At 35.6% G+C, this 72,089-nt stretch overlaps 2 protein-coding genes across 2 annotated transcripts; both read right to left on the bottom strand.

Annotated features, from left to right (window-relative positions):
- Positions 1–42,088: 42,088 nt before the first annotated feature.
- LOC128548142 (integrin-linked kinase-associated serine/threonine phosphatase 2C-like) lies at positions 42,089–62,059 on the bottom strand. Its single transcript, XM_053522556.1, has 8 exons — positions 61,914–62,059; positions 60,111–60,217; positions 57,052–57,145; positions 56,216–56,303; positions 55,206–55,327; positions 50,730–50,849; positions 49,207–49,288; positions 42,089–45,613 (listed from the first exon to the last, which is right to left on the bottom strand). Exons 1-8 carry the CDS (start codon positions 62,057–62,059, stop codon positions 45,464–45,466), a joined length of 909 nt encoding a protein of 302 aa, XP_053378531.1. The 3' UTR covers positions 42,089–45,463.
- Positions 62,060–62,226: 167 nt separating this feature from the next.
- LOC128548141 (uncharacterized) lies at positions 62,227–71,864 on the bottom strand. The gene is made up of 5 exons (XM_053522555.1): positions 71,796–71,864; positions 71,260–71,353; positions 70,691–70,815; positions 62,632–62,774; positions 62,227–62,239 (listed from the first exon to the last, which is right to left on the bottom strand). Exons 1-5 carry the CDS (start codon positions 71,862–71,864, stop codon positions 62,227–62,229), a joined length of 444 nt encoding a protein of 147 aa, XP_053378530.1.
- Between the last annotated feature and the right edge of the window lie 225 nt (positions 71,865–72,089).

Raw genomic sequence — 72,089 nt, 5'->3', positions numbered from 1 at the left:
GTGTTGCAATTTTTAAACAACTTTTACCGTCCCGTTTTTTTTATATAAATTTCGTATAATTTATCGCATTTCATCAAACGCAAGTAGAGACAAGTTTAAAGTGACAGCCACTATCCAAAACGTTTGCAGAGAATTCATTTTACCATTAATTTTGATAAAACAAACACCAACCTATTGGTAAACAATTATGAAATACAAAATAAAACTGTCAATATCATTTTTCTAGGTAGCCTCCAGTAAACATGTTTAACCAGACAGAATTCTAACTCCAACATTGAACAAGAGGGTCATAATTGCCCTATATCGCTCACCAGAATTGATCTGGCCTACTGACCTAGTTTTTGGCCCCACATGACCCAGTTTCGAATTTAACCTAGAGATCATCCAGACAAACATTCTGACCAAGTTTCATAAAGATTGAGTCACAGCTGTTGCCTTTATAGTGTTCACAAACTTTTCCTTTGATTTGACCATAAGACCTAGTTTTTGACCCACAATGACCCAGATTAAAACTTGACCTAAAGATTATCAAGACAAACATTCTTACCAAGTTTCATAAAGATTGAGTTACAACTTGACCTAGAAATCATCACAACAAACATTCTGACCAAATTTCATAGAGATTGGGTCACAACTGTGGTGTTCACAAGCTTTTCCTTTGATTTCACCGGGTGACTTAGTTTTTGACCCACATGACCCAGATTCTGGTGAGCTAAAAATTAATGTTAAATCCTGCGGGTATGTTTTGAATTTTGCTCATTTCAATCAAAAATAACCATTGGGCTGAAGTAAAACCTACCTACATTTCTTGCACAATATGTAATCTAAAGAGTGAATGCAAAATAGAGATCTTTTACTGCATTTAACTCAATATTTTGTTCCTGGCCAATGTGCCTTTGACCTGATGACCTCAAAATCAAAACGGGTCAAGACCAATCTCCCTATCAATTTTCCAGATCCTAGGCCCAAGTGTTCTTGAGTTATTGCCTGGAAACCATATAACTGTTCCTGGTCGCTGTTACATTGACCTTTGACCTACTGGTCAACCTCCCTATCAACTTTCACAATCCAAGTCCCAAACAATCTTGAGTTATCATCCGGAAACTGTTTAAATGTTCCAGGTTACTGTGACCTTGATCTTTGACATACTGACCTCAAAATCCATAGAGGTCATCTGCTGGTGATGACCAACCTTCCTATCAACTTTCATGATCCTAGGCCCATGCGTTCTTGAGTTTTAATCTGGAAACCCTTTAACTGTTCAGGGTCAGTGTGACCTTGACCTTTGACATACAGATCTAAAAATCAACAGGGGTCATCATCTTCTGGTCATGATCAACCTTCCTATCAACTTCTATGATCCTAGACCAAAGCATTCTTGAGTTATCATCCAGAAACCATTTAACTGTTCAGGGTCACTGTCTTGACCTTTGACAAACAGATCTCAAAATCAACCTTCCTATAAACTTTCATGATCCTAGACCAAAGTGTTCTCGAGTTATCATCTGGAAAGGGATTGGTCTACATTCCAACCGACCGACCAACATCTGCAAAACAATATACCCTTCCTTCTTTGAAGGAGACATAAAAAGGAAAATAAGGGGGAAAAAATGGTCCCAGTGGAGCTTGACCACCCCCACCCCCACACTCCCCCAATATTTTTCCAAAAAGGAAGTACTCTATTATGGGCCTAATACCTTAAGATATACAAGTTTATTTCATTTTCATCCAGAAGGTCTTACAACCATGTGGCATAAACAACAATATAGACAAATATGGTGACAAATTATCATAAAACAAATATATATATAGTGTCCATATAATTTGAATGTTACATTTATAGTATAATACAACTGAAATTCTACATGCATGTATAAAACGATATATGTATTATTTAAAATATTGATTGACCTTTATTTTGTATCTTAAACTGTTTAATATTTTTAGACGTTATAAAAATAAGCCCTATTTTATGCAAGGATCTTGAACCGAATATTCGAAAAAAAAAAAACAAGATTCGATCTATAGTACTTAAAAGTACAAGACTTAGTGTAATCATAACAAAGTCCATACACTTTCACCAAAAGCAAAATAATAAAATGCGACACATGGATTTATACATAGATAAGAATTGTTTGATAAGCTAGTATCTGTAAAGTTATATAAACATTTGTCCATTTAGTGTTTAACCTGCCAATGTATTTTCTGCCTCTGAGAAAGACCAATTTGTAGTAAAATTATACTAAAATATACAAACTTACTAACAATGTCGACATTAGTATCATTATAAGAACAGTTTATGTTTTCTGGTTAACAACCACCTTTTCTAAATATCACTACCATTGTGTAGCAGTATTGACAACCATTTTACATGTGTATATACAAGGACTGCAGTTCAGTGTACAAAAGACTTTGGTTTCATAAATTTTTTTTTTGGTCTATTTTTCATGAAAGTTTTCAGCCTATTCTAGAAACCAAGATATTTAGCCAATACAAGTTGTGTGCAAGTTTGGTTAAAATCCAATCATAAATGAAAGCGCTTTTGTGCAGACACGACCAAACAGCTAATTTCTGGCCCTTTCCAGGTCCTTAACACTGGAACCCATGATGGAATATGGCTGGTTCAAGAAAGGAACCGATGTATTGTGGTGATACAACTTGTGTGCAAGTTTGGTTGAAATCAAATAAATGAAACTGCTGTTGTACAATCAAGAGGAAAATAGCAAATTTCTGGCACATTCAGCTCTAGAACCCAGCGTGTAAAATGACTGGTACAAAATAGGAACCAAGAACCAAGATAACAGGGTTGTCAATAAGAACCGGCCGCCGGCCGAAATGGACGGTTCAAATAAAAAAAATAATAATAATTATTTTGAAAAGTGTCCCAAAATATGGACACAATAATCATCATCCTCCCGACCCGTGTTGAAAGCGAAAAAAAAATCAACACTTATCGGTAATTATTCTGATGATAAACTAAGTAATTGGCCGTTTTCATCATCAGTTAACACCCCCTCAAAGAGCTAAAAGAAGTGTGTCGGTTATTGTGGCATCTGCAGTGGAGATCAAAGCGGTATAGTTTCCCCGAGATTGTCATGGCATTACGTCATGTTTTCACGCCATGTGACACATCACTGTCTGATCGTACTTTCTCGATTCCTTTAATTGTTGAGAAGAAATCAGTAAACAAGTTTTTTCTTTAATTTTTTAAAAGCGACTGTGCAATGTCCCGAATAAACTGACATGTAAATGTGTCAAACCGTGAACGATGATAGTGGATGTCCTACCTCTGTGACCTATTTGCCCTCAAGAAATTTACATTATTGTTTGAGAAGAATATCTAACAACAACAAAGTGTTGTGTCCAAAAAATATGTACAAAGAATCATTTAAAACTTATTAAAAACCGCAACGACATCATACTGCTTCATTTTAAAAGCACATTTCTATTTACGTTCATGAGGTCACGTAACTTATTCTGCCGCGCTAACAGAAATCTGTTTGCCAAAAATCGTTTTACTCCATGTATTTAAATTGCTGCCGCTTTTTCATTATTTAAGATTTTTTATTTGTGTTTTTTGTACTTTCTGGTCAAAAGTCTGAATTTTATTACCATAGTATGTACCGTTTATTTACATTAAGAAGGAAATAAATGATCAAGATCGCGCTGTTTGAAATTTTACAAAACATTATATGAAAATTTTATCGTTTTTAAAGAATTTTGCCTACATTCCTGTAGATATCTTATTAAAATTGTTATAGAATTCAAACTGTATTAGTTCTCAAGCGGTGTTGAAAATTTGAAGCGATTATATTAAAAAATGAATGCACTACGCGCGTTTTTTGTGTCAAAAGTAACCGCGATGTAAATTAGATATTACGATAGGGCGCACGTGCTTGTGGAATGGAAAATTACCAGCATGACGTTTTGATATTTTTACGATTCGCGGGTAAATTCCAGTCAATCCAGGTAATTTTGCCGGATGTAATTTCTCAATTTGGTAAAGTTACCACGTAAAAACCACTCGCCCGATCGGTTGAGTAGTCCATTCGTGCTATCCTGACTTTAACTCGCCAATGCTTATAACTGTAGAATGCCGTACTTAAGGCAAAATCAACTTTCGTTTTGTGAATTCGCCGATATGGGTACGATTTCCCCCCTATTTTTCACTTTTAAGGGTTTTATTTTATTTGCAGACCGTGACTGAAAATTGGTTGACCGTCGGTCTACCCAACTTTTGATAGTTAGTGGACCTGTCGATATTTTGGTTGCGTCGGTCCAACGGTCCACCGCTAAGGTCGAGGCCCGATTAATATTAGAGATCTACGTGAAAATATATTCATCAGTTATCGTAGTGTCAAAGTTATATTTTGTAGCAACAGTTTCGGAAGAAAGAGTGATGGGACATCCGCGATAATTTCCAAGAATTTTGAAATCATGAGTGTCGATGGTCCCGATTTAAAATAAAAGACAACAAAAAACAAAACAAAGAAATTATCCACAAGCTCCTTTACATTTAATAATCCAAAATCGCTCATAACTAATCTGTAAACAACAATTTTTGGATATTTTCACACCTATTTACCCCTGTCGAGTGCTGTTTATTGCATTGTATAACAAAGCCAGGTGTTGATTATAATGTGTGACAACTGAGACAGATATTTAATTTCTATAAAAAAAATATTAATCACAATCAAATTTAGATCAGAAAATATATATTGGCTTTTAGTTGTCGCGGTATCAGCCGGCCGATTTTTGATAAATATTTCTCTTAAATCATTTTAATAAGAGGAAATATCATGGTAAATTTTTATATCAGATACTGTCAAATGCTGTTAAACTGTCTTTGCACCATCATAGTTTGTCAAACACATCCTTCTAAACTGGAGATTTGGTCCCGGACATACAATTTTGGATATCTGGATTTTGATCAATAAAAAATCGAGGCTAGGGGTTTTGGATAAGGATAGGTGGGATGAGAGTCAAACAGTTAATTTTCTATGCCTAAACTTGTATTACTTCTAACTCTGTACATTTTGTTTTGATGGTTCTAACAGTGACATTTTTTGTCAGGCCAAATTGTAAAAATTCATCTGGGGAATCTTCTTCCCCACAAAAGAAATATGAGTAGGCCTACAGGTTTAATTCTCAGTAGAGTTTTGAATTTAGATATACAGTAGTTCAATAACTATTTGATTTTGCAAAGAAGTACAACAAAGAGTTGGAGTGTGGTGACAAGTTAGATATTAGCATTTCAGGACTTGAAAATGCATTAATGAACGTGTAAACTCATTTTTATTATTATCCCCAAATTTACCAGGTGAGCTCATAAAAATGTGAAAATAAGGGTATATTGTATTTAAAAATGCAGTGGAAAAGATGTTCTTAAATGCTTCCAAAGTGCCCCAAAATGCAGGAAATGAATCGCTGAATTTCAAAATTTTCAGGGGGAGCATGCCCCCGGACCCCCCTAGCTGGCCGCCTACATTTCTATTTCAGCCTGTTCAATAAAAACTTATTGACAACCCTGAGATAATGATACAAGTTGTGAGAAAATTTGGTTAAAATCAAATCATAAATCATACCACTATCGTGCAGACAAGACCAAATAGCCAATTTTTGCTGTTTCAGGGGCTGTAACTCTGGAACCAATTTTGGGACACGGCTGGTTCAAGAAAGGAACCAAGTTCTTATGGTGATATAAGTTGTGTGCAAAATTTGTTAAAATCTAGTCATAAATGCAACAACTATTGTGAAGACAAGAAATTGCTGACAGACAACCGACGGACATCAAGTGGTTGCAAAAGCTCACTTTGAACCTTTGGCTCATGTGAGCTAAAAATATTTTCTCTCTGTATAAGTGGTCAAGAAATGCTATGTTACATGTCTGCCTATTGATGATTTTATACATAAAAATATATTCTCTCTGTACGTGGTCCAGTAATGCTATATAACATGTCTTACTACTGATGATTTTATAAACAAGAGGGCCATGATGGCCCTATATCGCTCACCTGTTATCATTGCACTGGAGGACAAATGGTCCTAAGAAAAAATATCTAATTCCAAAGGACAGGAACAACAAAAGGAAGAAATTTAACCAGAAAGAAAAAAAACTCTTACAAGGTATAGATATATTAAAATACACCTAAAAATTGGAGGTACCATCCATGTTGTACCACAGAAAACTGGTCTCGTGTTTTCCCTACGGCCAATAATAAAAAAAGTTACTAAAAATAACCTATTTATAGTAACGTAAAAGGGAAGTAATTATCAGTAAAGATCAGTATCTTCATTAGTTATGGAGATATAACAATTTTAATTTGAAATAAAGGGAGGTAATTTGACGTAAAATCAGTCCATAGTTATCTACCCTGATTGTCTCAGTCCAACTAATAACAGTAATAAAATTTCAAATAAGTCCTGTAAGTACTTACTGATATAAATCCATTTTGATTACAATCAGGGGAGGTAATCAGATATGAAATAACTTTGGAACCCATTACGGGATCTGGCCGGTTCAAGAAAGGAACCGAGATCTTATGGTGACACAAGTTTTGTGCTAGTTTGATTAAATTCAAATCATAAATGAAGCTGGTATTGTGCAGAAAAGTTCAAAATAGTTAATTCTGGCCCTTTCAGGGGCCATCTCTCTTGAACCCATAATGGAATCTTGCCAGTTCAAGAAAGGAACCGAGATCTTATGGTGATACAAGTTGTGTGCAAGTCTGGTTACAATAAAGTTATAAATGAAGCTGCTATTGTGCAGACAAGGTCAAAATAGCTAATTTTGGCCATTTCAGGGGCCATAACTCTGGAACCCATAATGGAATATGGCCGGTTCAAGAAAGGATCCAAGATCTTATGGTGATACAAGTTGTGTGCCAGTTTGGTAAAAATCAAATCATAAATAAAGCTGCTATTGTGCAGACAAGGTCAAAATAGCTAATTTTGGCCCTTTCAGGGGCCATAACTCTGGATCCCATAATGGGATCTGGCCAGTTCAAGAAAGGAACCGTGATCTTATGGTGATAAAAGTTGTGTGCAAGTTTGGTTAAAATAAAATCATAAATGAAACCACCATCGTGCAGGCAAGAAATTGTTGACGGACGGACGCACGGACTGACGATGGACGAAGGGTGATCACAAAAGCTCACCTTGTCACTATGTGACAGGTGAGCTAATAAAAATATATTCTCTGTGTTCCAGTAATGCTATACTATATGTCTACCTACTGATGATTTTATACATAAAAATATATTCTCTCTGTACCATTAGTTCAGTAATGCTATGTTACATGTCTGCCTATTGATGATTTTATACATAAAAAATATATTCTCTCTGTACCATTGGTTCAGTAATGCTATGTTATATATCTGCCTATTGATGATTTTATACATAAAGAAATATTTTAAATGCAAAGGCAAACCCTGATGAATTTTTTTTCCCCAGGACATAGCGCTACTTGATTTTTCAAATAAACATGTTTACTACATCTGCCGGCCATACAATGTCAATTCATCGACAATCCTTTATAAATCCAACTATTCTAAAATCCAGACGATAAATATAGACAAACTTCAATTTGATGTTCATCTCCTGCCCCCTTAAACATCCTGCGATTTTGGAACATTTATTTGTTGGATATTCATACTTGTTTTAAGGATTGCATACCGATGGGTCTTACTAAATGTTGACAACAATTATGAAAATGTCTCGAGGTGTCCTCTTGCTGCGTATTGAAATAATGTTTACTTCTTGCTTATTTCACTTATGGAGTGTTTGTAATGTTGCTAAAGGCATACAAAACAATATGGAGATCAAAAAGGTAGCATGCCCATGAGCCAGGTATAGGCTCAATCAAACCGAGCCTGCAACATTTTCATCTTTGTTGTGTTGGTCAACCTGTGGAATTTCTACTTTTCTATTTACTTGATGGTATTATTTTATTACGAATAGATGAATCATTTGCTGCGTTCTTCCCTACAGTTTTTAACAAAAGTGAACATCAGATTGACATCGATCGATAATTGTCGACTGGATTTTACAAAAGTTTGGATTTATAATGGATTGTCGTGCCCACTTGTGTTGAAATGATGCACTGAGGGGCACCTGGAGTCTTCCTCCACCATCAAAGCTGGAAAGTCGCCATATGACCTATAACTGTGTGGGTGCGACGTTAATCCCAACAAAAAAACTACATTTTTGAATTTTTAAAGATTGATTGAGGTCGTAAAATACATAAAATTATATCATCGCATCACTCGAGTTTGCTGGAGTTTTTATATGCTATCAAGAACATATTGTGCTATGCTAAAGATATAAGAAATTTCATAAATTAAAAATTAATATACTCCAACAATTATGACAGCCATTTCCACAAATATCGAGAGGGAGTTAGAATTTTAGATTCGTATATTCAGTAAATATCGGTAGGGCAGTACAAAACTTTATGGCATTTAGTGGTTCAACTTTGCTACACACCACTAACATTGTGGGTTTTAGAATCTTTACTTGACCGCTCTGCCAACTGGAAGCGTTCATTAAGGAGCTCCTAATACCGTCTTTTGCTTTCATTTATGTCGCTACAGTTAGACTGTCAGTCTTTAGGTTAGACGGTATGTTTAACTTTCGCGGCCTGACGCGATCCTTCCCTGACAATCAAGTCTGCATTGTTTTGTTTGAACTTGCTTGCTGTGCGTTATGCTTCCGTGAAATGTACCCTTAGCTTTTAATGTGTTAAGTTGCTTCTCCCAAGTGTTACTGTTGTTGTGTTATTGTTTTTGTCTTTGAAAATATATGATTTGCTATATATAATTAATTACGTTACTGATATATGACCAACTTTCCTTGGCGATATCTTAATGGTTTCTGCTTTCTTTATTTATTTGCATTCTACCCTTGTCCAGAACAATGATCTAGCACTACTCTTTGTCAGTTAAGGTGGTAAAAGAATGTTTAATGTCTCAAGGGACCTCCGCGACCGATTGGTCAATGTAAATTGCTTCCTTCGAATCCCTTTCCTTTCGTTTTTATGAGTTCGAGCCAAGTTCAAATCGACTTGTTGGGAAGCCATCTAGTTGCCTTGAAGAAGTTCTGTGGTACTACTTAGATATCTGGAGTGTTCCTACGCCCTGAGAGCTGGCAAACCGTTAAATGAGCGAGCGATAATGTGTTAAAATAAAACTAAAAAAAAAGTCCAGAACACGGATGATTCTGCTGCAAGAAAAAAATAGAATTGTGTCCATAAGACACAGCTGCCCCCACATGCTATTCAATTTCATATCAAGGTTCTTCACCTTTGTAACATTGAACCCATTCCTGCAACTAGAGAGAGGAGTTAACACACGAAGTGGGAAGTGGGGGGGGGGGGGGGGGGGGGGTCCCAGTTAGGTGTCTACGCAAAATGTTTTTTTTATTTTATTTATATTTTATGGCAATATACCTACATGTATTAAGTTTCATCAACAAGTGTTACTGTTACCAGTTTTGACTTACTTTTATAGATATTCACATTAAAAGTGGGATGTATGTGTGTGTGTGTGGGGGGGGGGGGGGGGGGGGGGGGGGGGGGGTAATTTGACATGTGACCAGCCAGGAACAAAATTTCCGTTAATTTTTTAAAAATGGTTCAAACTTTTTACTTGAAACTTTCATGATAAAATAACTATGCAATGGACATTCACACAACATGTTGCATTTTAAATTGTCTTGAATACTTTTTACATCACAGAGCCGCAAAGTGGCCTGATCAAATTTACTGATTTTCAATGGACGAAATTCACCAAAAAGCTAAAACATTTTTATTAGTTGAGACATTCCGGTGTTATTTTCATCAGATATTGCAAACTAAATAAACATTAAAATGACAGTATATCAATACACTTTGATTAATATTGGAAGAGTGGTAAACACTCAAACTGGGAAAAAGTGGGTGGGGTAAATCAACATTAACCCTGAAAGCTCAAAGTATTTAACAAATGGTTTTTGCCTGAGGCAGTATATTTTGAGGGAAGCTATTTTTAGCATAGTGACAGGGTGAGCTTATGTGACTGCCCTTAGTCTATCGTCCTTCCGTCGTCCGTCCGTCCACAATTTCTTGTTAACATGACAGAGACCACATTTTGCATTTAACTTTAATCAAACTTGCATACAACTTGTATTGGCATAATATCTCGATTCCTTTCGAAAGCTGGCCAGATCCGATCATGGGTTCCAGAGTTATGTCCCCTTAAAGGGCCAAATTTGCTATTTTTGGCTAGTGAACATGATAGAGACCACATTTTGCAATCAACTTTAATCAAACATGTACGCAGCTTGTATTGGCATGATATCTTGGTTCCTATCGAAAACTGGCAAGATGCCATTATCGGTTCTAGAGTTATGCCCCTTAAATGACCAAAGTTTGCTATTTTGGCTTTTGTAGCCATATAGAGACTTCGATTATGGTTTGATTTGATACAAACTTGCAAAATATCTTCAAAAACAATAAATCTTGGATCCCATGATGAATCTGTCAGATCCAATCATGGGTTCCGAAGTTACGGCCCCTGATTGACCCCTGAAAGAGCCAAAATTTGTTAATTCTTACCTTGTGAACACGATAGAAGTGTCATTTTCTTCTTGATTTTAACAACACTTACACACAACTTACGTCACAATAAGATCTCGGTTCCATTCGAAAACCGGCTAGATGCTTTCATGGGTTCTAGAGTTACGGCCGCTGAAAGGGGCAAATTTTTTTATTTTGGCCCTTTCAGCCATAGGTCCTTGTTAGTTCCAAATAGGAACACATACGATTTTATACGATTCTAGGGGGAACAGCTGATTACGACAACTGACCTTCATTTATGAGTTTAAAGTTCATAGCAGAAACAAATATATTTCAGGTAATACTTAGATCCTGTATATAGAAATTACTGTTAGTTCCCAGAAAGAACAGGTAGAAATTATTCCATTGAAATAAGTGTTCCTATTTGGAACTAACAAGGAAAGTTATATGCATGATGTAACTTTTGTACTTGTTTGGAACAATTTGTTTGTTCTCTCTTGAAACTTACAGTGTCTGTTCCTTCCTGGAACTTATAGTGGCTATTGAGTACAACTGGTACATGCTCTTACCTGGAACTAAAATTACCTGCACTAAGGCTACCTGAAAGAGACTGTCTAAGCTACCAGTTAGAAGACCTATATTCATATATATTCTAAACTACATTGAAATTGCAAATGCAGAAAATTGAATCTCAATTACAAAAATAGCTTTCCTCAAAATATACTGCCTCTGGCAAAACCTTTTGTAAATACTTTGAGCTTTCAGGGTTAATTTTGTTTGTCTATATGTCAAGTTTAAGGTCCATGCTTTTTCCATGGCACACATGTATATAGTGGACAAATATTTGTTAAAGTTTATCACCAAAGGGTGTATTTAATAAAATCAAGATAGCAGTAGACAATCTGAGGCCATTTCTTAACAACTGCACAAGTTTTAGTTCTTGAATAGTGTTGACTCGAATGTTTATTTACCCCACTCACTTTTTCCTAGTTTGAGTGTGTACCACTCATCCAATATAAATCAGAGCGTACTGAAATACTGTCATTTTAATGTTTATTTAGTTTACAATATCTGATGAAAATAACACCGGAATATCTCAACTAATAAAAAAGAGCTTTTTGGTGAATTTCGTCCATTGAAAATCAGTAAATTGATCAGGCCACTTTGCGGCTCTGTGATGTAAAAAGTATTCAAGGCAGTTAACATGTTTAAAATGCAACATGTTGTGTGAATGCCCATTGCATAGTTATTTCATTATAATTGTTTCAGGTAAAAAGTTTGAACCATTTTCGGAAATTGTGTTCCTGGCTGGTCACATGTCAAATTACGCCACCCAGTTTAAATGTAGATCTCTGTAACAGCTATAACAGTAAGTCAAAACTGTATATTTCCATAAAATATCAATAAAATTAAAAAAAAAACATTTTGTTCAGACACCGAACTGGGACCCCGCCCCCCCTTCCCCCCCCCCCCCCCTTCTTCACTATACCCTTAAAAGTGAAATTAACAAAGGGCCATGTCACTGGTCAAAATGGTCTCAGCCCATCCTTTATGGTCATATTTCCTGTTTAAGAATGGTCCTCGCAGTATATGAATGTTTCATATCCTATATTTTGGAATTAATTCCATAGATCTGAATATAAGCTAGAAACTGGAAACTGGAAAAAAAATGCGGAACTGATCATATTGAGCACTAGACGTCTTTAACTTCAATCTTTACAAGCCTTCTTTACATTATCTACATTTGACTGCAGCGAGATATCTTTTTCACCAGTTTACGTTAGGACGATACCAAAGCTTTAGTTATGTTTCGGAATAAGGTTTGTACACCCACACCCCACCCCACCCTAAAAAAAATCAAAACCACACACACACAGACACACAAAAAGAAAGATCGACAACTTCCATACGTCACTTTGATGTTCATTATATTCAACCTGCTGCTAATACGTGCACTATCTTTGCAAAAAAGCATTTTGGAACATGGAAAGGGAAACATTGTTAACTTACTTTATTTGGCAGCATTGGTTTTCCTTAATACGTTTGTATTGTTCTTTTTTGTGGGTTTTGTTTTAGGAGGCTGAGATCTGGAGATTTTGTTACACCTTGTCAGGATACAAGTTATATGACCCAGGGAAGTGCCTACGCCTTTAGTATCTTGAAGAATGAAATAGGTCCAATCGCTAAGGTGACTATGTCTTCGACTAGCTGACAAACGATATAGAATGTCCTTTGTTAAAACGTAAAGCTGGTGAGACCAAATACCTCATACATAAGTTTTCCTCTGGCTACCTAGCCTAAATGATTCGTGTACCAATGAGTCGTACATGATTTCAATTAGATTTCAGTTAGATTATTTCAGGGATCAGGCAAATCGCTATATGTTTCAAACTAACAATCTCCAGTTAATAATAATTAGCTAAAACTCCTATAGGCTGAAAACTCTATACTTGACTAGTTTTTTTTTGTTGAAGTTCCCGTCAGACAATGTCTTTGAATCAACAACATATGAGTCGTATTGTATAGATGCCCGGCCTCTGTCCTCTTAATGGAAGTTGCAACTCTATATGATTGCCCCGACTCCTGAATGCTCAGCGCCTATATGCTATCATATGTAGCATTCAACTACCATATAGGTATATCCCCGATGCCTTGGCTGTACTTCGCCAATAACGCTGAACCGTCTATAAGCTGGAACTCTCCTACTTTCTCAGTAGATTACCAAACTCTCTCTGTCTCAGCTTTCCGATGCTCAGCCTATATTTTCTATCGTCTATATAGCATTCAACTACCCTTAAGGTAAAACTCCTATGCAATGGCCCTATAGCTCGAAACCTTGTTGAAATTCTGCAACTCTTCTTTAGTCTATGAAATTCAAACTTTTTTCTTTTTAATAATTTATCTGCCCTGACAGTGTAATTGCAATAACTTCCTCATCAAGGTACTGGGATAAATTATTAGTTAAATCCTCGATGTGTCTTCTTCGATCGCTGGATACCGAATGATCTCTCTGTCCTCAATCTATCTATTTTTACCTTAGCAGACTTGAGCTTTGACTGGTGCTATTTATAGAACTTGTTTCTGATTGGTCCATATTTCTACAGACATATTATTTTACAACGAGTACTTGCTCTATCAAATATCTGGTTCCCTTTAACTATTGTATATGACATAATGTGTGATGCTGGGATCCAGCTATCCACATAATGAACCCAAATCAGCCACAAATGACCCAAATCCTATTATTAACAGCAATTCAACAATAATTATAGCAATGATAGAATGAATTGGGAGTAAAGCACTATCTGTGCTTATATGTAACATTATCAATATATCAAACATACAAATTATTCTGACACACCTATTGAATCCTTGTCCGTGTTTCAAACACCAAGGTACAACTTTTAGTAATATACTTTGCTGATTACCATTCATATACTTGTTGGACAAGTACCAATTGCATACGTTCAATTTGATTTTTACACAATTTGTGAATGTAAAAGAAATTGAATCAAAACCATACCTTTGCATGATCTTTAGTATTCGAAGTATATATTATTAATACAAACTGAGAATAGGTAAACACATATCACATCTACTATAATTACTTATTAATGTGAATCTTGATAATTCGAAAAAGCAATGTACACCACAGTCATATTTTAAAAAACGGCAGTAACTTCAGAACCAGAAATATGAACTGTTAAAAGTGGATAATTTCTACGAAAGCGACACAATGTATTAAAAGCATTGATAATCCTTTTTGTAATAATATACTGAAATTGCTATGGTATTGAGGCTAAACAAAAATGTTTTGGTGACCTAAACAAAAACGGAATGTCGTTGATACACCCTTGGTAGGATGTGCCAAGTTGTAAAGGTATGATAAAAGATTTATGTCTATATTTTATAATGTCTAAACTATAGAAACACCAACGGTATTGAATGTCTTGTTACTTATCACAGAAGAATCAAAGAACGAATTTATAAGCAGTAATCTTGTTTGTTAATTTATGAAATACGAAAGGCATGCAAATATCTCTCAGACATTGTCTGCAGGTGGATTCTCGATAAAGTTAAATTGATTAATTTGAACCCCGCAACGTATTATGAAATTAATGTGTTTCTTTAGAGCAAATATTATGCAAACACAATTTATTAAGTAGAAGAATTCGAAAATAGTACGAAGTGTCATTGTCGTGTGAAAATTAGGAACATGTGTTATAATTTTAAATAAAGGATATGGCAGGTAATCCGTGTAATGTACTTTCAACTTGACTCCACAATGTGCGTAAACCTAAATATTCGTTTTATTTAAGGTAATAAAACTGGCATGTTTGCATGGCCTCAGTTCCACATTTATCTTTCTTTAAAATGTTATAAAAAAAGATTAAAACTCTCATGTACTGGATTGCTATTAAAGACATAATTGATTTAAACATTTACTTTCCCTGGTTGTTGAGACATTACTTTTAGAAAATAGTGTCGGTGTTAAATTTTATTTCGGAATAGTAAAACGGTCTATTATTAAGTGAACATAGTTGTATATCAAACTTTAGTTATTATCTTGTTTCAAACTTTAACTATGATATCAGACCTATTTTAGTATTTCTACAAATAACATTATTAACACTTTATCTTTGTAATTCGAAAGATATTGATTTTATCTAAAGTGGTCACGGAGATAAAACAATCCCAAAATGATTACCATTACATATTTAAAGCCAATAAATAAAACAGTTGCCGTCACATTAGGTTATGTATTGTGAACGCCAGGTTATGTATTAATAGTTTTCATAAATGTATTTTATAACACTTAAAAAGTGAAAAGTATTTTGTTTCATTTATTTAATGATTATAAATGGAACTTGACGAATTTGAAGTAAGTAAAAACACCGCATTGGAAAATAAAGAAACAGAAAAAGTCAAATTACTTGACCGAACTGGAGAGCCAGATAAAACTAATTTTGATAAATTTCTAGTTGATATTTACAAAAACGAAGTACTTTCTAAAATTAACCACGAAGAGGAAGAATTCATAGAACATGGAGTTAAAACATTAGCAAAAGAACTTATTGTACGGACATTATCACTTGGCCAAAAGGAAGTCGAGCAGGAGACTTGCAGATTCAAACGCGCTTTTCCTAGCCTTAATGTTGTACAGTGTGATAACTCAGCAACGAACAATCTAATAGAAATTGGCAGCTTTTATGAAGGAACATTAAATGGATTTCCGAATGAGTTTGATTTTATTTTTGTGTTGGGAACCTTTAAGAATGATTTACCAACTTGGAGTGTTACGCGTTTCAACGATCAGCGATATACTTACCAATTCCATTTCGACAAAATAGATAGAGATTATCACATACATAAGGTAATTTGTGTAGCGTCAGAGTTACTAAAGAACAGGTACATTGCGAAGTCATATGACGCTGCTGATAATGTACAACACAGAGAGAATAGAACAACAGGTATTCGGGTGGAGAGGAAAGTCGTTTTTGAGAAGCATATACGTGTGCGCAATCGTTCCGCACAACTGCGTTGTATATACATAAATGAATTCGGAAAACACAGGGTAATAAATGTCCACATAACACCCGCATTTAAAGTTTTAGAATCGCAACTAAGCAGAAAGGCAGATACAAGATGTTCATCTACGTTCGCTAAAGATGAAGTGAGTAAGACCGGGAGTGTTTTGGTAGTTGACGGTTTAGTTTGGTTTGCACAAACAGAGGTTAACTTTATGAACAATGTCATATCTCATAAACATAAAAATGTTTATAGAATTGTCAAATACCTTGTTGGTGAGAAAACAGACATCGATGCGTTACGGAGAAAATTTGTCGAAACGGGACTTTGGCGTTACAATATGGGACTGATGACGTCATACATGATAAAAGTTGGCGTCATATTTCATCATTACGATTGCAAACACCTTGAAAGTGAGGGAGAAGCTGCCTGTGTTCTTGACATTCTAAACTACCTGAAGAATATCAAATCTGACGACTATTTAAAAGGACTTACGGATACTGTGTACAGACCGAACTTCTTTAGAAGCGTTGATAGATACACCAAGCTTCGCGATATGATCCAACTGTTCGAGTCAATGCAATTATCGTCTGCTTCTTACGCCTACGAGAATGTTTCTGTTTGCCCAATAAACAAAGCTCTTCTCAAACATTTTGAAAACTTTCAGAGTGAGAGAAGTTATGAAAAGGGTCAAATCGGAATACCCAGTGAAGAACTAGACGATGAAACGGACCAAGGGGATGGTCGGTTGAAATGTAGTCCAGCCATTTTAAAGTTTACATTTGGTTTGATAGTGCTAGTTGTTATCATTGTCATCATTGTGATTTTTACAACATAGATGTCGTTTATATGCATACTGTAACAGTTCAAAGTTGGCAATATGTATGCACAGTAAATGTTTGATGTTTTTCTCAGACTCATTTAAATATGAGCAAATGCCTATGGATTGTGTCAGATTGAAATAGTACCTGACATGGAAATAAAAGATGCATATGGTTTAAATAAATCAAATGCTTTATCTGTTTGTTAATAAGACCTCTGTGTCTGTTGAATATGTAGGAATTATTGCGTTGGTTTTAAGCAGTATTATCATATGTAAAAAAGAAATAAGATATCTATTATGTACGTAACATAAATGATTGGCAATACTGAGTTATGTTTTGGATATGTAGTTTTAAAAAGTTGTCTTGCTTAATACATCTGGTGGCATTCTCCAGAAAACTGTTCCTTCTAAAGGTATTCATTTCTTATTGTACAGATCAAACATTTAAGTTCATAAGTATTGTGTAAAACATTCTTATTCCATATTTTTGGAAATATTTTCGAAAGGCGATGCGAATTACATCATACACGTAAATGAGGATCGCCATTTTGCTGCGTACAGTTCGTTAACTATTTACATTAATTTGGAATAAATGGTTGTAAAATCATCACACATTTGTTTTCATTAATTACGAATAAAAAAAATCTAAATGTCCTTGAACAAGTCTGTTTCAACATGAACTTCTATATTGTGTAAATAAATAACTAGCAGTGTTCTGGAATATGCCATCTCAGACATGCATACAAGTTAGAAATCTTAACACCTCTATCATCAAATACTCAACAAACGAAACTGTCATTTACAAAACTTGAAAGAAATGTCATTTTTGTCCAGTGTAATAATGCTAACCTCGCATTAAAAATAAGTATGAATGCGTTAAATAACTGGATAATTTGTTTCAATTTCGAGAAGAAAATCATTGAAAAGGTCAACACGCGTGACTTCTTAGGTTTATTTCTTGAATATACATATAACGTATACATTTAGAAAACGTTAATATTTCAGAAAGTTTTTTTTAAATTGGGTAACCGGTATAAAGATAAAATTTTAAACACGAAATCTAAAACTACTCAGGCGATATAGGAATTCATGTAAAGTAGCAGTTTTGCTCCAAAGAAAATCAAACATGTCCATGTGTCAAATTATTTTGACCAAACGATTGGTATATCGAGTAACTAAGACAGTGTTATATTTACGTTATTCTGGGACAATATAGAAGTATACACTTGTAGTGGACAACTTTCTCATTGGAAAGACTTGAGTTTAAATCCAGTTTTAAATTGTAGGGTACATTCTTTTAAGACCGGATTCATCAGCTTAGAAAGTGGACTTAATCCTAACTTCACTTTCCCGCTTTAGCAAAAACTATGTTAAGTCGGACTTACAGTTCAGTTTATCTTATATTAGTGAATTTAGTACTAGGGTACAGGTAAGTTGATAATAATAACGTTTGAGTAAACTAACATTTAATTTGACGCGATAACTGAAATCAGGTTTTCCCTCTTTTTTAATCATCTCATTCTGGAATTCTTAGATACATGTTGGATCTCGAAAGTCCGATTCATAGCAAATTCCGCTATGTCAAATATACATTTCACTTCACAACGACAATTCCTGTAAAGAATGCATTAATCATGACTTATAACTGTTACTATTTAAAAGATAAAGAACTTTTTAAATACCATAATGCAACTGACAGTATATTTTAGTATGCTGATGAATTTTGATATGTAACAAAGCTGATGCTTCACAATGATTTTTTACCATTTTCTAAAACTTCTGTTTGCTCTAGATCTTCCATGTGAGAAATACAATGCATGCATGTTCAATATGAGATAACAGAGTTTAAATGAGTTGCTAAATTTTGTATAAAGCTTACAGATATTACGAAACGCCTTGTATACTTATGACTTGTTTCCGTAAAAATCTTTCATTTATATTAGGTCTAAAGCTGCCTCATTTGTACTTGTGTCAGAAACTAAACGCATCCCATTCTTATCCGTAAACAATTAAAAAATAATAGGAAAAGCCTTGGATATTGTTGTTACAATGTACTTAGTAATTGACCTTTACCTGCATTTAGTATGTCAATGTTTAAAACGCAGTGCTTAAAACAATATTAAGTTTGGACAATCAGTTTTATCGCCTAGTCTGAATAACCTCTTATTGATATAAAAAATCAACACTGGTTTCGTTCATAAAAATACCCTAAACTTTACGGTGGAAATTCCAGTTTACTTTTATCAAACGTGTCGACATATTGACCGTAATTTAATCATAAGAACGCACCCTTCAACACTACTTCAATATTGTAGGTCATCGTCTCCCTTCCCGTGACTCATGTAACTGAAGGCTGAGGTAGGACATGATTTTTGATAAGATATAAATTAATGTAAGAATTGATTATTCATATACAGTTAACATACAATTGTAATGTGACTGATAAGTAACTGTGCCTAATGCGTTATTAAATAGTCATAAACAGTGTATCATCAATTTGAATTACAAGTTTGATAGTTTATTTTCAATATTCCATTAGGCCAAATGGCCCATGAGGACATATAATACATGACATATGGCAAGACAGTGTACAACATATATATCTACATGCAATTGAAGTTGATGTGCACATCATATAAACAATACTTCAAATGTACTTTGATATTTATGATTGAACATCATCACGGTGAGGATGCGTACACCGGATATTGCCATTTAATGATAAGGTATTTTTCCGAAAACGTGCTTATTTTTCGTCAACAAGGTAAGTAAAACACCTATTGCCTATTGTATTATACTTCTATAGAAGAAAAGAGCATTGCTTTTAATAACTAGATACTGTGTATATGCTTTCACAAGCGTAAAATTAGTCAATCTTATAAGAAAATGCTAAAATTTGTGATAAAAGGGCATCTTTATCATCTGATAAATGCAGGTCGGGGACACATTTCTCCCGGTATCGTCACTTATTGTCTTGTGATAAAAATTCTGAATCGTATGATTTATTTAGTTACATACAAAGAAAATATATGCAAAATTTCAGCTTTGTAAATGTTCAAATGACGGAGAAATCGATGATAAATGAGCGTCGATGGTGTACTGTGTATTGCAAATATATGTACTGAGTATTGACTTGTATCAAATTTTACTGTACTGTGTATTGTTTACATTATCGCTGAGTTTTATAGAATTAATCTTACAAAATGTATATTATCATTTCATTTCCAAAGTACAAAACAGTATTTTCTTTAGCCCTGAAGACACGTGATGTTTTACATTGATTTTTATAGCGTTTACTCTGTTGTAATTGATGTAATAAGCTCTAAACGTAACTCTCAGTCACCATAGTGCAACAGCGGGTAATATGTTTTGTTACGTTTAGCAGTTGTAAATAAATAAATATATATTCTATTCTTCCATTGAGCATTGATTTTAAGTTGATTTTACACGAATTATCTCAAAAACAGTTTATAATTTTGCATTGGGATGTCACTAAGACTTACTGTCAATATCTAGCAGAAAGTCCAGCCCTACTAATAAATACTATATTTTGATTTTTTCCTTGCAGATTCAACTTGTTTATGTGTGTTTATGGCTGGCTGGACGATCGAATTTAAGGCCATTATATGTCATTTTGTTGAACACCACCCAAATGACGAGAATGTTATAGTACGCTAACGACCAAAACGGCAAAAAATTAAATTACAAGATTGCACCAGACATATGCAGAGAAAAAAAAGCAGAAAACACTGTTTATTCAGAAAATATCAACATACTTGTTTCAAAAAGGAACCCGTTCACAAAAGGGACCAATTTGCAAGAGAAAGAAACCTTTGATTTGTACAAATAATGAGTAGCCTGTTCATTGACGGCAGTGGAAATGTATGCTACCTACCTCGCCATCTAGCAGAACTCACCATTTACACATGCTACTAGTACAAAAATATAATCTAGAGACACATACACGGCGGTGTACATGGAACTTTCAATGTTACACAGAGTGCAATTTCATAGCCAGGGTTTTCAAGGAGTATTGTTATACAGTCTATGAAGAATGTGACAAAATACGATGGATGAATAAATAACCTTTAATCAGTTTAGTTGCCAAGAAATGTTTTCTTCGATTTTATAGTTTCCTATATTTCTTGACGTCGCAAAATGTTTTCATCGACAACTTGGTTAATACGAGGTTTAGTGAAGACTACAAGTTGTTTTTGAAGAGCAGGCTTATAACTCTTCCACTGATTTTACAGTTATACAACTTCTTGCATAACAGAGACCGCGTTTCTGACGCTAAATTAAGAGGAAAGAGAAAATCAAGACAGACGAATACTTATTGACATTAAAAGAAGCAGCTAGTTACTGCATAAATGTAATGAGTGTACATTACTTCCACATAAGATTGGGCATTGATACTGAAATAGGTTCCGTTGTGACAGATTTATTTTACCACCAAGTATTATTGTAAAAGTAATGTTTTACTTTGATAAATTAAAAAAATCATGTACATTGAAATATTTATTAAACAAACTTGAAACGATAACACAAATTCATAAAATAGCAAAGATAACAATAAGATGGTAGAAGAACTCTATAAGATTTGTTTTTCGTTCTAATCCTTTCCACCAACTGTACTTGTAATGTTAGTATATAAATATAGTTATGTATATTGTTGGGAATAAATATATGTTTAAACCAAAGATCATAAACATTTGACATTCAACAGTTTGTATACATGAAAAAAATCGAAATGATCTTCAAGTGAGTTCCCGATCTTTTTTATAGTTCGAAGATGACCTTGACAATAAATATACAATTTTGGTCAACAGGGAAGTTGGTCACATAAAAGTGGTAACGATTGTTTGCATAGAAATGACATATATCTTGCAAATGAAGTGTGCAAAATACTTTCAAGAATAACACATGGCACTGATTCCTCCTACATTTAACACAAATTGCTCAGTGCATATGACTCCCATTTGTTTCGTATGAAGCAAGTGGTGAGCTAATTACCTTTCAGAACAATGCATTTAAACCAATATAAATAGCTTTGATTATATTATTTAAGAAAATTTCAAGTGAAACTAGTTCGAAAGTTTTGCGTTAAATGTGTCTAGGGTTATTGAGGAGGAACAACTTTAAAAGTTCAAAGCCCCTACCATATTGACCTTTGAACTATTGACACCATAATCGATAAAGGTCGTCTATTGACCAAGGTTTATGTCTCTTTGTAGTATGAAAGCGAAAGGATAACATATTTTCATGTTTGCTCTTCTTATAAAGTGAGACCTTTTCCACACTTGTCATCATATCCTGTGTTCCATTATTATAAAACTTAAATTCACGGCTGAACTTGTGGCTGGGTCTTTACTCGGCAGTGGCTAGTCTTTAGACAGTTTCTCGGAGTGATATTGGCATATCGCTGTAATTGTAAGTTGTAATAATAGTGTTCAAACTGGTGCTTGTTATTTTCGCTGTGAAGTCTAATTTCATCTGCAAACAGAAAAAGACATTCCATCATTTAGGCCAATGGAATTACGTGCCTCCTCTATCTTATGACCATAAATGCTGAAAACATGCACATTTTTCAATATCAATACTCAGTACACCAACCTGCAATACACAGTACAAATATTACTTTGAAAACTCAATACACAGTACACCATCGACGCTCATTTATCACCGATTTCTCCGTAATTTGAACATTTACAAAGCTGAAATTTTGCACATTTTTTCTTTGTATGTGACTAAATAAAACGTACGATTCAGATTTTCCCCACAATGCAAACATGTTATGGTATCGGGACAAATGTTTTTACGGCATGCATTTATCAAATGATGAACTTGTCATTTTATCAAAAAAATTAGCATTTCTACTTAAGATTGACCCATTTTACGCTTGTGAAAGCATATACATAGTATCTAGTTATGAAAAGTAATGATCTTTTCTTCTGTAGTAGTATAATACAATAGTAAATCGGGATTTTACTTACCTTGTTGACGAAAAATAATCACGTTTTCGGAAAATACCTTATCACTTGGTGGCAATATCCGGTGTACGCATCCTCACCGTGATCATGGGTGAGATAAGTAGCGGGGCTTTGGGATGGGACAAAGAATATTGTAATTGCCGCAAAACGAAATTTTAACCGCTGGACATACAATGTTCTATAAAACAAACCACTCACAGTTGCCTAGTAGTAGAGCACCTACTTCAAATATGGGAGGTTGTGAGTTCGCTCCCTGGCCGAGACTTACCAAACAGGTGAAAAATGGTACTAGTAGCTTCCTCGATTGGCGCCTAGCTTTAAGACTGGCCAGCCTGGTGTCAATATAATGTGGTTGGGTAGGTATCATGTCACGTGTCTACGGCGTGACATTCAACTGAGGCGGCACTTTAAGGTAGGACATTGCTCTCACCGCTGCAAGTAGATACCGTCGTTTAGGAAAATTGTTTGAAAATTGTTTGAAAATTGATACACACACAATACCAAAACAACACAACGCGATAAACATACATACACGCTTAAACTTTACGGCAAATCTTGGTCTTAAGTAACCGAAGCCTCAAAGCCAACGTTGGTGTAGAAGTATTGAATGGGATATCAATTTATGTAATAATAAAAAAATACCACATTTCCGCTATGGCAACGAACCCTGGAATCGCAGCTTATTTAAAATAATAAATATGACTCTCAATACCGAAGTAAGTGGAAAGTGTTTGATATTGTCGCTTTAAAGGGTTTCAGTAAAAGGTTCTTAGAAATGACTACGTATGAGAAGAAATAAAGTCAATATCAATTTTTAATGGATATGATTTACTGAAATAAATATCGGGGAATTTTGAAATAAAATGGCTGTACATTGGTTTGTAATTGACTTTTCAAAACATTTAATAAGAACTTTTGTATGAAGTGAATTACAGCACGTGCTGCACGTGCACACGTGACCAAATTCACACTTCATGTATCATAAAAGAAACCAGCATATTAGATCAGATTTAATGGATTATATTAAATGAATATCAAAATATTTGAATACGTGTTGCAAAAATTGAATAATTGCCATATGTGTGTGTAAAAGTCCTTGATTGTAGTGTCGTAGGGTGCGTTATCGTCATAATGTCAACACTGCAAACATTCAATAAAAGAATACGGGAATTTCCACCCTAATGCGTGGACATTTATGACATCAAGGTAAGTTGATAACACTTATCAGTTAAAATCTTTTATCACATTCAAAACTTTCAGGTAATACCTGTGCACAAGCATCTACATGATTTTTGCTTTGGGCAGATTACCCTTCAGTTGTATGACAAAAACTGTTTTTGATATCTTAAAGACGTTAAACCATAGAGACTGAAAAATGTGTGTGGTTTTTTTTTTCTAATAAAGCGCATCACGTCAAATTTTATAGACATTTCATGCAGTTAATAGATGACTCAATTTGACATTTGGGTCACAATAGCATGCGAATAGGTGATTGTCTTTTGTCAAGGACACTGAAAAGTGTGTATTGTCCTATTTTATTGAACTGTCAAATGCATATTGATTAAATGGGCGGTGCATAGAATATTTTAATCTTCGGTTGATTTTCGGTACATTCCGTTTTGTATACGGAAAGTAACCAGCGATTAAAATAGTTTATTTTTAAAGCGTGTATACGTATATACGCAAGACACGATAGCTCAGTGGTCATCGTCAATAGCTTGAAACCTGGAGTTCGTAAGATCGATACCGTTCAGTATCTGAGTTTTTTTCCCCACAAATTTCAACAAACACTCTTTTATCCAGTATTTCCTTCATTTCATTTTATTTTCACAAGTATTTTGTTTTTTTTAATTTTCATCTCTTTTATTAATTTCTCATTTATATATATATTTTTTTCTATGTATTTTTTTTCATAGTTCATTTCACGACTATACAAATTTCATAAATATGAATTACAACTAGCTAAATTCATCATTCAGTTTCATTCGCGGTGTCGGTACTGCTGTCAGCGAAGTCATATAAATCATATAAGTAATTGAAAATGAAAAATAAAAAATGTGCTCGCTAATGGACTCGAACCAGCGATTTCCCGCATTCGAGCCAAATGCTGTAACCACTGAGCCACAGATACGATCGATGAGAGTGTGTTTCACTTACTATACTAATAATGATATTTAGACACTTAACCAAAATTTCTTTCCGTAAAACATACGGATAGCACCGAAGTTGGGCCGAATATTAAAATATCGAATGCACAGAGCGTGTAATGTATGCATATTTGACAGGTTAAAAATATAGCACAATATGATCAATATATTAAAACTGATAGTATTGCGCATGTACTGTGAATATCGTACATGCAACAAATAAACATAAGGATTTGGGGAGTTTATCTTTTTGATTATTTAATTCTCGAAATTGATATATACGGAGATTCTTGTTATCGAATGCTTATGTACATGTACTTATTTTAATGTGACGACTGAATTATCAAAATTGACATAAACTGGTGTATCTTTCCTGTCTAAATATAACACTTTCATGCTTATATAGGTACGTGTCACAGGAGACGAATTTCAGAATATGACAACGTATTCACCTGTTATAGCCAAAGTTTGAAGTTTTGAACATACAGATAAATGAATATGAATGTGTGATGTTTTTACAATCATTTATTCTGATTAATGTAAACAGTTAACATACAATCTTCAGCAAAGTAACAATTCACATTTTGCGATGTCATTTACATAGCCTTCCAAGCATACTGTTATTTAATCATGGCTTAAATTATAATCGAGGGGTGAATGCGAAAGGGGGTCTAAATGCTCCTTTATGTATATGTCCTTAGACCTCTATCGCACTCTGCCCACGTTATGTACAAAACCGTTTGATTCATAAAACACGAAAACAAAATCTTTATTAGGAATATTTTTCAGGAGCATGTCGCGAGATTGATAATATAAAACAGCGGTCTCCGTGGTTCGAAATTTAGTCAGAGGACAGACACATTATATAGCATAGGCATCCATGTTCTTGACTTATTTGAAGTTATATTTTAACACAATTTCGCTCGTATGGCAATTTTCTAGCTTTAATGGTGGATGAACACCCAAGGTACCTACGTAGTATCATAGGATTTTCACAAAGAAGCTAGATGGATTCTTCACATGTCGATTTGAGCTGGGCTCAAACCCATGGAGCTATATGGGTAAATAACTGGAAGTACTTGGTCAAGCAGGCCCCTTGAAACTTATCACGTTCTTTTTCCTGTAATTCGCAAATGGCAAATGACAGGTGTTTTTATGTCCTAAGTTCAGGCCAAGGGTAGAATGTATAATTAAGAAAGCAGAAAACAGTTTGATATCTTTAATGCATACGCTTTCAATCTAAGTAGCATATTTGTTTTATATTGCAAATTATACATTTTCGAAGACATCAATTATAAATCTTTTCTACAATTTGATAGATATTTGTAAATAGAAAGTGCAATGGTCTTTCACGTTTATGGAGTTGCATCATTGTGATAACAAAGTATTTCACGTGAACATTGACTGATATTACGTTAACAGTATTGATAAATGGACTCTAATGTCTAATAGATTCAATATATTTTGTTTTTAAAACAAACATAAAAATATATACTTAACATTCATTTTCCCAGCCCGAAGACAAAATAAAAAGCAAAAAATACAAGCATGCATATTACAATAATTAGTGATACAAATCTGAATGCCAAACATATGCACTGAAAATATTCAGATTTCGGAGTACTGTCCTTTGTCGGTATTTCTACTGGACAATGTATATCATTGTTTTCTTGCTCCAAAAATGTTTTGTTGATTGGGGTAAACGAAACTTGCTTATCCGTGAAAGAAGTTTTCATGTTCTTAAACGATTGTATCATGTCTCTCAAAGCGTTGTACCGCAGTCCATTTTGGTAAAATCTAGGTGTACGATAGTAATCGGACAGCATACGAAGTGGTTTGTTTGATTCAATATTTTTTATTGTTTCAAGAAGAGTTATAACACAATCTGCAACGCTCTTATTTTCATCGTCTGTACATTCGAAATGATGGAATATTACTTCAGTTTTTATCATATACGAAGAAACTAAGCCAAAATTGTATCGCCATAATCCAAATTTTACTAATTTTTCCAGAACTAATTCGGCACAGTCATGTCCATTTATCAGATATTTCACAATTTTGTACACCATCCGGTGTTTAGGCGATAAAACGTTTTTCATGAAATGAACTTCAGTCGGTGTGAAGGATATTCGACCTTCAACAATCAAAATACTTCCGGTGTTTGCGATTTCTTCCCGAAATCCTGGTGGGCAATTCCATTTCTGATCAGAAAGTATTAAACTACTACTTTCGTAAATTTTAAAGGCCGGAACTACATCAACAAAAATCTTTTTTTCGTAGCCAGAACTGTTTGTATATTTAAAATACATCTTTGTTGATGGTCCTCTCTGACCTGGATAAAAACCACAGAGACTTATTAGCTGTGTGGTAATTTCAAACGGATCAAATTCGAAATATGTTTGAAAGATTCTAGCAGACATGTTACTAGTTCTACTGGACAGTCCATTTATTATCGCGTTGTGAAGAAAACCATCGGCTTCACGATAACGCATAATGCTAGAAACTACCCTGTCAGACTCAAATTCACCAAGAACAAAAACAAAGTCAAATTCATCAGGAAACCCGATTTTTGTACCTTCATAATAACTTCCGACTTTCAGCATACTTTCTGATATATGGTTGTTACTCTTCCGTAAATATGGAAACTTTTCCAACAGTTTTTTGGTTTCCTTCTGGATAGCACCGGCCTCATAGATCTGAAGAAATGAAATAATTTCAGCGACTGTTTGTTCAACACACAATTGAATAAAGTGTGTCACCTTACATCAGCTTTAAACTTAACCTCATGCTCAAAAGCGTAGCCTAAATACTTGTCCAGGTCGTCCTTTTGGATGGATTCAGTCGCGGTTTCTCCTCTCCTTCTATCTAATAAACATTCAGTTTCTGCCACTCTTCCACTATATATTAAATAGTTAAGTCCTGCCATGGTTATTCTTATACCTTCAGTTGATATTTCAGAATATAGCTCAAATATGCTTTAGGGATTGCTATTATATGCTGAGATTAGACACGAATATGATTTTCCAGCCTTGGTTAAGATGACCTTTGTTTCAAAATAAGTTTATCAAATATTTAGTAAATCCAGGCCAATATAGTTTTATAGCGTATCATTGGACTTTTTTATGGAAAGTACAATGACATAACATTATCAAGTAGTTACCTGATAAATGTTTACCTGGGAATTCCCAATCACTTGTGCTGTTATTCATTCCATGCTGTAAATGTCTACTTAACGACACTAGTTTGGTGACATTAGCTTTGGAATGTTATCTGCCGAATGATCGTTAAAATCAGTTTACATTGAAAAAAAAAAGACTTGTAATTTCAAGAATGAAACAAAACACCCGTAGTTGCACGTACAACGGTCCGGACTGAATACTATCATGAGTTCAAGATATTTTCAAATAGATGGGGTAACATTTTATTGAATATTTAAGGATGATAAAAGAGAGCTGTACCACAATACTTTGTTGTGCATAAACAGGTATAACTTTGGTATACTAGTAGACCAGAAATATGTATGGTCGAACGGAGTACCCAATATTTAATGATGTGTAAAATGAACCTCGTTTCTGTGAAATTTATATACTTGTAGTCTGATAAGCACATAATGTGCTTCATATCCACGTAAAATGAACCTCGTTTTTGTGAAATTTATATACTTGTAGTCTGATAAGCACATAATGTACTTCATATCCACGTTTAATTTTTTTTAAATCACCGGAAAATAAAGTGAGCATCTCTTGAAGAGAACAGTTGGCAAACTTGTCATATCGAGTGAGGTACTTTTCAAATATTTCTGAAAATGAAACTCCTGTTTTTCTACTTTTGTACGAAAATGAAAATGCCTATGATAATCTGAAAATGTTACAAGGATGCCCTTGTTTTATGAGACATTTGTATTAGATAAGATACCAATGCATTGAAACAAAGTTAGTTTACAAGTAGTCATCCATTTTCAAAACTTCAAGGAATCTGGGTCGGCGGGTCTATATGCTTCGTTGTGTCTGAAAGGGTGGATGGACCGTAATTACACTTAAATACTGACTAAATGGAACAGTCAGTGACTTGCCATACCTCAGACAACAAATATCATTGATATTTTTAAAATTATCTTATCAGACTATCATATTTCGTTCTTTTGAAAGATATACTAAGGATTGTTTGAAATCTAGTGATTGATTAAGTGTCTTTGTAACAATAGGATTCCTACTGTCAGGTGAATCCATGCTCAACGGCTATCATTGTTTCCATAGAAACGACTTACTTTCTTGTTTTATATTGAACCGGATAAATTCTCAAGAAATTTAACTTTATACTAGTGCAGAACTGAAACAATTAAATATATCTTTGTAAAAGATAAAAATTTATACAGACACAGTCAAGGACACTTCTGTGATACAAGAATGATCGTGGAATAATAATGATGTGGTATTCATTTCTATACAAACTTTAATACAATGATATTGACGAAGCTGTGATAGAACCCACGAATGAATATGTCATTTGCTTTTGAAATCCTTCGAGGGGCGTTCAATAAATAATGATATTCCGTGTGTAGTTCCGTAACCGGTGGTTATTTTTAAATGCGGTTTTCAGAGTAGATTCAAAGTAAAAATATAATTATTTGAGTGAGGTGTGCTCGGGTATACTAGACCATTTTATGTCAAAAATATTGAGATTGTAATATGCAATTCCTTGATTCTACTATTCAACAACTAGAACTGTAGTTCAATATTCAGTTTAAACGGTTAAAACAAATCATCATCTTTACATAAACATTTGAAAACTAAAATAAAAAAAATGATAACAGTATTGATGGAGTGTGTATATTTCTACTCGCAAAATGGTAAATTGAGTACAATAAGCTCTGCAATTTTGTCAGGTGTGATGTTCATCGTTGAAAAAAATTCTTGTATTTTAAGTTAATACTAATTTGTTAATTCTCGATTGCGAAACAAGTTCTTACAACTTTGATTAATCGCTCTCAAGACTCTTTGCAGATGAAATCAACCTCGAGTTTAAAGGTTTAGTTGTGTTGTAAAATGAAAAAAGCAATAAGTAGATTAATTTAAAAACAAACTCAAAATATTTCAATAGTTCAAGTTTTTTCAAATAGTTTGGAGAAAAGTAATATTTACGTTCTATGTTTATACATCGTTAAACTGCATCATCGTATTGAAGCGTGGTAAATATGCGAACAAAAATGATAAAATTATACACGAGATTTCGGATCCATCTAGGAATTTTAAAAAAAAACTTTTCCTTCAAATGAGTATTATTCTGCGCTTATAATCCTTGTGAAAAGCAGCTTTTACAGAAAATAGCAAACGACAAAATTCCACGGATACATCAGCACAAATTCTACTTATCAAAAAAAAAAAACCAGACAATTTTGAGAGGATCAACTTCAGTGTGGGATTCGATTCTGTTTTACATTGATATCTGGTTGCTATATACCTAATTGGCCAGGAGCTCATTTTGCGAAATCCATCAACAATTGTAGATTAATATTTTAAAGTTTCAGAAAAGCATCGTAATTATTTAATATGTCAATAGTGTCAGTATTTCAGCCTAGACTAAATTGTTTCCCAGACCCCAATTTATGAGAAAATAGTTCATTATTCTAACACGACCAGCAAATAACCTACATACATGTAGAGCAAAATCTATCTCGGGTTATTCTGCAATAAACCACTCGCGTACAATGACGTCATCCGATCCCGGTGCGTAGAAGGGTCGTCGTAAAAAGTAGTTACCATTTTTTCTAACACTGTTGTATTAGTATGTCGTGTTAGAATCGAAATAACAACTTCCCAAGTGTGATTTATCGCAGAATAACCCGAGTTCTTCGTTCTTATGCGAAATAATATATCACTCAGGCCTACGGCCTTCGTGATATATTTTTACGCATAAGAACGAAGAACTCGGGTTATTCTACGATAAACCACGTTTGGGAACTTATTATTTCTTAAACATACGTAAGTATTGTGTTTACAACATTATCATTAAATAATATCGGATAGAATATATCACATCATCTTAAACGTTCGTCTTTGATCTCGCGAGGTCAATTTATTATCCAGACAACTTACCTATTACCTGAAGCACTTGACTTTAACTTCAATTACAATTTCAAGAGTACGACATATTATCTTGAGCGCGCAACATAGTTTTTAGTTATGATATCTTAAGCACTCACTAAAATATGTTGCCTGCACGAAATGATATGTAAAAAAGCTCGAAATGGTAAGTCTAACATTGGAAGTCAAGAGCTCGATATGGCGTATGCTTGATTGCTTTATAGCAGACTCTCGATATACTTTTGCCACACTCGGTGTGTTAGGCCGAGCCAGAAACCAACTGTACCGGTTTCATAAAAAAAAAGAATTTCCCAGACCATACATATTTTACATCATTTATTCCTCCTTTTTCTACTGCATCTCAAAGGTAATAATTTAATCATATAAATAAGTGTATGACAATAACGTGCTGATAAAATTCTAATGTAAAATTTGGCACTTGTTGAAATATATCAGATTGCTATCTTTGCATCCTAAAATGCTTGAATAACTCAACAATCATGTGTGTGTGTGTGTGTGGGGGGGGGGGGGGGGGGGGGGGGGGGGGGGGGGGGGTGAATATTCACAAGTTTACAGGAATGCGTAAGTGATAACTGAATATTTATTTCATTGTTATGGCATATGAGTAATTTAATCTAACAGACATAATTTTTATTTTTCTACATTCAGATAACTGTGGTACATAGAACAATGAAAATGAAACTTGATAACTCTTCCATTTTTCCTTGATTTTTAATATTACACATGTTAGATGATTTTATATTTTATAGCTATAACACAAAAGCTTATAAGTAAAACAAGAGGGCCAAGATAGCCCTAGGTCGCTCATCTGAGTAACACACCATAACAGTGTAAACATGTTTGACCTAGTGATTTCATGTCCAAATATTCTGATCAATTTTCATTAAGATTGGACCAAAAATGTGGCCTCTTGAGTGTAAAAAGCATTATCTTTGATTTGACTTAGTGACCTAGTTTTTTATCCCACATAACCCAGATTATAAATCGTCCAAGATTTTATGAAAACAAACATTCTGACAAAGTTTCATGAAGATAGAATAAAAAAATGTGGCCCCTAGAGTGTTAACAAGCATTTTCTTTGATTTGACCTGGTGACCTAGTTTTTTAACTCCACGTAACCCAAATAAAAACTCATCTTATATTTAAAGAAGACAAACATTCTGGCCAAGTTTCATGCATATCAAATGAAAAATGTAGCCCCTAATGCATACACAAGGTTTTTCTTTGATTTGGTCTAGTGACCTAGTTTTCGAACCCAGATGACTCAGATTAAAACTTGACCTAGATTTTATCATGAAAATTATTCTGATCAAATCTTACGTATATCCAGTCAAAATGCAGCCCCTTTTGCACACACACACACAGGTTTTCTTTAATTTGACCGTGTGACCTAGTGTTTGACCCCAAATAACCCATATTTATTCAAACTTGACCTAGATTTCATCAAGACAAACATTCTGACCCATTCTCATGAGTTTCAAACTTAAATTGTGGTCTCTGGTGTTAACAAGATCATCAAGACAAACATTCTGACCAAATTTCATAGAGATTGAGTCACAACTGTGGCCTCTAGTGTTCACAAGCTTTTCCTTAGATTTGACCGGGTGACCTAGTTTTTGACCCCACATAACCCAGATTCGAACTTATCCTACAAATTATTAAGACAAATATTCTGACCCATTCTCATGAGTTTCAAACTTAAATTGTGGACTCTAGAGTGTTAACAAGATTTCCCTTTGATCTGACCTAGTTGTTGACCCCACATAACTCAGTTTCAAATTCACCTAGAGATCATCAAGACAAACATTCTGACTAAGTTTCATAAAGATTGGGTGAAAATTGTGGCCTCTAGAGTGTTCACAAGGCAAATGTAGACGGACGACGCACGACCAGACAGCCTATTCAAATTCATCCTTTTGTATAATCGGATTTCCAATATTGCTATTTTTATTTCCACCAATCTATTTTTATTTGAACCTATCAGACGATTCGTTTCAACTAGAGTTTGGCAAAAAAGGACTGGACTAAGATTTTGACTAAAATATTTTTTCTTTAGAATACAAATTTCGTCATATTATGAACATAAGAACATGAGATTTTGTTTCTAAAATTATCTTTAAAAAAGTGAAATCAAGAGAAACTCACGCCCGAGTCGGCAATCGAACCCGTGCCGCTGCGGCAATAAATATTTTCCTGCGTACTTGACCAATACACCACAGAAGAACACGTAATTATCGATGGTTGAATATAAAGCTTTATAATTAAGGCATTTTACTTTACCTCCGGTATCCCTTACAGAAGCTTTTCAATTATGAATGGAACAAGGAGCTGCGTTCAATAAACGCTTGATGCCCCCGGTCGTATCTATGTCGATACAAAGCAACCTAAGTCCAAAACGAGGTCAAGGTCAAGGTCAAACTGAGGTCAGGTGATGTTTGAAGATGAGGAATGGTCACAGGTTACATCTGTATTAGTATCAATTCATTCTTGTATGCGGTATTGATGCTAGACAAAACGGTCCCATTGGTTAACCAAGAGATGGCCCATATAAAGCAACCCAAGTCCAAAATGAGGTCAAGGTCAAACTGAGGTCAGGTGATGTCTGAAGATGAAGAATGGTCACAGGCTACATCTGCATTAGTATCAAGTAATTGTAGTAAGGGGTATTGATGCTAGACGAAACGGTCCCATTCAGTTAACCTCGTACAGACGGACGAACGAACGGACGGACGGACGGACGGACAGGACAATCACTATATGCCTCCCGCATCAGTAGATGCCGTGGGCATAAAAATAGGAAAAACAACTAATACTCGTGCGTTTATATACTTACTAGAATTATAAATCCGTACGTGATAATCACATATCGAAAACTGGAATCCCAAGTTAAATACAGATTTTTCTAAACTTCTACTTTCACTCTCAAAATGTTGAAATCAAGGCTCTGATTGGTGAATGGGGTGTCTCAATAGCCTGGTGCGTAGCATTAATTGGAGATGATTTTAATCTGATTGACGCTAGACGCACGACGCATGACAATAACTGATCACAATAACTCACCTTGAGCACTTCGTGCTCAGGTGAGCTAAATCTCCATGAATGCCTTTCATTTTATAAAATAAAATAATCAAAATTTAATGCCTATAAAAATTACCATCTCTGCAAGATGTGGAACGTTCTTTTCTTTAAATATCTCAAGAACAATGAAAACAGTTTGGTTAAAAATATCAAATCAGGGTGTGACATTTGCATGTGGAATATGTATTTTGAAAACAATATCCTGGACGTTATCCTTATCTAAGGAGAAAATCTGCAACAGGTCGGTAATTGATATGTGCTATAAATTATAAATCACAGTGTGGAGGCCCTGACATTATCAATTATATCAATTGCCTGTAAATAGATAACAAGCAGAGGAACAGAAGATACTGGATTATCTTGGTAATATTCCAAAAATGTATTTAACAGTCAAACTTTCCATTTATTTCCATCCATATACTTTCATACAATTTCCATAGCTGACATTACCACATGCACTACTAATATATAAATGGTGTTTGGCTTCATTGAAACACAAGGCTGTTTGGAATCTTAGTCCATCTCTTGGTCCTAGTATCTCGGTGGATTGTTTAAGATCTGACGTCATCATGTTCACGTTGTGCTTCTCTTGGTTACACAGACTGATCCGGAAAGAGAAATGCTGATACAAGCCGGGCCATCCAGCTCACCTTTATACATAGATATCATATACCCATGCCTGTTGATGCACATCACTTTGTTAGTATACCAGTCCGACACATAGATCAGACTCTCGTCAGGACGAACTACAATGTGTCTTGGAAGAATACAGTGTTTCAGAACTTCAGGATCAGGTGTAATTGTCTTGTATATGTCACCCGTAAGCTGAATAATCTGGAACTTTACGGGTTCTTTAAACGACACATATTTCATTCCATTGACATGCTTCATATCTACACATAAACCGTTTGTTTTTAATGTTCGAATTACAGATAGTCCTCCATTTAATGATACAATAGGTATCTGACATTTGTTTTGTAGTACAAAAGCTATCTGATCCGTGGGAATAGTTGTGATTCCGCCAGGGCATGGTTCTAATGCTAAAACACCTTTTATGATGTTACTTGCAGCATCAAACAATTTCAGTGATTTATTGTTACCATCACACAGAACTAGATTATCGTTTGAGACCAAAGTCATAGCCGAGATATAACAGTCTTCCTTGTCTACGTCGGCCTTGATATCGACATCTATGATATAATTATACTCCTCTTTAGACTTCTTGTCAACGACGGCTATTTTGCTAATATCAATTTTAGCGAATGATAACTGGTCATCACGGCCCGATAGATCAAACATTTTGTTCTTGTCTACCAATATATGATGCATCGATAATTTACTTCTCGTATGACTCTTGAAACAACTATCACACAAATATTCGTTACAATCCTTACAATAAACAACTCCCTCTATTTCGTCCCCTACTGATTTACACGGATCGCACTGTTTAGCTGTCTTTCTGGGCATAGCGTCCTTATCCAACAGAGCATGATGTTTTGATAACTTGCTTCTAGAATGACTCCGAAAGCATGTGCCACAGAGGTATTCTTCACAATTAGTACAATATCCCTGAGCCTCGGCATGATCTCCGACAGTTTTGCAGGGATCGCAGGTGTACTCGAAATATTCCTCAGAACTTTTGTGGACTGATGACACTTTTGAGCTTTTTATGCGTACTGATTCTTCTTTTGAACTTTTATATACTGACATATTAGAACTACTGACAGCCTTTTCACGCAAAGTACCTTCCCTGGGTAAAACACTTCGTTGTTTCTTCCCGCTTACCTCGTCGGACATGTTTGTTATGCAAATTAACAAATTACAAATATGATTGTATCACAAAGTCGATGATAAATATATCATGTATAATTGTTCTTTTTCTTAGACTATTACTTTACATAACTCAAGTGACTCTAATATCCTTTCTACATTTGAGCATTTATCTCAAATGAGATCGACAGTAGTATTTACTTCCAAATTCTTCTTCTAAATAATCAACACACTGGTTAGGCAAAACGACAGTCCTCGCGTTGTTACGTCAGACCGAGCGTATTTGACCGCCAAGGCTCGAGAAAAAATGGCGAATTCAGATAAGGATATTCAGGTGAGGCATATTTTTTCCCCTGTATTTTCCATCGTATGCACAATTTACTTAAATGACCAGTCTTACAGAATATCCAAACCATCTCTCCATTCGCCGAAATATTTTATATTACTAGAAACAGAATAGTTTCGGAGTACAACGCAACAAAGTTTAGCGAGTGACGTTCTAGTGGCGATGAAACATGTAAAATTGTTCACACTTTGTCCTCTGTTTATCAATATCAACGTAATCCAGCCATCTTCTGGTACCTGAAGACACTATATACATCTGTAATGGGTTTCTACAGAACTTATTTTGACGAATGTATTCTTTTTGCCGTTTAAACGCACTTTTTAAAATGCAACGTTAGGGGATACCGATCGCAATACACCGTTGATGTTCGAGAACCACTTTCGTAAATGATTTTTACCTAAAACAAACGTCAAATATGTACTTATCCGTTAACAATCAATTGTCATGAACTTACACTCACCGGGGATCGAACTCACGATCTCGCGATCCGTACATCTTTGCTCTCCCTATTGAGCTAAGCGGGCGAGACTTTGAATTCAGTTGTCCTACGTACTAGAACGGCCTGGTTAATTCCAATAACCTTATATCAAACAGTTTATTATCAAAACACTTAAAGAACTGCCGTGTACATGAATTTGATATTCTTTTATCATAATTATACTTGAGAAAAACATCTTATCTTGAATCCAAAAATTAAATGCTTAACAAGAAAAAGACTTTCACAAATTTGACTACTTATAATTATTCTTGAGCTTAGAAAGTGAAAGTTTTCGGCGTACTGAATGATATACAAGGATGGAATATAAGTCGGCCATTTAAAGATTCGTGTATGAAATAATACTGAAAATATCACACTGACCCTGACCTTGGGTTAGGCTAAACGTGGAATCATCTTTAGGCTTATTAAATAAAAAATGATGTAAGATCTGGGCTGATGCACATAAATTCATTGTCCAAATTATATCAAATTACAAAGATATAACATTTTTCTAAAGATTTATATTGTAAAATTATAATTATTTATATGGCACAAAACCACAAAATATGTTTTCTTGGTAGGTGCAATTATTTCATAAGAGAAGTGAGCTAGACTAACAATTCTACTCAAATGTGAGGAAATAAAAAGTAATGAACGGATAACAAACTGTAAAATCAAGGGATTTCCTATCGCCTTTATGCAGTCTACAGAACAACGTGTAAACTATAATATTATATGGTAATCCACTTTTTCTTGAAGTTCACTTTTCTCCGTCAGCGGTTTATTTTCTTACAGAGTAAGAGGTCCTTTATGCAAGAACTGCTTATCGCATACCATTCTTGTATCCAAGTCGTTCTGCATATGAATGCACACATCTGCAATGATCCCGACACCTATTTTCCATGAAATTGCGACCACAAACTGGGTACGTTTAGGTAATACCTGCATAGAACACCTGCAACACGTTGGCTTGAATTGATGTAGTCGTTTCTGCCGTTCACGTTTGTCTTTTCTTGTGAACATGTGTTCCGATTATTTTGTCAACATGGATCAAGAAATGTATTTTTTCTTGTGAACATGTGTTCCAATTATTTCGTCAACATGTATCATCAAATGTTTAACACTGTCACTAGGCTATAACAAATACGTGTGTTTTATCGTTTGTTTTAAGGTAATGTGATTCGTGACACATACAGAACAGGCGATTTCGTTCCCCTGCATGGACCTGCTAAGCAATGGCACAAATCTGAAAATATAAAGCAAAGCGTTTGTGACTTTCATTTCACTTTAATGACTTAATAAAATCTAAAAGAAGTTCATTTGCAAACCAAGTAAAATAAAATAAGACTTCGTTTGACTGGGCTTTTTTGCGAGAGACGATGAAATGTGAAACATATATGCCCTCTAGTACCGGTAAATACATAGTACATACAGAAACACCGCAGCCAAAGGGCCGAAGTAATAAGAACAAAACTAGTAAGGTTGATGTAAAAAAAGAAGTTCTACGTACAGAAATTCAGTAGAAGAATAAAGAATTCAGACTTCGGCGTTAAAGGGTAACTATTTGGCGTTTGTTTTAGGTAAAAATCATTTATGAACGTGGTTCTCGAACAGCAACGGTGTATTGCGATCGGTATCCCCTAACGTTGCATTTTAAAAAGTGCGTTTAAACAGCATAAGGAATACCTCCGTCAAAAATTATTTCGTTAGCAACACTACTCTTATATATAGAGTGTTTAGGTACCCGAAGATGGCTGGATTACGTTGATATTGATAATGCGATGATAAATTGTGTCCAATTTTATATGTCTGTTTGTCATTTGAACATCACACAACAAAGTTTGTTGCGTTTTACTACGAAACCATTCGTTTTCTAACGATATAGAATATTTCGGCGTATGGACAGATGGTGTGGATATTCCGTAAGACTAGTCATTTAACTAGAATGTGCATACAAGTAAAAATAGGAAGAAAATATGCTTTACCTGACCATTGGTGTCAAAATTCGGCATTTTTTCTCGAGCCTTGGCGATCAAATACGCTCGGTCTGACGTAACTAACCAGTGTGATCAATTTAACCGACGTAATATGATGTGTAGTCATAGTGATTATCAACATTGTCAAACAGAAGTTTAAATCCAGCATGATAACTCAAAGGATAACATGTTTTTGTATAACATTACAGTATGCTCTTAACTTCTATCATTGTCAACCGTTTTGAGTTCAACGATGCATGAAAACCATAATAAGCAAACGATATTAAATATAAACATGCTGTCGTTTAAAATATCGTGCGGAAGTAGAATGTGGTTCAGACAATGTTCATAATGACAGCTAGGTTACAGACATTTTAAATGGGTCCTGGTGTACAGAAAAGGGGTCCAGTGGTAACACTATCTGCCTACGAATCAGAAATCTTTATAATCATCATCTGCATGTGTGGTTACAATCCCCATAACTCTATTTTTTTTGACAGAAGTGCTTCAGACAGTGGCAGAAAAGTGTTCCAGTCAGTGGCAGGTAAAGTGTTTCAGACAGTGACAGGTGAAGTGCTTCAGACAGTGGCAGGTAAAGTGTTTCAGACAGTGGCAGGTGAAGTGTTTCAGACAGTGGAAGGTATAGTGTTTCAGACAGTGGCAGGTAAAAGTATTTCAGACAGTGGCAGATGAAGTGTTTCAGACAGCAGCAGGTAAAGTGTTTCAGACAGCGGCAGGTAAAATGTTTCAGACAGGGGCAGGTAAAGTGTTTCAGACAGTGGCAGGTAAAGTGTTTCAGACAGTGGCAGGTAAAATGTTTCAGACAGTGGCAGGTAAAATGTTTCAGACAGCAGCAGGTAGTGTTTCAGACAGTAGCAGGTAAAGTGTTTCAGACAGCTGCAGGTAAAATGTTTCAGACAGCGGCAGGTAAAGTGACAGGTTTAGTGTTTCAGACAGTGGCAGGTAAAGTGACAGGTAATGTGTTTCAGACAGTGGCAGGTAAAGTATTTTATATTTACACAATTTTAAAACTGTTTCACACACAGACACAGGTAAAGTACTTGATTCTGGAACTGGTTATTCCCTGATTAACTTTTCAATCTTCATGGTTTTACACTTCAGTTCCTTAATAACTTAATAATAACTTGAGAATTGTTTGAAAATTGATAATCTTATTATCTAATTCATTTGTTAGCCCACATGGTCACCCTAATAGATGGATTATAAAAACCGGAACTTTGAAAGTTAGCAAGACTTAGTGCGATTTCTGGGTGAGGCATGACATGGCAATTGGACAGATGGCAATGTCTGATGTCATAAATCCTCATACCCGGTACTCCGAGTCATGTGGCACAGTTTAATACTGAACTTGCAAAATTGTTTATAACATAGAAATAATTGTATGTACAATAGTGAGGAAAGTGTGTCAAATAGGCAAGTTTATTTCATCCCAAAATACATGCTTCTTGTAAAGAAACCGTGATTTTAGTTGATGCGTTGAGTCAGTATATTGTACTGTGTATTACTGTTTTATTTGAGCAGGTATTTGATAATAGCCTGTGATGGTCTGTGGAAATGTTTTGAACCAGCGGATAGTATCAAGTTCACAAACAATATTTTAGAGGTAAATGTAAGATATTGACAAAGAAATAACCTTTGTAATTAATTGGTAGATCAGTCTTGGAGCTTTTGATTTAGATCAGTCGGCCATGTTTAATTCCCATCATGATTGTGTGTCCTGTGATGCCTCAAGCAGTTCTATTTATAAGTTGATGTGAAATCATTTCACCTTTAGCCTGCAAAATGATTTCTAAAATAGACTGGTCTATCATTCAATTCGAGCAGGACCATTTATTATTCAAAGCGGTGTTAGCAATCAGTGCAGACCAAGATCAGCATGGATGTGCAGGCTGATCTTGGTCTGCGCTGGTTACAAACTTTTAAGGCAGAATCACCTGCCGCCAGCAGGTTAAAGGTTAAAAGTAAAATATTGGAGATCATCATTTAGGTCATAGTATAACATGTTTTAAAAGTATTTTGATCTTGGTCTGCACTGCTCGCAAAGGCAGAATCACTTGCCGCCAGCAGGCTGAATGTTAATGTTATGTCTTTTGGACGTTACATAACTTGTGTTTTATTTTATCTTGAGAAGGGAATTCTGCCAAAACTTTGATAAAGTGTAAGTGATAATATCAAGTTGATCATTTTAGTATTGTAACTTGAAAATATAATTAAAAAATGAACTGGAATTTCATATTTTCGTTGGGATTTTATTTCACAGATTGATTCAGTTAGAAAATAAAAAATAAACTAGTTCGCAACCAATTCTGAAGATTTCACAATATTACACTTTTAGTATGAGATATGCATGAACTCTCCACTGGAATTATTACTGTGTTAAAGAAAAATTCCTTATTCTCTTAACACAATGGTAATAATATTTGTGATACATACTCTTTATTAATTAACCCTTATTAAATGATAAACATTTGTTCTTTAGCTAGAGTAAAATTGAAAATAAAAAATGTTGCAACAATAATAAACCATTTGATATGACAACATTTGGGGAAAGTTTTGGCGATAAAATTGATGTTTCGGAATTCAGAAAGTTCCTGCTCTCACACATTTCAGAATGATGAATACATGTACCTTATATCTAGATCTTGCAAAATAAAGCTTAAATTCACACCAAATAAAATGTTCTGGATTTCACAGATAAAATAGCCTGCCCCTAAGCTCAGTAGGGAGAGTGCAGATCTAGGTATCGTTCGTTCGGTCCCCGGGCAGGTGTATGTTCTCCATGACGATTTGATAGAAGATATTGTGTCTGAAATCATTCGTCCTCCACCTCTGATTCATGTGGGGAAGTTTGCAGTTACTTGCGGAGAACAGGTTTGTATTGGTACAGATTCCAGGAACACTGGTTAGGTTAACTGCCTGCCATAACATAACTAAAATACTGTTGAAAAATTGTGTTAAACCCAAAACAAACAAACAAATTCATAGATTAAACTGTTGAAATCTGTCACAAGTTACAGAGTTATAAATGTCTGCAGAAGCCCAGGGGAATGTTGGTGATCAAGACCGAAGGTCGAGGTCTACACCATATCCCAAGTGCTTCTGCAGACATTAATTATCGTTGCATTAAAAACACGAAGACTATATGTACTGTTTTCATAGGCGATGATTTAACAATTATGGTGCAGTTTTAATTACCATTCTGTTATTCTTGGAGACGGTCAACATGTTTTAAATATCCATAACCAGGGCACACAAATCAACAACACTACCACAATCGTGTATAATAATTCATGGTTTTTAAGCCATTCTTTTTATTTATCGTTATTACAAGCATGACATTAACCATAGTTTTGCATATCCCTTAAAAATTTGGCAAACAGTAATACAATTTCAAGAATAATTTTACATAGGAGTTATTCGGAGTACAAAATGGTTGACCTCCTTCCAAGATTTATATGAATTCTATTGCATCTGTCAGATATTAAATAAAAGCATACCAATTGTACTTCCCAAAATCATGAACACATGTATGATTCCTAAAAATAAACAATTGCCCAAATTACATGTGATTCAATACATTCATGGTTATCGACAAACTTTTTCCTAACGCCCAATTCCAACCAGAGTATTTGGTGGGCCCATGTGTTTTTGCAGTACAAGAATTAATATTCAACCTTGACACAGCATTTCAAAAATTAACAAGAGGACCATGATGGTCCTGAATCGCTCACCTCTTCCCACATGACCCAGTTTTGAGTATGAAGTCGTTTTTTCTATTATTTGACATAGTGACCTAGTTTTTGAGCTCGTGACCCAGTTTTGAACTTGACCTAGATATTATCAAGATAAAAATTCTGACCAATTTTCATGAAGATCCATTGAAAAATATGGTCTCTAGAGAGGTCACAAGGTTTTTCTATTATTTGACCTATTGACCTAATTTTCGAAGGTACGTGACCCTCTTTTGAACTCTACCTAGATATCGTCAAGGTGAACATTCTCACTAATTTTCATGAAGATCTCATGAAAAATATGGTCTCTAGAGAGGTCACAAGGTTTTTCTATTTTTATACCTACTGGCCTAGTTTTTGACCGCACGTGACCCAGTTTCGAAACTGACCTAGATATCATCAAGGTGAACATTCAGATCAATTTTCATGAAGAGCCATTGAAAAATATGGCCTCTAGAGAGGTCAAAAGATTTTAATAATTTTAGACCTACTGACCTAGTTTTTGATCGCAGCTGACCCAGTTTCAAATTTACCCTAGATATCATCAAGATGAACATTCAGACCAACTTTCATACAGATCCCATGAAAAGTATGGCCTCTAGAGAGGTCACAAGGTCTTTTTATTATTTGACCTACTGACCTAGTTTTTGACGGCACATGACCCAGTTTCAAACTTGACCTAGATATCACCAAGGTGAACATTCTGACCAATTTTTATGGAGATCCATTCACAAGTATGGCCTCTAGAGAGTTCACAAGGTTTTTCTATTTTTAGACCTACTGACCTAGTTTTTGACCGCACATGACCCTGTTTCGAACTTGACCTAGATATCATCAAGATGAACATTCAGACCAATTTTCATACAGATCCCATGAAAAATATGGTCTTTAGAGAGGTCACAAGGTTTTTCTATTATTTGACCTACTGACCTTGTTTTTGATGGCACGTGACCCACTTTTGAACTTGACCTAGATATCACCAAGATGAACATTCAGACCAACTTTCATACAGATCCCATGAAAAATATGGCCTCTAGAGAGGTCACAAGGTTTTTCTATTATTTGACCTACTGACCTAGATTTTGTAGGCACGTGACCCACTTTCAAACTTGACCTAGATATCATCAAGATGAACATTCAGACCAATTTTCATGAAGATCTCATGAAATATATGGCCTCTAGTGATGTCACAGGGTTTTTCTATTTTTAGACCTACTGACCTAGTTTTTGATCGCACGTGACCCAGTTTCGAACTTGACCTAGATATCATCAAGATGAACATTCAGACCAACTTTCATACAGATCCCATGAAAAATATGGCCTTTAGAGAGGTCACAAGGTTTTTCTATTATTTGACCTACTGACCTAGTTTTTGACAACACGTGACCCAGTTTCGAACTTGACCTAGATATCATCAAGGTGAACGTTCTGACAAATTTTCATGAAGATCTTGTGAAATATATGGCCTCTAGAAAGGTCACAAGGTTTTTCTATTTTTAGACCTACTGACCTAGTTTTTGACGGCACGTGACCCAGTTTCAAACTTGATCTAGATATCATCAAGATGAACATTCTGACCAATTTTCATGAAGATCTTGTGAAATATATGGCCTATAAAGAGGTCACAAGGTTTTTCTATTTTTAGACCTACTGACCTAGTTTTTGACGGCACGTGACCCAGTTTCGAACTTGACCTAGATATCATCAAGGTGAACATTCTGACCAATTTTCATGAAAATCTTGTGAAATATATGGCCTCTAGAGAGGTCACAAGGTTTTTCTATTTTTAGACCTACTGACCTAGTTTTTGACGGCACGTGACCCAGTTTCGAACTTGACCTAGATATCATCAAGATGAACAATCTAACCAACTTTCATAAAGATCCCATGAAAAATGTGACCTCTAGAGTGGTCACAAGCAAAAGTTTACGGACGGACGCACGCACGCACGCACGGACGACGGACACCGCGCGATCACAAAAGCTCACCTTGTCACTTTGTGACAGGTGAGCTAAAAATCCAATGAATTGCCTTCTTAATATGCAATGTTTCTCCCATTAGTACAATACTGCCCAGATCCAGTCAAAAAAGTAGTTTTTATGAAAGAATATTAAATATTTCAGACCTCATGCAAAAATTATGTCTGCAAGTATACCATTACCTTTAAGTATGAATTTATAAACGATCGAGTTCCAACACAGCGCAATATCAAACAGGCCCTTATTTACTATTTTTAAACTAGTTCCCTTTACAAGACTGAGGAAATCCACTTGTAATTAAAGGATGGAGTAATTCAGCTGCTTAGTTTGCAAAACTGTCAATTTTACAATTATACGCCTGGTTAAATCATTATTTCCTCCCGAGTAGTATCATAATATTGATTTTCGTTTAAAACGTAATTATGCAACTTCTACAAAATATTAGAAAAAATTTCATTATTTTCATATGTTTTAAAGTGCAGCCTAAACTCAAAAAAAAAGTTCTTACAGTGAGGCTAACACATTTATATTTAAATAGCTATTCTACTCATTACAATAAATTCAACATTGCTTTTCATCAATAAATCTTGCCTAGAACTCACAAATTCACTTGAATTTTACAATTACTAACAAATTACCTCGAAAAACTAACATAAATCCAGAGGTAAGCCCCTTTAACAAATACTGTAGATCATTAATATTTGTGGGAAATTAATGTTTGTGGATTTCATGGTTGAGTCAACCCACAAAATTAAACCTTGAGGGAACAAGAAAAAAATCACATTCATTTCATGTTCAAAGTTGATTTCCAAAAATTCATGTCCCATAAAAATGGCCTTTTAGGCCAAAACAAAATTTAATGGCCACGAAATTAAATGATTTCACAGCAAGTTGAACCACGTTTCTATTTTCCCAAAGTAAATGTGTTCTGATACAGTCTCATCTACACTTCCTTATGGCTAATAAAAGCACCGTAACATTGTCTCCACTGAACCGTAGTACCGCCTCATTGGCTAATTTATTACAAGCAGTTTCATATTTATTGTTTTTTCCTGATTTATTATCTTCTGTATCTTTGGGACAGTCTTCCTGAAATATAAAACAGGTAATGATTATATACATATTTTCAAAAACAGAACAAACTAAAGGAAATTTTGCAAAGTATTGATGTTTTTATTGGATTTTAAGCCACAGCCTGTGACATCATTTAACCCTTATCATGCTGGGCACGATTGATTCTGCCTTTGCGACCAGTGTAGATCTTGGTCAGCCTGCACCTCCATGCAGTCTGATCAAGATCTGCACTGTTCGCTATCCAGTCAGTATCTTTTAGGCAAGCACCCCTTTTAACAGTTAATGGCACTGTCCAAATTGAAAGATGGTCAAGTTCATTATAGAAATTTAGCAGGATCAGGGTTTTGGGCATCTAGATATTTTCCAGCTTTAATGTGGAGGAAGATCCAATGTGCCACTTCAGGTGTTATTTCAGGCAGAGGTTTACACCTTGGTAGAAACACAGACCTTCTATATGCCAGCTTGACAACTTCCTAAATTAAAACACTTATACATTCCCAGGTGGGGTTTTGAACTGAAATCATGAAAATGAGAACTAAAATTTCATGGTGAACACAATTAAACCCAGTGCTATGTTCTTTTTTATAAATCTCAGTTTCTATACTTCTATTACATGTATATATGTGACAGATTTCAACTGTTTAATCTATGAAATCCATTACATAAAATTTTATTTGGTGTGAATTTCAGCTATAATTTGCAAGATCTAGATATAAGATATATATCATTCTAAACGTCTCCATGATTGACAGCAGGAACTTTCTGAATTCCGAAACATCAATTCTATTGCCAAAACTTTCCCCCGTGTTGTCATATTAAAGGGTTCATAAATGTTGCTATTTTTTGTAATTTCAATTTCACCCTGGGTAAAGAGCAAATGTTAATCATTTACAAATGTTAAAGAATATACAATACAAAACTTATTACTTTAGTTTTAAACAAGAGCTGTCCGTAAGACAGCCAAGCTCGACTATTTGAAATATTGTCACAGAAGCAGGAAATTATTACCCAAAATGTTAAATATCAACAGAGTTTTAAGTTCCAAAGGGGACATAATTTGACCAAAATGCATATCAGAGTTATGGGACTTGATGCTATCAACTAGTTTTTGACCCCGAAGATTCATGTTAAGTTTCAATTCAATATCTGCATTAGTTTTGGAGATAGTAACTTGCACGTAAAACTTTAACCAGAATTTTCTAAGTCCAAAAGGGGGCATAATTTGACCAAAATGCATATCAGAGTTATGGGACTTGATGCTATCAACTAGTTTTATAACCCCGAAGAAACATGTTAAGTTTCAATTCCATATCTGCATCAGTTTTGGAGATAGTAACTTGCACGTAAAACTTTAACCAGAATTTTCTAAGTCCAAAAGGGGGCATAATTTGCCCAAAATACATGTCAGAGTTATGGGACTAGATTCTGTCAACTAGTTTTATAACCCCGAAGACACATGTGAAGTTTCAATTCAATATCTGCATTAGTTTTGGAGATAGTAACTTGCATGTAAAACTTTAACCAGAATTTTCTAAGTCCAAAAGGGGGCATAATTTGCCCAAAATACATGTCAGAGTTATGGGACTTGATTCTGTCAACTAGTTTTACAACCCCGAAGACACATGTGAAGTTTCAATTCAATATCTAAATTAGTTTTGGAGATAGTAACTTGCATGTAAAACTTTAACCAGAATTTTCTTAGTCCAAAAGGGGACATAATTTGCCCAAAATACATGTCAGAGTTATGGGACTTGACCCAATGAGGTAGGTAATTGATCTAGAAAAAGAAAAAATAAGGTTTAAATCCATATGCCTTTTAGTAATAGCTGTATGTACTGCACGCAAAACTTAAACCAGAAGTCCAACAGGGGACATAATTTGGCCAAAATACATGTCAGAGTTATTGGACTTGACCTAGTGATGTAGGTAATTGATCTAGAAAAAGAAAAAATAAGTTTCAAATCTATATGCCTTTTGGTAATAGCTGTATGTACTTGCACGCAAAACTTTAACCAGAATTGTCTAAGTCCAAAAGGGGGCATAATTTGGCCAAAATGAAGGTCAGAGTTATGGGACTTGCTGCTTTCAACTAGTTTTATATCCCCGAAGACACATGTGAAGTTTCAATTCAATATCTACATTAGTTTTGGAGATAGTAACTTGCATGTAAAACTTTAACCAGAATTTTTTAAGTCCAAAAGGGGGCATAATTTGCTCAAAATACATGTTAGAGTTATGGAACTTGACCCAGTGAGGTTGGTAAGTGACCTAGAAAAAGAATAAATAAGTTTCAAAGCTATATGCCTTTAAATGATAGCTGTATGTACTTGCATGCAAAAACTTAACCAAGGTGTGACGCCGACGCCGATGCCAGGGTGAGTAGAATAGCTAGACTATTCTTAGCATAGTCGAGCTAAAAATAAGGGGTTCTTCTTCAACCCAGTAATATAATTCCACTCCAAAAATTGCACAATATTTCCAGTGAAGAGCTCATGCATATTTTTTGCTATAACTCTTATATTGTGAAATTGTAAGAATTTTTGTTTTTTGTGGATTTTGTGGTTGGGTCAATCTGCGAAATTAAATCCCAATGAACAAAATAAATTCCCATTCATTTTATATTCTAAAGTAATGAGACAAAACTCAACATGATATTATTTATAATTTTACAGTTTAACTGATCAACGCTTTGGCGACATTTACTTCTCAAGACAAAATAAAACAGAACATACATGTATGTATGGTCCAAAAGACGTAACATTAAACTTTAGCCTGCCAGCTGCAAGTGATTCTGCCTTTGCGACCAGTGCAGACCAAGGTCAACCTGCACACTTGTGCATGGTGATTTTGGTCTGCAAAGTTTGTTATTGAGTCAGTCAATTTTCAATGAAAACCCCTTTGAATAATAAATGGTACTGCCCAAATTGAATGATAGTCAGATAGACCAGTCCATTTTAGAAATTTTGCAGGCTAAAGATGAAATGATTTCACAGTAATCTATAAATAGAACTGCTTCAGTCAACACAGAACACACGGTGGGAATCAAACATGTGGCCGATTGATCTAAATCAAAAGCTCCAAGAATAATCTACCACAGCAGGTAAACTTAAAGGCACCGACCTCCAGATTTTGGCTAAAAAATTATCTTTCTTTCAAACTGAAGTTCGGTCATAATATGAACATTAGAATATGAGTTTTTGTTTCTATGCTAAATGAAGAAAAAAAGATGACTGCGTCGGAAATCGGACCCGGACCACCGCGGCAATAGAAAGATTTTCTGCTGTCGTTACCAATAGCGCTATGGAGGGTTTAATGTTCAATGCGTCTTAAATATAGATATTTATAATCGAGCCAATTTACCTTGAGTAAAGCGTTACACTTTTCAATTTTCATCGTAAAAAGTAGTTCAAACAACTAATTCTCATGTGTTTCCGTAACACATAGTCAGTAATTAAATTTCAAAGTATTCTTAAGAAATACAGCATTAATTTTCAGATATCTTAAAAAAATTTTTTTTTGTTGTCTAACAATCTGGAGGCCAGTGCCTTTAAAACCTTACATTATAATTAATTACAAAGGTTATTTATTTGTCAATACTTTACACTTACCTCTAAAATACTGTTTGTGAACTTGATACTATCCACTGGTTCAAAACATTTCCACAGACCATCACAGGCTATTATCACATACCTGCTCAAATAAAACAGTCATGCACAGTTATACTGACAAAAGGAACCAATTAAAATGGTTTCTTTACAAGAAGCATGCATTTTGGGACAAAATAAAACTTAGCTGTTTGATTCACTTTCTTACAGGTGTATACAATTATTAATAAGTCATAGCTAATTTTGCAAGTTCAGAATTAAACTATGCCACATGAATCAGAGTAAGAGGATTTATGACACCAGACATTGCCTTCTGTCAAATTGCCATCTAGAGCATTTGCCTTACCAGGAAATCACACTAGCTAACAGTCAAATCAGAGTCTAGCACTCTAACTATAACGGTAACCATTTGGGCTTACAAATGAAGAGATGATATCATTTATTAATAATTTATTAATTTTCAAACAATTCTCAAGTTATTAAGGAATTAAAAAGTCTGTAAAACCATGAAGATGGAAAAATAAATGCAGAACCATGTACTTTACCTGACACTGTGTGTGAAACAGTGTTAGAACTAGAGCTTCTTTTGACAAAAGCACATGTCTCCCACAACTGCCTAATGATCTAAATAGTAAGTCAGTCTTTATATACTTTTACTTAGAGCACATGCGCATGCACTTTTTTGACACCAAAAGGAATCCTGTACCATTTTGACTTCAAAAGGACCCCTATGCTACTTTTAAAAGTAGTATAGGGGTCCTTTTGAAGTCAAAAATGGTTATTCAAGGGCCATAATTCCAAAGTGCCTGGGCCGATTTGGCTAGTCATCGAACTTGTCTGGGCACTTATTGGCAAACACGTTTTGTTCAAGTTTGGTGAAAATTGGATGAGAAATATTTGACTTAAGAGTGCGGACAAGCTTTGTGACAGACAGACACACACACACAGACAGGAGTAAATCAATATGTCTCCCACACCACTGTGTGGTGGGAGACATAGTTATGCAAATATAAAACAATTTACCTGCCACTGTGTGTGAAACAGTGTTAAAATTATGCAAATATAAAACAATTTACCTGACACTGTGTGTGAAACAGTGTTAGAATTATGCAAATATAAAACAATTTACCTGCCACTCTGTGTGAAACAGTGTTAGAATTATGCAAATATAAAACAATTTACCTGCCACTGTGTGTGAAACAGTGTTAAAATTATGCAAATATAAAACAATTTACCTGCCACTGTGTGTGAAACAGTGTTAAAATTATGCAAATATAAAACAATTTACCTGTCACTGTGTGTGAAACAGTATTAGAATTATGCAAATATAAAACAATTTACCTGCCACTGTGTGTGAAACAGTGTTAGAATTATGCAAATATAAAACAATTTACCTGCCACTGTCTGAAACACTATACCTGCTAATGTCTGTGAGACAGTTTTAGAATCATGTAAATTCAACATTTTACCTGCAATAGTGTATGCAGCAGTTAAAAGAATAACGTAAACATTTATTAACACTTTACCTGTCATTGTCTGTGAGAGCACATTTTTTCACATCTGGAGTACATGTTACCCCCAATTTCTTATATTGTCCATCTCCTATTGACCTTGACACTTCTAGCACTCCCATCACTCGACCATCTCTACAAACAGATATCTTCTTATGAATCATAAAAGAATAAATTACAAAATTTAATATGTTAAAATAAACACCAGTCTGCTCTGAGTGTTTGAACAGAGATTAATTCATAAACAGATATTTAACACAATTCTTCATAATACTATAAGATTCTTTCACTGGTTATAGGTGCAGATGGGAATTTCCGGCCTCAAGGGTAACTGTTTAGGCGGTAACGAGGTTCCTACCGAGTTACCACCTAAACAGTTACCCGAGAGCCGGATATTCCTATCTGCACCTATAACCAGTGACAGAATCTTTTTCTTGCATACTGATATCAAGATATAATAATAAAAATAAAATCAGTCAAACGGCGTTCTTTTTGGAATTATTTTTTATAGCAGCGTATTTAAACAAGCGCGGAAAATCAACGTCCATAAACAGGAAAGACGTCATGACGTTTCAAAGACAAATAACAATGTTTAGTTCCGGTTTTGTTTTATCAGTTCCAGTGTAACATTATGAATTTTTGATAAAATAACGTGTTTTGAATCGAGAAATGTACTATCAGGAACAAAGAGGAACTGTCAAGGTATTGGATTTTTATTCCGTTTTTCAAAATAAATATAAATAACTACATAAATCTTCTACATGTATGTAGTTCGTAATACGTCATTTAAAGCACGAGAGTCATCTTACATCCCGGGGTGTAAGATGGAATTTTCCAGCACCGGTAAAAATAATGGAAATCCCCGTCTGGTATGCAAGAAAAAACCAATCTCTTACAGTAAGAATAAACAAGAGGTCTAAATAAGCCTAAGTTGCTCAACTGGAGAGTTAACCAAAAGAAATTGCCTAGCGCAAAATTTATTTGATGAAAACCCTTATACTTTTAGATAAGAAATTTCAATGGGTTCTCATGTGAGTAGCCAATAATTTGGCCCAACAAACGCAGCCTGAAAAAACCTTGGCAAGTGCTATAGTCAACACTACATGACTGTAAGATACCTACGATTTAAGCCCTGCACTTTTGGAGAAAAATGTTCTTAAAAGTATTTCTTATGAACATGTTGAACATTGACTGTTGAGGCTCTACTAGAAAGCCCATTGCATGGGTCAAATTTGTAAAAACTTGACAAGCTTCATGTAATGATGTTTCACAGTACATTTAAAGAAAATCGGAGAAATGAATTAAAAACAAGAGCTCGTCGAACACGAAATGCCTCCCTTGATGCATTCAGTAATTGCACAAGGAACAGAAATTATATACTCACTGTAAACAAAAGTTCTACCATTCTGGTTTAATCTGACCTTGACCTTTACCTATTAACCTAACAAGAGATTACAGAGTGATCTTGGCACCATCCACTGAGCCATTTTTGAATGTTCCAAATTTCAAGACTAACTCAAGGTCAAAATCAATGTCAAATTTCATTTTGGTACAAAACAATGTGTATGTGGTCCAGATTTGAAAGCTGTGGCTTGACAAATGTGAAAGCAGGTCACTAGATCAATTTCAAGGTCAAAGTTCATTTCGGTAGACAGAACTATGCATGTGCTTCAAATTTGAAGGCTGTAGCTTGAGAAATGTGAAAGTAGGTAATAGGTGAAAATCAATGTCAAATTTCAATTCAGAACACAACAAGAGCTGTCACTAATGGTGACAAATGCCCCCGCAGCACCTTGACCTTTGACCTGGTGACCCCAAAGTCAGTAGGGGTGGTGTACTCAATAAGTACTATCAGCATGTGAAATTTGAATGTCCTGAATGAAGTGGTTTGCATGTAAAGTGCCTTCATGCAAAAAGCTAACATTGGCCCCTGTGACCTTGACCTTTGACCTGGTGATCCTAAAGTCAGTAGGGTTGGTGTACTCATAAAGTACTATCAGCATGTAAAGTTTGAAGGTCCTGGGTGAAGTGGTTCGCAAGAAAAGTGCCTTCATGCAAAAAATTAATGTTGGCCCCTGTGATCTTGACCTTTGACCTGGTGACCCCAAAGTGAGTAGGGGTGGTGTACTCAATAAGTACTATCAGCATATGAAGTTTGAAGGTCCTAGGTGCAGTGGTTCGCGAGAAGAGTGCCTTCATGCAAAAAGTTAACGTTGGCCCGTGACCTTGGCATTTGACCTGGTGACCCCAAAGTCAGTAGGGGTGGTGTACTCAATAAGTACTATCAGCATGTGAAGTTTTAAGGTCCTGGGTGCAGTGGTTCGCGAGTAAAGTGCCTTCATGCAAAAAGTTAACGTTGGCCCCTGTGACCTTGACCTTTGACCTGGTGACCCCAAAGTCAGTAGGGGTGGTGTACTCAATAAGTACTATCAGCATGTGAAGTTTGAAGGTCCTGGCTGCAGTGGTTCGCGAGTAAAATGCCTTCATGCAAAAACTTAACGTTGTGACTAACGAATGAACGAACGAACTAACGGATGGACAGTTGAAAACTAATATGCCTCCCTTTGGGGGCATAAAAATATGCAGGCGGTCCAAATTTGAAGCCTGTAGCTTCAGAAATGTGAAAGTAGGTCACTATGTCAATCTCAAGATCAAAGTTCATTTCGGTACACAAAACTATGCATGGGGTTCAAATTTGAAGGCTGTAGCTTGAGAAATGTGAAAGTAGGTCACTAGGTCAAAATCAAGGTCAAATATTATTTCGGAACACAAAAGTATGCAAGTGGTCCAAATTTGAAGCTTGTACCTTCAGAAATGTGAAAGTAGGTCACTAGGTCAATAACAAGGTCAAAGTTGTTTTTGGTACACAAACCTATGCATGTGGTCCAAATTTGAAGGCTGTAGCTACAGAAATGTAAAAGGAGATCACTAGGTCAATATCAAGGTCAACTCATGTCAAGGTTCATCTTGCCACTCAAAACTATACATGTGGTCCAAATTTGAATGATGTAAGTTATGGACATGAAGGTTCTAAGTTTTTCCCTATGTAAGTCTATATGAACCATATGACCCCTGGGGTGGGGCCATATTTGACCCTAGAGGGATAATTTGAACAGACATGGTAGAGAACCACTAAATGATGCTACATTGCAAAATATTAAAGCCATAGTCTTTGTGGTTTGGACAAGAAGATTTTCAAAGTTTTTCCCTATATAAGTCTATGTAAACCATGTGACCCCCAGGGCGGAGCCATATTTGACCCTAGGGGAATAATTTGAACAATCTTAGTAGAGGACCACTAGATGATGTCATATACAAAATATCAAAGCCCTAGGCACTGTGGATTTTCAAAGTTTTTTCCTATATAAACAGATAATTTGAACAAACATGGTAGAGAACCACTAAATGATGCTACATTACAAAATATTAAAGCCATAGTTTTTGTGGTTTGGACAAGAAGTTTTTCCCTATATAAGTCTATATAAACCATGTGACCCCCAGGGTGGGGCCATATTTGACCCCAGGGAAATAATCTGAACAATCTTGGTAGAGGACCACTAGATTTTGCTACATACCAAATATCAAAGCCCTAGGCCCTATTGTTTTGGACAAGAAGATCAGAAACCATTTTAACTGTTCCTGGCCAATGTGACCTTGACCTTTGACCTCAAAATCAATAGGGGTCATCTGCTGGTCATGGCCAACCTAACTATCAATAATCCTGATACTAGGCCCAAGAGTTCTAGAGTTATTGCCTGGAAACCATTTTACTGTTCCTGGTCACTGTGACCTTGACCTTTGACATACTGACCTCAAAATCATTAGGAGTCATCTGCTGGTCATGACCAACCTCCCTATCAACTTTCGTGACCCTATGCCTAAGCGTTCTTGAGTTATCATCCGGAAACCGTTTTACTGTTCAGGGTCACTGTGACCTTGGCCTTTAATATACTGACCTCAAAATCAATAGGGGTCATCTGCTGGTCATTATCAACCTCCCTATCAACTTTCATGATCCTAGGCCCAAGTGTTCTTGAGTTATCATCCGGAAACCGTTTTACTATTCAGGGTCACTGTGACCTTGACCTTTGACATACAGACCTCAAAATCAATAGGGGTCATCTGCTGGTGATGACCAACCTCCCTATCAACTTTCATGATCCTAGGCCCAAGCGTTCTTGAGTTATCATCCGGAAACGGATTGGTCCGACCGACAGACCTACCGACTGACATCTGCAAAACAATATACCCCTTCTTCTTCGAACGGGGGCATAAAAAGAATGTCAATATGAACAACAGAAGAATGACAAACCCAGGACACAGCACCATAGCTACCCATAACTTATAAAATCATAAACTGATAATATCAATCTAATACCTCTATCAGAAATGTCCGTAAAACATGAAAACAAGTAAAAACAGATAAAAGTATTTTATAAGAATAAAGATTTTAGTGTCTCCCTTTAACGATAGAGGAAATAACAAACTTACTTCACATGTCCACCTTGTTTTTGTATTCTCATCCTCTCATCATATAAAGAGGGATTGTGAGGCACACTGAGGGGCACTGGCACACATGTCTTTGTATCCTCTTTGTAACGACATAACACAGCCTAAAATTACAAATAAACATTTTCCTCTCTTCATGTACTACCGAGGGGCACATGAACACACTTTATAACAACATAACACAGCCTAAAACAACAATTTTATCTCATGTAAAAGGTAGGATTGTGGGGAATACTGAGGTGGAATGGCACACATCTTTGTACACTCGAAATAATTCAGCCTAAAATTACAAATTAACATTTTCACCTGACTAAAAGGAAGGAAATGTTTGGTAACCATGGTAACACAGAGAGGCAGTGGCTGGCACAGAAATGTCTTTCTTTAAATTTCTCACTGAAACCACATTTGAGCCACGCCATGAGAAAACCGACATAGTGCATTTGCGACTAGCATGGATTCAGACCTAGCGCGTCTGCACTGTCTGGTCAGGATCCATGCTGTTTGCTAACGGTTTCTCTAATTGCAATAGGTTTTGAAAGCGAACAGCATGAATCCTGACCAGACTGCACGGATGTGCAGGCTGGTCCGGATCCATGCTGATCGCAAAGCCATTATGTTGGTTTTCTCATGGCGCGGCTCATTTAATTTAATCAAGATAAGCAGAATCGTTTAAAATACAAACAACACAGCTGATGCAACTTTGATCTTAGATGCAAGAAATATTTTCCTACAAAGAAAACCTTCAGATTTATCCGAACAGACATGAACTTTCTGGTAAATGTTATGCTAAAAAATCTCTTCCTTTTTGTCTTATTGATTTCTCTACAGTATGTCCAATATAGTAAACCATTAGTCAGCAACTAAACCCGAGGTCAGAAATTCAAATCCCATTGATGTCAAAAAGAACACGACATAATCCATGGGAAAATGCTGTTGTTATACTTTAATGAGAAGCTTCAGATAAAACTAAAAGCTATCTTGATAACTGGTACCTGGCTGTCTCCAATATTAGCAATGTACATACTCTCATTGATGAGGAGAACCAGGATGGCTGTTGTACCATCCTTCCATACAGGCTTCCTGTAATATAGAAAGTCAGTTATACTTGCAAGTAAAATTAGTCAAAATATATTCATGAATCATTTTTCATGAACAATGGTAATGTATATAAAAATATTTCAACAGAATAATTCACAATGACAAGTTCATATTTAATTTAGAGACATTCAAAACTTTGAATGTCATTCTAAAATATCATAAAAGCAGCTATGCATCAGATGCAATTTCTTTTGTGTATTTAAACGCATTCAATGTACTATTTTGGTCACAGAAATTGAGAACATTTTATGGTTACAGATTTATGTAATACTAAGTATTACTAAAATAATGACAGAATGTAACAGTGACAACCTCTAAACACCTGACTGTGTAGAGCCAACAGAGGGGCTCAAACCTTATTTCATTTGTTTCTTTTTGGTTTGACGCCATTTTTCAAAAGCATATTAGTTATATAATGGCCGGCAGTTAATCTAACCAATGTTCCTGGATTCTGTACCAATACAGGCCTGTTCTCTGCAAGTAACTGCCAACTTCCCCAAATGAATCAGAGGTGGAGGACGATTGAAGTCAGACACAGTGTCTTTTATCAAATCGTCACGGAACTCACAACCCCGCAATCAATAGATCTGCGCTCTCCCTATTGGGCAAAGCCGGAGGACTGTCAAACCTTAGACCTGTTCCAAAGGCAGATGCCTTAACTACTAGACCAAGCTGTACAGTGTTTTATATCAATGAACAGACTTTGAGAGTCACTTTCAACAAAACTTACGATTTGGTGGCCAACTTCAGAAAATCATCATCAGTCTTTTTAAATGAATCAATAAAAGCTTTCCTGATATCTTTCTCCACTACAGTGATATCACCTGAAATATCAATTAGTAAATTTATATAAACATCATACAAAATTAATAAGATTTTAACTATCATAATAGTGCTTTGAAAAAGTTATAGTCAATCATTTATCATTTGAGTGGCTATAATCTGTGATATATAATGGTGATGTACCTGGTACTGTATGTGTACAGTAAATCCTTAAAAGTAACAGTAAAGGTCTGCTCAACAAGAGCTGTCGGAGGACAGTAATGCTCAACTATTCAACAGAAATATGAAAAAGTCAAATAAGAGGGTTATGATGACCCTAGATTGCTCACCTGAGTAATATGAGCTACATGTTTCAAATGTCAAACTGATGATTTTAAGAAATTTTTTGGAAGATTTTCCTATGTACAATCAAGTAACCCCTGGGGCGGGGCCAATTTTACCCGGGGGGTCATGATTTGAACAGAATTTGTAGAAGTCTGCTAGGCAATGTTACATATCAAATATCTAAGATCTAGGCCTTCTAGTTTATTTTTAGCAAATTTATGAAGATTTCCCTATGTACAATCAAGTAACCCCTGGGGCTGGGTCAATTTGACCCTGGGGGGGTCAAGATTTGAACAATTTTGTAGAGGTCCACTAGGCAATACTACATGTCAAATATCTAAGCTCTAGGCCTTCTGCTTTATTTTTAGAAAATTTTGAAGATTTTTCTATGTACAATCAAGTAACCCCATGGGGCGGGGTCAATTTGACCCCGGGGGTCATGATTTGAACAAACTTTGTAGAAGTCTTCTAGGCAATGCTACATGTCAAATATCTAAGATCTAAGCCTTCTGGTTTATTTTTAGAATTTTTTTGAAGATTTTCCTATGTAAAATCAAGTGACCCCTGGGGCGGGGTCAATTTTGACCCAGGAGGTCATGATTTGAACAAATTTTGTAGAGGTCCACTAGGCAATGCTACATGTGAAATATCTAAGCTCTAGGCCTTCTGGTTTATTTTTAGAAAATTTTTGAAAATTTTCCTATGTAAAATCAAGTGACCTCTGGAGCAGGGTCAATTTTGACCCCGGGGGTCATGATTTGAATAAATTTTGTAGAGGTCCACTAGGAAATGCTACATGCCAAATATCTAAGCTCTAGGCCTTCTGGTTTATTTTTCAAAATTTTTTGAAGATTTTCCTATAGAAATCTATGTAAAATCAAGTGACCCAAGGGCGGTGTCAATTTTGACCCCAGGGTCATGATTTGAACAACTTTAGTAGAGGTCCACTAGGCAATGCTACATGTCAAATATCTAAGCTCTAGGGCTTCTGGTTTTTGAGAAGAAGATTTTTTAAGATTTTCCTATGTAAAATCATGTGACTCCTGGGGCGGGGTCAATTTGACCCGGGGGTCATGATTTGAACAAATTTTGTAGAAGTCTTCTAGGCAATGCTACACGTCAAATATCTAAGATCTAGGCCTTCTGGTTTATTTTTAGAAATTTTTTGAAGATTTTCCTATGTAAAATCAAGTGACCCCTGGGGCGGGGTCAATTTTGACCCAGGGGGTCATGATTTGAACAAATTTTGTAGAGGTCCGCTAGGCAATGCTACATGTGAAATATCTAAGCTCTAGGCCTTCTGGTTTATTTTTAGAAAATTTTTGAAGATTTTCCTATGTAAAATCAAGCGACCCCTGGAGCAGGGTCAATTTTGACCCCGGGGGTCATGATTTGAACAAATTTTGTAGAGGTCCACTAGGCAATGCTACATGCCAAATATCTAAGCTCTAGGCCTTCTGGTTTATTTTTCAAGGTTTTTTGAAGATTTTCCTATAGAAATCTATGTAAAATCAAGTGACCCCAGGGGCGGGGTCAATTTTGACCCCAGGGTCATGATTTGAACAACTTTAGTAGAGGTCCACAAGGAATGCTACATGTCAAATATCTAAGCTCTAGGGCTTCTGGTTTTTTAGAAGAAGATTTTTTAAGATTTTCCTATGTAAAATCATGTGACTCCTGGGGCGGGGTCAATGATTTGAACAAATTTGGTAGAAGTCCACTAGGCAATGCTTCACACCAAATATCTAAGCTCTAGGGCTTTTAGTTTTTGAGAAGAAGATTTTTAAAGTTTTTCCTTTCGGTTGCCATGGCAACCAGAGTTCTGCATGGAATTCAATTCTTTGAACAATTTTTGTAGAGCTTCACCCAAGGAACATTCCTGTGAAGTTTGGATGAAATTGGCCTAACGGTTTATGAGGAGACGTCGTTTAAAGTAAAAGTTTATGGACAACGGACTATGGATGACGGACAGAGAGTGATCAGAATAGCTCACCCTGAGCCTTTGGCTCTGGTGAGCTAAAAAGGGGTATAATTTCATAATGTTGCAAAATAGGGTTTAAGAACCTGTGCAATGCACGTCAGATCATCACAGTGAAAAAGTGGGAGAAGTTCCAATCCATTCCCACAAGAGTGGTTACTGAGATACCAGTTTACATATCAGGACACCGAAAGACTGGTGACTGCAATAGCTCTACCTATTCTTCCAAGACTCCAGTTAAAAATAAATCCAGTTGCTTGTTTAACTTAATGGTAACTCTACATGTTTCAAACTTCAAACATTGGTTATACTATCAGAATTGAACTGCTTACTGTGCAGTTTATCCCAGTGAGTAAGAGTGTGAAGTTTCAATCCATTCCCACAAGTGGTTACTGAAATACCAGCTTACATACAAAAACTTAACCAAACCGGGACACTGACGCCGATGCAGATGCCGATGCCGATGCATGTGTGAGTCCAGTAGTTCTACCTAGTACCTATACTTTGAAATGTCAAGCTAAAAATCTCTAAACTCCATTTGAATGGTAGGTTGTTTTCTTTGGAAGATAAAATTGGAAAAGAGAGATAGGCATTTGGCTATTTACAGCCACCTTAAACTGGAATATTATGGCTGTTTCAATGCTGTCACTGTGTATGCTACAGAACAGGATATCACGAAAATATCTTATTGTTTGAGAGATTACCCTTAGGAAATTTATCTCGGAGATTTTTATGCAAATTCTCTGATGCAAACCTCGAGGCTCTTACTCCTCCATGCCCGTCAAACACACCATAGAGAGACACTCGGTAGCTGTAATCAGAATGGTATCATTGTCATACAACATCACAGACTACATGAGAAACATGGGCTGTCTAATAACAATGCACACAACTATTTAAACAAGAGCTGTCGGAGGACAGCAACGCTCGACTATCCAACAGCCTTGTCAATTGAATGAATACAAAAGTCGATAAAAGGGGCATAATTTTGTAAAAATGGGAAAAAGGGTTATGGAACCTTCACAGAGCTTATCTGCTCATAAAGTGAACAAGTGTGTGAAGTTTCAATCCTTTCCCATAAGTGGATACTGAAATACCAGCTTACATACAAACTGCTAAGTCTAAAAAAGGGGCATAATTTTGAAAAAAATGCAAAGTAGAGTTAAGGGACCTACACAGTGCATGTCAGATCATGACAGTGAACAAGTGTGTGAAGTTTCAATCCATTCCCATTAGTGGGTACTGAGATACCAGCTTACATACAAAACCTTAACCAAGAATTTCTAAGTCGAAAAGGGGACATAATTTTGTTAAAATGCAAAATAGAGTTATGGAACCTGTCCAATGTAGGTCAGTTTATCACAGTGAATAAATGTGTGAAGATTCAATCCATTCCCACAAGTTGTTACTGAGATACCAGCTTACATACAAAACCTTAACCAAGAATTTTTAAGTGGAAAAGGGGACATAATTTTGTAAAAATGCAAAATAGAGTTATGGAACCTGTGCAGTGTAGGTCAGTTTATCACAGTGAATAAGTGTGTGAAGTTTCAATCCATTCCCACAAGTGGTTACTGAGATACCAGCTTACATACAAAACCTTAACCAAGAATTTCTAAGTTGAAAAAGGGGCATAATTTTGTAAAAAAAAAAAGCAAAATAGAGGTATGGAACCTGTGCAGTGTATGTCAGTTTATCACAGTGAATAAGTGTGTGGAGTTTCAATCCATTCCCACAAGTGGTTACTGAAATACCAGCTTACATACAAAACCTTAACCAAATCGGGACGCGGACGCTGACGCATGGGTGAGTCCAATAGCTCTACTCAATAGGAGTCATCATGACGCAGAAATTGAAGATGAAGTTGGGACAGAACCAAGGTTCTTCATTTACTGAGCTGAAACCGTTTCAGTCTCAATGGTTTGTCACTTTCCCTTGTTTAATAAGTCCAGAACAACATCTCCTGACCAAAGGCAATCATCCTATGAAATTTGAAGGTAGTGGGCAAAAGGGTTGCTTAGATTTGTTATAAAGGGAAAAAATTTTCAGCCTCAATGTTACTATGACCTTAATATGTGACTTACTGACCCTAAAATCAATATGATCATCTACTGATCCATGCAATTATCCCTTTGTGTTTGAAAGATTCTTTTCTCAATGAGTGAAAATTATTTTCAGTTTCAAAGCAATCATGATCTTGATCCCTTTACCCTGTTAACAAAACATTCTCAAGTTACAGATTATAGTAACTCCCGGGGCCCCACACGGGCTGAAAAGTTGGAGCCAGTTTTTTTTGGGGGGGGGGGGGGGGGGAACGGTGGGGAGGTGCTGGAGAGGTTTTCCTTCCCGCGACGCGCTGAAAATTTTTTTCACTTACCAAAAGCAAATGTGGATATTCTAGCTAAAATGGGGGAATTCTGAATGAAAGTGGGTATACCTTGAAAACAAGTTTTGTATTTAAATGTTGTTGGATGTTTGAGCAAGCGTCTGAAATATTTTTCCATTACAGCTTCTTTTTGTTGTGGCCTACTACGTAAATGCATGGCTCTGGGGCTGTGTTTTTGGTGCTTGTGTTTGATAATCTACCCTTACCTATTTCTTCTGGTTTGGTAACTTTGGTAAAACCAATACAGGATTTCCCTTTCAAATCCATTCCTAATTTTTAAAGACATTCAAAAAAATATATATCACAAACTGACAAACATCTTTACTAATTACTTACTAAATCTGACGGGTGGCGACAATGTTAAAAAATCATAAACCGTTCATTATTTTTTGCCGATTTGTTTATTTATTATTGATCCAGGAAATTTAAAGGGATCAAACATTTAATCTGCAGTAATGACAACAAAACAAAAAGAATTATTCTTACCCGATAAACTGGTTGCTAATTGATTGCAATTGCATCTTCTCGCGTTTTCAAGATGTTTATTTAAACATTGTTAATGTAAAGAGAACGCAGACTGGGTAGTACTGTCCCGAAATAAGTTAATTTTATAAGGTAAAATTATTGGAACCAGTCAACTGTTTTTAACATTTTTCTCGAAGGTTTATGGTTGAACGTCCGAAACAAAATGGCGGTCCAAATTTTAAAGATTTTTTTCATTTTCGCCACTTGCGATTTTTCTTTGCCACTTTCACACAGATTCGCCAAATGGCTCGAGTGGCGAACGACAGCGTGGGCCTGAATGTACAGTTTTAAATTAATATAAAGACAAACCCTACCTTGAAAATTTGATCTGTTTGAGAGAGACCATTGTGTTATAGGCAGGTTGATTGTCCCCAGCTGACTGACACTTAGCAAGAATTCTGTAGAAATTCTTCCACTGGTACTCATGACACAACTCTTGGTAACACAGGTTGATTACCTGAAAAAAATATACTCATTTCAAGAAAATCACTTCAATGTTAGAAGACGAATAATGGCTGCAACATTACCATCACACAAAAGCAACGTAACTCGACATTAAATTAGGTCACTGTGACCTTAAGTCAAATTAAACCAACATGAAAACCAAGCTAGAGTCTTAAATCGTATAAAAAGGCTTGAGATTTGAATTTAACTGAAGTACATTAATGTTGCAGGATCAATTTATATGTAATCCATAGTTTATGTTTGTTTATGTCCTGTTTGTCCTCCGTAGTCTTATTCTTGTATTTTGTCAATAATCACCTCCATAGTCTTCTTATAGTATTTAATCATTAAACATTACTTTTTATCCTTTAAACCTCAGATGAACCATCAGACTTTACTCATACTAATTTATTCATACTTCACAAATCACTAACCTCATGGATGGGCCTTTCTTTCTGATTTTTGACTTCAAGGCTAATATGCACAGTGCATGTGCACTTGGAATGAAAAATTGATGGAGCAGGCCACGTTTTTTGTCTAGGACAACAAAAATATTTTGAGTGGTGCATATTTGTGTATTTGTAGACCCTGTTTCCCTAATTCTAAGTCTAGAACTCATGCAGGTATCCTTTTTGACTGCCAATAAATTATTAAGGTTATATTCAGTCCAACAAGAGCTGTCTCCGTAGGATGACACATGCCCCCGATGGCACTTTGAATGAATAGTTATGGCCGATGTTAGAATTTTAGGACCTTTGACCTACGGAGCTGGGTCTTGCGCGCGACACATCGTCTTACTGTGTCACACATTTATGCATAGTTATTTTAAAATCCATGCATGAATGACAAAGATATGGACCGGACATTGCCCATCAATGCACTATCATGAAAATGATCTTTAACATCTAAGTGTGACCCTTTACCTTTGAGCTACGGACCTGGGGCTTTGCGCACTGCACATCGTCTTACTGTGGTACACATTCATGCAAAGTTATTTGAAAATCCATCCATCGATGAAAAAGATATGGACCGGGACACGCCCATCAATGCACTATCCTTTAACATCTAAGTGTGACCTTAACCTTTGAGCTACGGACCTGGGTCTTGCGCACTGCACGTCGACTTACTGTGGTACACATTCATGCCAAGTTATTTGAAAATCCATCCATCGATGACAAAGATATGGACCGGACACCAGGGCTCCGGAAATTTTGATAACTCAATCGGTCCGAAACGAAAATCCTGACATCGGCGCTACCCCACCCACCGCATTCCCAATATTACATATTTTGTAAAACGTGATAGGGTAAAGAAATAAGCATGTCATGCATTAAAACTGAGTTACCAGTCACCACGCGTTACCATGCAATGAAGACGGTTATTCAGTGTTATGTGTGATCGTTACTTTGTTTAAATTTCGATGTTTTTCCGAGATAATACGAGGCATTGACACCGTGTGCGTAACTAGTCTAAAAGCCAACGCACGTGACTTCGCTACCGTATACACGGCAGATACTTTGTGATGTTTCCTCATTCTTTGACGGAATTCTATAAAATACAATGCGTCAAAGTGAGTTACACGACACATATTCTCTGCTAAACAGCCTCAGTATTTAAAGAATACTCTGCCGCGGACTGAATGTGTACGTTATTTGAACGCTGAGATCGAATTTCCCGCATGTATAGTACCAAAACGTCACACGGGTTGGCCACGGATATTCCATTTCACTTACGTTGTACTTCAATAAGCAACTACATTTTATAAACTTATACGCTCTTCTGATGTAAACAAAATTTCATTTTGAAACGTTTTTTAAAAGACCGATTTGATAAACTGTGCCACTCCGGTTTTCTTTATCATTCGTGGTTGCCCGTCCATTTTTTTCTTTTTTGTACAGTCGGGTTGCAAAGACGATTTTCTGCATCTGTTTCAACTGGAGACCCAACAAATGAATCATGTAATTTTTTCAAATCAAGTAATTATAAAAATTATCTTTATCGGTTTTCCGTGTGATGTCTCATTAAATCAAAGACTATAATGTACAATTATAGCTCTTTGATTAATGCAGCGACCATTTGTTTGTTACGTGATCAAACATAGCCTTTTGAAATAAACCATCCGTCGGATTCTATAATAAAAAGATATGGACCGGACACACCATCAATGCACTATCCTTTAACGTCTAAGTGTGACCTTGACCTTTCAGCTACGGACCTGGTCTTGCGCTCTGCACGTTGTCTTACTGTGGTACACATTCATGCCAAGTTATTTGAAAATCCATCTATCGATGACAAAGATATGGACCGGACACGAAAATTGCGGACAGACCGACAGACAGACGGTTCAAAAACTATATGCCTCCCTTCGGGGGCATAAAAAAGTAAATGACTGTGGCTCTGACCTTTAACAACTGACTAGTCACTTTTGAATGTGTAATATATGCATGAGAAATGTATGTGGTATAAAAACTATAATCACACTCTAACGCTGTATGTTAGAAAATGTTTTTAGACTAATGAGTAATGTCATTTTGCTCTAACTGAGCTAACTGTCAGATGATAGGCAATCCTAAAAAGTTTGAAGTTTGTATGCTAATAAAGCCTTTTTCAATTAGCAAGTATATAGGACCACACAAACGAAGAAGCATCAGTAACCATTAACCTTTTACCCAGCTAAATTTCTAAAATGGACTAGTCCATCATTCAATTTGGTCAGTACCATTTTAATATTCGAAGGGGTGTTCACTGAAAATTTACTGACTGAATAGCGAACAGTACAGACCATGATCAGCCTGCAAGGATGTGCAGGCTGATCTTGGTCTGCACTGGTCGCAAAGGTAAAACCACTTGCCGCCAGCGGGCCCTAAAGGTAAATCAATATTTAAGGTAACATAAAACACTCTAAATGAATTTTCATTTGCTAAAATCTTCAAAAGTTTGTATTTGTTTATTTAAACTGGAAATTATATTAACTATACATTTCCAAAATAGTGCGATCAATTCGTAACAAAAATGCCAAAATACTTCAGAAAATGGGAAAAGCACCAAAATTGGCACAGCTATTTATTAAAGCATTAAAAACATTTTTTTCATGGGACCCATTTGATATCTGTCAAGATGGCCGATGTGGCGGCCATTTTCCAAAATGGCCGCCAAAACTCAATATTTACCTTAGAAGATTCTAATGAAAGGTCATTATATTTACATTCACCCCCAGAATGCACTAAATATAAATGTATATAATAAAATAAATCCTAAATTTGCATCAAATGCAAAAATAACAATTCAAATGATGTTAGTTTCTTTCTGTTTCATGGTAACGGCAAAAATCTAACCTTTAAACTAGTTTAATATTATCATTGTGTAGTTTTCATATTTTAAAGCATATTTTGTTTTAATATATGTAATTTATATTATTTCACTGTTATTCCCTCCACAGCAGCATACTGAAACATTGTTGTTATTCCCTTACCAGTATTTAGCCAGATGGGGCTTATGGGTTGCCTCTGTATGCATGTCAATACGTCAGCCATGCAGAGTGGGATACTGCAATACCTTTGAACTACAGCAGAATTTTTCATGATACGTGGTACATGGATAGATGGCAATGCAGAGAATGCCAATGTCATTTAAATTTGTTCCTATGGCAACAAATGTTGTTGCTAATGGCAACAAATAGTGCACGAATATGACACAAAGTGTCATCCTGCATTTCTTCAAAACAAGGAGAGATTGTTTCTTGAGGAATTTTACATAGACAGAGGGACAAATTGAGAACATGCTTGTTATATCTTATTTCTCCTCTTGTACATCATTTTGTCCGTCTGCATGTCGGTCCATCATTTGCAAATGGCAGATTCTTCAATAACTTCAAAATTGCAAATTCTAAAGACTTCTTTATGAAACCTTGTTTATAGATGGTAAGTAATATGGAGAATGTGAAGGTCAATTAACTTACTTGCTATATAAAATTGTAGTTTCTTTGACACTAAGTACGACAACTACCCCTTTCAGTTTGGGACTTCGAAATGCAAGAATAGATTATAGCGACGGACTAGTAGGATCAAATGAAACAATGTTCCTTATTATGCACCCGCAGTCACAATGTCTGCGTAATAAATTGCTAACTGTGTAACAAAGAAGAGTAAGGCTGAAAATATAAAAGTTGCTTTCATGGACAACACTTAGTAACTATTCTGTGAAATATATTACTCTGAACAGTGAGCTGAAATCTGAAATAAGGTACATGTCAGATACTCTTGTCAGTACACACAAGCACGAGATTGTCGACAACTTTAGTTAACTTGCATAAGGCAGTACAGAGCATTTCAGCACGTTTGACAAATTACGTCTTCCTCGACAGACTTTATCGAGGTTGCAAATGCACTTGAGCAGCTATTGGTACGAGACTGGGGTACTTGAGACAAAAACTATTGGAAAGGTTCCAATATATCAAGATCTCTCTGGTCAGCCCTATTTATCTTGACTAGGAATTTTTGGAAAGTGATGGAACACCCGACACCCATATGTGCCCGACTAATGGGCAACCTTTTTTAGTATGTTCAAGAGGTGTAGCAGACGATGCAGGAATGCACATTATAGCCCTAATCTATATGTGAACAGGTGGTTGATCAAGCTACTTGACATATTTTTTTAAGAAGAGTATCGAAAGCCTCCATTTATACCCCAAGAAATATAATACGAACAGTTTGCTTGTAGGAAGATGTAGAAAATGCATTTAAAATTTTGATTCACCGGTAAGCGCGAGCTGTACTGGTTAGCTTTGTTTGACAAGACAGTGTTATTCTTACATTGGACTGCTTAACTGGAAGTACAAATGGTAAATAGATAATATTTGTCGTCTTAAAACTAGTAATTCAAATTGGTATTAAATTGTGTTTCGAATGTACCTGTGCTCATTAGAAAAATCCTCAAGTACTCACATTTAATTTAATTTTAATTTCAGTAAAATGTCCAGAAATAGATATTAGAGCACATTTTTCCTGTAGAAATGATAGATTCTGCTCTTAATTTATACCCCCGTTACACTCAGCCATGTTCCCACTACGTCGTAAAAACTAGCAGGACGCAGTAAGGACATGTACAATGTAGACGAAATACAGTAGACTCCGATAAGAACATGATAATTAATAATTATGGTCTCCATGAGTGTAGAGAACGTGGTCGAATTTTGGACATGTTCAAAACAAATGTAGTGAGAACGCTGTCTAATCAGGAAGCAGGAAGGACGTAGTAATGATTAACTAAAACCTAGTAGGACATAGTACAAGCGTGGTGCGGACGGGAAAGGCTGCATGGCGTGCTCACTGCGCTGTCATTGGGTTATCATTGCGTTCTTGCTACGTCAATGGAGTTCTAACTTATCTACGTTTGGGGTGCTATGACCATGCTACGTGCATGCCACATTGTAGTATACCGCATAAGGTTATTAATACGTTCTTTCGGTTCTTAACACATCTATGTCACGTTTGCAGCAGGTTCTCACCATGATTGGTTCAGATTCTGAAATTAAGTATGAATACTGGATTCAATTCCCAATCACTTCGTTTTCAATCAGCAATGGGTATCGAACATCATCAGGAATTGCCACATAATCATGGACTCAGCAGTACTGGCAGCTTGTAGTGGACTTTTGGACCTCCGTATATCCTTCACACTGCTTTTGCTTATTCCACCGCAGTCTCTCTATAAGACTGCTCATTTTTCTTCATTGGGGCGTTGGGGTGGGTGGGGGGGGGGGGGGGTTGGCGTCGTTTATTGTAATTATGGTTGTTGAGTGTAGATGCGGACACAATTATGTCAATATAACTTGCAGAAGGAATGAAAAAAAGAGGCGCATGGCGTTGTATTTATAAGTAGCTGACGAATGCAGTGAAAAGGTGATAAGCATATGGTTAAAACATTGTAAGCGAAAGGTGCAATCTGACTGATCGTACTAAGAATGTAGTAAGAACACACTGGACGTGAAGAAGCGCGTGGTAAGAAAATTAGTGTGAACGTGTAAGACTTGGCAAGGATGTTAAAAGCGCGCAGTATGAACTTTAGAACTGCACATTTTTCAAGTTTGATTCCCGTCCCCACCGCGTCAAAATTTTCAGGAAGCAGTATGATCTTCATTGGTCTTTGCCTGAGAGTGATCAGGGCATTATCACACTAACATAATTAATGAATTATATAGTTTTATTAAGTGTCATTAGTTCTCTAGTGTAAATAAATTGAAATGAATACAGCAGCACTTACAAATTCTGAGTCACGAAAACTAATGACAAAGTGAAACACATGTCATTTATTCACTAATATACATTACAGACTAAAACTTCGTTTGCTCAAACTCTGATAATTCGAACACCATTCTTCAATTAATCTATCGTCAGGTCCCAAACAAATTCCTTTATAATATATTTTTCGATCGCTCATACTACCGATAATTCGAATAAATTTAGTCGGTCCTGATGGGTTCCAGTTACCAAAGTTCGAGTGTATTTATAATTAATTAATTTACAATTGTTGTAAAGTTCTGCACAGGACTGTTGCCATTTTAACATTCTTGATATGCCAGTTACTATTATATACTTAATTTTGATTAATATAAATGCATTATGACTTTTCTTCTGCTTAATAGCACATTTTATCCAAGGGAGACAATTTTTTCATTTTTGTTGGAAGAGCGGTATTTTTGTTAATATATGTTTGGATTTATTCAGGCAGGTGGTTTAGCTTATTATACTGATGACTGTAAGTGTCAATAGAAATTTTATATATAATATTATGTATTTTTGAAAATATATACATATATGGCGGCCATCTTGGATTTTTCGGCCATATTGGATTTTTCGGAGTGGGTCTCATGCTCATTTTTAGTATTTTGCCCTGAAGTAGTTATGTACCAAGTTTCATGCTTTTCCCATTTTCTGAAGTATTTTTACACCATTTTACTGTACTAAAAAGGAATTTTACATCTCTAAATAGATAATACAACAATGATAATAAAGAATGTGACTACAAGGAGACTTAGGTACATAAAGGAAACAAAATGTCCTACACATTACCAATTTTTATCAAGACTTACAGCAACGGGTAACCCTCTGCAGATGGTACTGTATTATACTATTTCCCGCTTGACATAGCATAACAATGTGGCAGATTTTTGAAAAATATTTTTTGTTTCAATTTTATGACCCTTTTTGATAAGAGGATATACCCTCCGTCACTGCACATATGATTAACCTTTAGCCTGCTGGCAACAAGTCATTCTGCCTTTGCGACCAGTGCAGACCGAGATCAGCCTGCACATCCTTGCAGGCTAATCATGGTCTGCACTGTTCGCTATTCAGTCAGTAAATTTTCCGTGAACACCCCTTTGATGATAAATGGTTTTACCCAAATTGAATGATGAACCAGTTCATTTTAGAAATTTAGCAGGCTAAAGGTTAAACAGGACAGATTATCATAATTCTATGACAAAGTTCCCTCTAGCAGGTAGCACTGTGCAGAATGCAGTGAAATGTTTCAGTACAAGAAACCCCAAACCTGTAACGACTTTTGCTACAGCTTATGATGTAAAATAAGTCATTCCTTTATAATTTTTTATGAATGTAAAGTACTGGGTATCCTACAAATGTTTTTTAAATGTCCTGGTATTGTCATTATTTTTCTTAAACTTTGTTGGGGACAATAACCGAAATTCAAATTTAGTCAAGTTTATAGCAGATATTTTTTTCTTGAGTATCTAACAAGACAAAAGTTACTTCCCCTGATATCTCAAAGATACATCCATAAACAACTTCAAGCTTCTAGTTGATAAGATCTCTTAGTATCAAGGTGGATACATGTGTGGACCTACTAACTGAAATTCTGCGATAATCAATTCATTCTACTGAAAGCAGCACTAATATCTAGAGTACTGACCTCTGCCCCTTCCCAGTTCTCTAACTGGTTCATATGATTTTGTCTTCTCTTGCCTGTCATATCATGGTGGATAGGTAGGCCATCTTCTATCACACTGTTAAACTGTTTCTCTTTTTCTGGGGGACCTGAAAACCCACAAAAATAAAGTTCATAATCACACAAAACAGTAGTACACAGAAAAATCACACAAAACAGTAGCACACAGAAAAGATATCAGTAACACTTAATTACTCTAGTCTTTAAAAAGCTAATATTTCAAATATAATTGTCAACACACACACTCAAACATAACTTTTACAGAAAAACACTTTACACTTTCTTCCAAATACCGAAAAATCTCGATCTCTACGGTGAACATTTTATTCAGTCCAAGGTCAAAATAGTCCCTAAAAAGCAACTTTTTTGCCACAAAATCAAATTATGTAACTTAACAGGAAAAACAATCATTGTATAAGACATCGTGATTTTGTTTAGGTTCACCATTTAATCAACACTTCTGCCTTACTGCCTAGCAAACCTCTCCTTTTAAAAATATTATACATATACTTGATAGTTCTTTTTTTACATACCAGCTCTAACCCGTGGAGCATGTAATTGGTCCCCACTTAAACATGTTTCTCGAAGATCGTGCCATACTGAGTAACGGAACTTGTGTGAGGGTAGCTGAAAAAAATCCAAATGGCTTTCTCAAATAATTACACCATGACATGTTACATAAATGTTTCAGAATTAACACAGCACTTTTTTTGGAAAATGAAGCTATTGTGATATCATTATTTGTGGGGCGCAATTTTTTTTTTGTAATTTTCCACAAAATTTAATCCCAGTAAACAGGTAAAATTCCCATTAATGTTATCTGCAATATTGAAAATCCAACCATTCCTGGCATTACAAAACTGCAGTTTCTTTGATAACCATGGACTTTGATGCCAACAAATTAAATGACTTCACAGTATTTCATATAAAAATTTATTTGGTACCAAATTTTCATAAAGCAAACAATACCGGTAAGTATAAAATTTCTGAAGTCATGGTGTCATGTAATTTCTAGACCATTACTTTGAAATAGAAGTTTTGTGTTGCCCTTGACTGAAGTCCCACTGACACAAATTAGATCATATTTCAACTGTCCAGCTATGGTTGTGGAGGAAGGCCCAGTTGCTCTTCTACACATTATTTCAGGCATTGACAGGCACCTTGGTAGAATCACCAACCTTACACTTTGGTAAAATCACCAATCTTCTGCAAGCCTGCTGGATTGCTTCCTCACATCAAAGAATTCCAGTTCCACAGCCTTAGTGTAGTTCCAAACCCACTGCCTGTGATAGGCAAGTGACCGAAAGTCAGCTAACTTAACCACTCTGAGTCACAGAGGCCCCACTTCAGAGGTGATAGCTAG

This window comes from Mercenaria mercenaria, chromosome 14, assembly GCF_021730395.1.
Source record: "Mercenaria mercenaria strain notata chromosome 14, MADL_Memer_1, whole genome shotgun sequence".
Taxonomy (NCBI): Eukaryota; Metazoa; Mollusca; class Bivalvia; order Venerida; family Veneridae; genus Mercenaria; species Mercenaria mercenaria.
This window is presented reverse-complemented; position numbering and strand designations above follow the sequence as displayed.

What these genes read in the sequence shown, in the direction of transcription:
- LOC128548142 (XM_053522556.1), bottom strand. Translation starts at nt 62,059, where the DNA reads ATGGATTTGAAAGGGAAATCCTGTATTGGTTTTACCAAAGTTACCAAA. An exon ending in CCGAGATAAATTTCCTAAGG is followed by an intron (nt 57,146 to 60,110) that starts GTAATCTCTCAA and finishes TTGATATTTCAG; the next exon opens with GTGATATCACTGTAGTGGAG. An exon ending in CTAATATTGGAGACAGCCAG is followed by an intron (nt 55,328 to 56,215) that starts GTACCAGTTATC and finishes TTGTAATTTTAG; the next exon opens with GCTGTGTTATGTCGTTACAA.
- LOC128548141 (XM_053522555.1), bottom strand. Translation starts at nt 71,864, where the DNA reads ATGTGTAGAAGAGCAACTGGGCCTTCCTCCACAACCATAGCTGGACAG. An exon ending in TGCTCCACGGGTTAGAGCTG is followed by an intron (nt 70,816 to 71,259) that starts GTATGTAAAAAA and finishes GTGGGTTTTCAG; the next exon opens with GTCCCCCAGAAAAAGAGAAA. An exon ending in AGAACTGGGAAGGGGCAGAG is followed by an intron (nt 62,775 to 70,690) that starts GTCAGTACTCTA and finishes TATTTTTTTCAG; the next exon opens with GTAATCAACCTGTGTTACCA.